Source organism: Stegastes partitus, unplaced genomic scaffold (assembly GCF_000690725.1).
Source record: "Stegastes partitus isolate 25-593 unplaced genomic scaffold, Stegastes_partitus-1.0.2 Scaffold111, whole genome shotgun sequence".
Lineage (NCBI taxonomy): Eukaryota > Metazoa > Chordata > Actinopteri > Pomacentridae > Stegastes > Stegastes partitus.
Genome location: NW_007577842.1, coordinates 143 through 71,564, shown reverse-complemented (window position 1 = coordinate 71,564; position 71,422 = coordinate 143). Strand labels below are relative to the sequence as shown.

Below are 71,422 nucleotides of genomic sequence, written 5' to 3'. Positions count from 1 at the left end.
AATGAGCTCTCTCTCTCTCAGACACACACACATAGAGAAGAGCAACACGTGCGCTCACATAGGTGATAATGGTCAAAGCTTTAGTCCAAAACCCGTTTCCTTTTTCTCTTCCTTCTCTCTCCTCCTCATTGAAGTTACTGACTGCAGTCTGGTTGCAAACGGGACGCACGGGGTTGTCGGTGCGCGTCGCTGGCACACAGCAGCGCCGAAGCTTCTGTCACTACATCACACATAAATTAAACATATTTAGTGCCTGCACTGTCAATATTGGGCAAACTTTTAACGGAAAAAATACTCTTCTTTTTTTTTTTTTTTTTTTGCTTTTCCCCAGTAATAGATTTTTTTTCTCCAATTGCATAATTCCACACGGGGTGTATAGATTTTTTGTGCTGTTAATATTTAAAACGAGCCTTCATGTTTGACTTCAAAGGCGAACACATTTTAACTGCACACACAATACCTGCAGCTATATAGACCTTACCAGGGCCTGGACAAAGGAAAGGGAGGTGCTGCTGGTGCTGCTGGTGGTGGAGGGGGATCAGAAATATTGTTTGGGGCTCTGCGCAAGGGAGGAGTAAGTTTTTAAAGCAGAGCTGTCTGAGCGGAGAGTAGAGAACTCTCAGACTGGAGCGGGGTCCCTTTTGAATATCCAGCCTGTTTGTCTAGGGCTTGGTTTCAACCACTTCCACCAGAGCACCGGGCCTCCGGCAAAGTTCTAAAACCGCGAGCTGTGTTTAATAGACGTCGGCAACGGCTGCTCCTCGGGCACTTTGCACAGCCAATCAAATTTAAACAAATTATTATAATTATTATTGCTATTATTATTGTTATTAGTGTGCTATAAATTGTAGCCATTAATGATGTGTGTTGTTTGGGTGCATCCGTGTGATTGGTTAGTGTCTCGTTTAAAAAAATAAAACTTGCGGAGACACAGTCAGATGACAAGCTTCTCCCTTTTTAAATACTGAACATCAATTATAGGTAATTCCTCATCAGTGAAGGAGGTGGTGAAATCATCTCAGATTTCAGTTCAGTTCGCACCAAAGATTTTTGGCAACAGCCCTGTTTTACGCACCAGTGTCTTATCACCAGCTCTCAAGGTACAAAAGCCACCACGTTCCTTTGGTGACATTTGGGGGGTAAAATAAATAAATAAATAAATAAATAAATGGCGATAGTTGAGTGAGAAAAGGGCCCGTTGTACAAAAAAGAAAGAAAAAAAAAAGAAACGCCGATCTCCAAGGAGGATAACTTGTGTTCTAGCGCCACCTCGCTTCGGGAGAAGAGAGCCAGTGGATTTAAAACAACACTGCAGGTAATTGAAACCAAATGAGAATGTGCGCGCAGGGAGCGTTCCAGTAAGTGAAACTGCCAAGCCGATGCCAGTCATAAGAAAAAGAAAAGCAGGTGGCCAAAAGGCACGTGTAGTTTAAGTGAAGTGAATGTTCAAATTCTGGCAAATGTTACAAATTTTAATCACTAAGCCAAATACTTGAATGTGCGCCATTTATAGCGCATGAATAAGCGCTCTTGTTTATTTTTACTCCACCTGTCCTTCTTCATAAACTTTAATCAAACTTTCAAGACTGAGCGTGCCCATTTTCGTAGATATCACTGAATTGATACTTAGAGACATTCCGGTGTAATTAACGAGAGGTTGTGTTTTTATCGTACTTTGTTTCTTCAGCATGCAGGTCAAAGTATATTGAGAAAAAACTCTGAAAAAAAATGTCTAGGTACCTTAAACTTGCGAATGTAGGGACATGCCTTAACACACAGCATAATCTAATCCTGTGGTGCCATCTTGTGGTCGTCCAAATACAACCAGACTGGACTGGTGTCTGAGGATCAAGGGTCCTTGAGATGGAGCTAGAGGCCTGTGACGCCTTCAGTTTGATGTCACAGTGACTCTGGAGTTAGCAGATAAGACAATATACCTGGTTTTTGTTTGTTTGTTTGTTTGTTTTTGCGTAAATTGAGCATTACCGTTTGTACCTTTCGTACACTATAAAAATAGACTACTATATTGTTAGGATATCAAACAACAAAGTCCTCAGAAAGCATTGCACTGCACGTCATTTTCTGTTTGTACAGACAAAAAAAAACAAACAAAATAAACATAAGTAGTGACATTTATCTTTTTAAGCCTCTAAACGATCATATAAATGATATAATGTAGAAATAACTGCTCCCCATGGATACAATACTTCTACAATATCATATTAAAGTTAATTTATGAGTTTAACAGAATCGACTTGAATTTTCTGCTGCATTCAGGGACCGTAGTAATTTTAGTTCAGTTGACGTACTATGTAGTTACAAACGCCCATACCAGTAGCACAAATATACAACATAGTACAGTTTACGTCATTACCGCTGCGCCTCAATCCAAAGTCCTACATTTCCCATCAGCCACCCCTCCGTGTGCCGTGTGCACCAGGAGTTTGTGCTCGGTGGGAAACAGTCTGCCGTTGTTGGTGACAGAGGACAAACTGAAAGATTAAGGTTGTAAATTGCTATTTTAGCCCAATTTGGGGGTTTATACTTGACATTTCAAGACCTTTACAAGCCAAATTCAGATTAAAACCATTATGTAGGTTTATTATTTAGTTTATACTTTTAATATTTTTAAGTAAAGTTAGATTGGGGCCCCTGTAGTCTGCAGCACCGGGGCCCCACAGGGGACAGTGCTCTCCCCCTTGACCCTGTACACTGCGGACAACCATTGCAACTCTGGGAGCTGTCACTTCCAGAAGTTCTCCGACGATACAGCCATTGTCGGGTGTGTATCTGAGGGGGACGATTGGGAGTACAGGACTGTCATCACTGACTTTGTCAACTGGTGTGAGCAGAACTATCTCCAGCTCAACGTCAGTAAGACGAAGGAGATGGACATTGACCTTCTGTAGGAGGAAGACACCCCAGACTGTACAGGTGAACATCCAGGGCCTGGACATTGAGCTGGTTGAGACCTATAGATACCTGGGTGTTCGCCTCAACAATAAACTGGACTGGTCCAACAACACAGATGTTCTGTACAAGAAGGGACAAAGTCCTCTCCACCTGCTGAGGAGATTGAGGTCCTTTGGAGTGTACAGTACTCTGCTCCGGACATTTTATGACACTGTGCTGGTGTCTGCTTTCTTCTATGCAGTGGTCTGCTGGGGAGGAGGGAGCACAGACAGGGACAGAAAGAGACTGAACAGACTGGTCAGGAGGGCCGGTTCTGTCCTGGACTGCTCCCTGAACCCCATAGAGGAGGTGGGTGAGAGGAGGATGTTAGCAAAGCTCACATCCATCATGGACAACCCCTCTCACCCGCTGCATGAGACTGTGGGGGCTTTAAATAGTTCCTTCAGCAGCAGACTGAGACAGCCACCCTGCAAGAAGGAGGATTCCTCCCAACCGCAATAAGGCTGTACAACATCAGTATCACTGGCTGATGTTAACCAAACGGACAAAATTAACACATGATCATAATTCACTTTTGCACAGCAAATTTTTACAAGCATGTTTCTTTTTCAGTCTAAATATTGTATATATTTTTTCTCACATTTTTGTCATCTTGTGTTTATACATCTTTTATTGCTTAATTATTATTTCCTAGTACTTATTTTCTATATCTTTTGATGCTGCTGTGGCATGTAAATTTCCCTCAATGGGGGATCAATAAAAAAAAAAAAATTCCATTCTATTCTATTTACAACAGGGGGTCTTGTGAGTTGAGTTGTCAGTGTGCACTGTTTTAAATGTGTATTGTTGTCTTACTGAACAGCTGTTCAACACGTCCGTGGACTGGGAAGGGGGAGTCATTGGATATGTGAAAGCAGGTATGAGTTCATCTGCATATCTGCTAGTTACCATAACAATGATCCCCTTCACTCCACCCACTCCTGAAGTTCATGTACATTCAGTATTCTCATAATTCAGAAAGTTAAAACATGTTTTTCTTAAAACAAATCATTGTGAATTGTAACATGTTGTTTCAACTTAAATATGAGTGAAAGGGCTGCCTTAAAATCAGTCAGTCGAGTGAAAAAATACATTTTGTTCTTCTAATGTACCTTCATGTTATCTTGATTAAATATCCCTTTTCTAAACCTTTGTGTTCATTGACCTCTTTACGGTGGTTGTTTGAACTTGTAAATCTATTTCAGGTTAATGAAACAGGTCTGTTTATTTGAATTAAGTTCATACATATTTTGAACTTAAATAACAATTTCAACATAACTCATGTGGTATGTTGTGTTAAGATTGTCTTAGTACATCCAATTTAAGTTTGTACATTTACTCAACTCCATTTCTAGCTAAACTATCAAATCAGGTTGGCTATTTTACCTTATCATTCAAAACTGTTTAGCAAAACCTAATTAAAAATATAAATTAAAACTGATTTAATTCAATAAATGTTACAGTAACCTACAGATAACTATGGCAAGTTAGTTTTTTAAAGATACATGACAACAACCAACTAACATGAAATCACTGTCACATTTACTGGTACATGTCTTGCCAACAGTTATGACTTAACATCCTGCATACAATGTACTTGAAAACAGCAATTGTTAATGTGACCAGTACTGAAGAGAAGTGGCTTCACATGTGCTCACCTGGTTGTCACGATAACACTGAAAATGCTGTCAGGGGACAGCATCTTCAACAACGGCATTTGCATTGGACACCAGGCCATATTTGAACAGGACGGTGATTTTCCCGTGTCGGTGCTCGTGTGGGGTTCTCTCGTGTAGGTGCTCGTGACGGGGTAAAATCCGGCTCGTGCTGTCGAGGTGGATGAGGCTGGCGTGAGGGGCGGACAGCTGGACGCTGAGACCAGCGGGGGAGACGTAGGAGGAATGTTTTGTCATATTGACATGGAACAACATGTTAGCATAACAAACAGGCCAAATTACCTTTTACAGTTATGGCTGTTAAAGTGACTCTGAAGTTACCAGATTAGATAATATGATCATTTTTATTTTGTGTAAATTGGCCTCAGCATCACTGTTTGTGTCTTTCTTACACTACAAAAATAGGCTACTATATTAAAAACAAAGTCCTAAAAAAAGCATTACACTGCACATCGGTTTGGAAACTTATTTATGTTATTTTCTCTTTGCACAGACAAAAAGAAATGCATATACATAAGTAATGACATTTATCTTTTTAAATCTCCAAACAAAAATATAAATAATATAATCTTTTTTTAAAAAAACGCTTCTCATGGATGCATATTTCTACAATATTATTATATTAAAGTTAGTTTATGAGTTTAACAGGATCTACTTGAATTTGCTGCTGCATTCAGGCACCGGAAATCAGGTTAAAATATAAGTATATTTTTACCTGATTACCAAAGCGCCTCCCTCAAAAGTCCTACATTTCCCATCAGCCACCTCTCAGTGTGCAGTGTGCACCAGTGATTTGTGCTCGGTGGGAAACAGGCTGCCGTTGTTGGTGACAGAGGACAAACTGAAAGATTAAGGTTGTAAGTTGCTATCTTAGCTCATTTTGGGGGTTTATACTTGACATTTTAAGACTTTCAAAAGCCAAATTCAGATTAAAACCATTGTGTAGGTTTTGTAAAGTGGTAATATTAGTGCCTTTAGCATATTCGGCAAGTCTTCGTGTTCGGTCAGCGTGTGTGGTGTAACAGGGATGCTAGTTCATGCCACTGCGGCTCATGCTAAGTAGCAGTTGTATCTTATCTAGTAAACCAGACACACACATGCATCTCTGTGTGCAACGACTTCTGATCAAAACCAGCCAAGTGCTACTGCGGGACAGCGGGCAATGTTTTTACATATTCTCTTGATTCAGCTAGCTTTCAGCAACAGCTCTGCGTTGCAGGACTCAGACCGTCCTAATATTTTTGCATCTGTAAGTAATGTTAGATTCACAGCAGGGGGTCGTGCGAGTTGAGTTGTCACTGTGCACTGTTTTAAATGTGTGTTGTTGTTATTGTCTTACTGAACAGCTGTCCAACATGTCCGTGGACTGGGTAGGATATGGCTATGCAACTCTGGTGGCATCAGGGGGAGTCATTGGATATCTGAAAGCAGGTACGAGTTCCATCAAATCTTCTACTTTTGCATCTCTGCTGGTCCTAATATCATTCAACTCCTTTGCAAATTGACTTTTTTTTATTTTTATTTTTTTGCACTGTACATTCAGTTATCCTCATAATTCATAAAGTACACCAGTCTTCCTTATATTCCACTTGCTCTTTAAGTCTTGTAGATGTCAGGTGCAGGTGTTCACCTCCTGTATTTTATTTCATTTTTCCTGCAGGCAGTGTTCCCTCCCTGGGTGCTGGTCTCCTCTTTGGGGGCCTTGCAGGTTTTGGTGCCTACCAGATCTCCAATGACCCAAATGATATTTGGGTGTCCCTAGGTTAGTAAACTACCAATGTTTTGGTGTGCACAGTTGCAGTGAAATTAAGTGAGCTGCATTAATCTGCAAAGCAGTCTTTCTTATTTATTTAGACAATTACAAAACTTAAAGCTGTGTGTTTTTGGAGGGTATAATGTTTGCGCTTACGAATAGCGCTCATGATACGTGACATCTTCCCAAGCAAAGTCACTTGAAGATATTTCAGGAACAATTACTGAAGCAAGCTTCGATTTTTTTTTCAGAAATGTGCTCAATTCTAGATCCTTGCATACTGCCAGCTAATTTTTAAAAAGTGATATTCGATAAGGTCTAAATATTTAGGATATGACACGTATACAAAAATATCCTGCAACTTAGAAAAATTACATGGCACATTTTATCACTTTATGTCACTCAAGTCATACTATTCATGGTTTTGCTTGAGTCAGAATGGGCCTTTGCAGGGTGACTGCAAATGACATTCAACATGATTAGTCCACGTACAGTAAAGGCAATGGGTCTGTGATACAATATTCGACAGAAATCAGTGTGTTATTTCTGTTAAATAAACAAAAATGTCTTATTCATGAGGAAATGACACCCCAATTACCAAACCTGGTTCAAAAAACAACTTCATTTTCTATCGTTTTTGCACTGACTAAAATGTCTTTTGGAGGTATCAAAAATTATTCTATGCAAACAATACCGGCAAAAGTAATCCAAAAGATTTATTTATGCATAAACCCTTAATACTATAATTTTGATTGCACCCTTATGTCACTCATGTGCGTAACCCCGGTAAAGAGTTTCTGAATTAGTAAGGTGTCTCTAAAGCAACAACTTTCACAAACATTTATGCTATCTGTCAGCTACATCGGGAGCTCTGTCTGCTGTCATGGGAAAGAGGTTCTATGGATCGAGGAAGTTCATGCCAGCTGGTTTGATGGCGGGAGCAAGGTATTGTATCCATCTTATTTATATTACTGAAAGACAATTATAAAGCTAAATGTATTTGTGTAGTCAAGATGGCAAAATTTGACTATAGATTATAGTGTCAAGTTATAAAAGCAGCTGTGGTGCTTGCATTAAGTAAACCTTAACAACTCATTCTAGATCATCATTCTTATCTGAAGAAACTTTACTATTTCCCTGAGTGATGTAATGTTTATATCTGGGGATTTTTTTGGCTTGACTTCCAGTGACATATATTTGTAGTTTTTGTGAATCTAGAAAACAATTCTGCCAACAGAGGTAAGGTGAACTAATGCTCTGTAAAAATTCTCCTGTTCCAGTCTTCTGATGGTGGGGAAGCTGAGTTTGGCGTTGCTCCAGAAGCCCTCAGAGGCTTGAAGAAGTGAAGGTGTTAAACATTCGCTCATGTGGACCTCTTAAAGGAGCCTCTCTGCATTTGTCATTTAGTGTTGGAAATCATGCCATGTTGTTTAGAAATTGTATATTTGAGGATGAAATATATTGTTTATACAGGAACGGCGGTCTTGTTGTTTTTCAAAGAGTCCACCTTAGACTTGTCATATAAAACAATTACAAAATGTTCTGTTTATTCATTGCATAATACAAAGAGGTTTGCAGTTCCCTTATAAGATGCAGAGTTAGTTGTAATCATTCTTATCGCAAATACAGTGAATATTGTTTCATGTGTTACCTACAGTATGATGAATTGGAGCAGATAGAACATAGCATTGGAGGAACCATTGATAGTGTGTAACAATACTTGACAATAAAAACTAAAGTAAAAAAAAAAAGGTGAAAAGCTACGCTACATTTAAATCCTATTCAAAATATCCAAGCTCTAACAGTAGAATTGGCTCACACTGGATCCTTGAGGAAAACAGTGGCATTGTCTTGCAGACAGTACCGGTCTTGGTTTCAGCATCATGGCAACCATCCAGAACACAGAGTCCATGAACATACAGTCAGTCCTACATGTGCATAAAAAAAATGTCTTTGTGTAATCTTTCGGAAACAAACAGTTTTCATAGATATCCCACAGGTGTGAGTTTTGATGTGGTTAAAATTTTGCTCGGGCTCTATTCTCTGAGGCAGAGATGCACCAGGACACACAGCCCAGCAAGTATAGCAGATGATGTAGTAGCACCCGCTTCTCCAAATTACCGATTTCCACCATACTTGGACGTCCAGTCCACCCTGCCATGGACGGGCTGCACAGCAGGAGCTCTGGTCAGGAGGTTTCCAGAGGTTTTTCCCAGTGCTGAGTAGCTGCTTCCCTTCATCTGAGTCGCGTCTGTCCTCCTCTTCCAGCTCTCGTAGTCTGGAGGAACATGCCAGTGAGTTAGTCTTCCTACCTCCAATATACAGCTATACAAAGATCCATATGTCTGTCTTTATTAGCATCTCAAGTGGATATGGGAAAGGAGAGCAATAAAAGAGAAAGCTTTGTCTTTTAAAGATAGGATACCAATAATTTAAGCAAGGGCAATGCAATCTTTGGAAAAAGACAATACCTTCACTAGTTTCACTCATTGATGAGTTGGATATGGGCTTGAGCTTTGCAGATTTTGGCTTGTCTTTTTTATTTTCAGGAGAGGAAGAAGAAAGACTGACTGAAAGAGTGAAAAGAGAGGAGAAATACAGTTCCAGTAAGTTTTAATGGAAATATTTTAAGTGAAACAGTGGAAACAGAAGAGAGAAATAAAAGAGTGCAGGATGATCATACAAGGGCACAGTAATGCTACAGACTACAGAGACAGTATTTACTTAAAGGGATCTAAAGAGCAGATAAATTAGATAAACAGGGTTAGAGTATTGTTTTTTCCTTTCTGAGTAGAAGAAATGTTTAAAGTTGCCTGGCAAACCGCATCAAAACTCATTTTGTTGGCTGTGCGTAGATGAATTAAGTTCTTACTTGTGTGCTGGCCAGCCAAAGGGGCAAGCTGGATTCTCTGTCCCACTGAGCCAACCTCCTTCTTTTGGAATGAAGGGATGTAACCACCAGAGAGGTTGTACTTGGTGCTTATAAAATTCCCTTTAAGAAAAGAAACACAGAGCTGAAGGCTTTGCATTTTTTGGTGCATTTTCTTATTCCACTCTCCAGGTACCCAACCAGCATGAGTTTCCAGAGAACACCACATTAGCTATGCAATATTTAAAACAAACAAATGAAGGAAAGTGTAGTAAACAGAGACACACATGGCTTCACTGACACTAATTACTTGAGTAAAGTAGCTGCTGCATATGCAAAAGCTTCAGACGACCCAGGCGGATGAATAAGGCCAAGGATTGTTGTCATTCAGCTCTGCAAGCGACACGACTGAGCTGCTTCACCGGCAGTTATCAGTACAATCAATTAATAGCTTCATTGTTCTCTTACGAAGATGTTGTGGTTGCGGTGTCGTTTACCTTCTATTTAGCAACTGGAGTTCTTAGTTATCTGGCTAAACTGTGTGTTTGCACTCTTGTCTCCTGCAGAGCTTTAGGCAGGGAGTTCCTTTCACATGTTAAATTGCTGTTTGAATACCTGAAGCTTGTTGCATCAGCCACCATGCTGGTTGTTGGTTTATTTCATTTTACCCTCGAGCTATTTAGTGCACTACAACAACATCTATTGCTGCTAACTGTAAAATACAGCTAAACAGTTAATGGGAAATCATCTCACTTAAATACCTTTGGAGAGATCAATTTTCTCTAGTATTCTTTCTTTAACAACAGTTTTCTCTGGTGGGCTATCCTCAGACTTTGTGGCATTCTCTTCTAATTTCACAGCAAACAAAGTGGAGTTGGAGGAGATGTGCATGCAATCAAAGAGAAAGGAGAAAGAAATGTAAAATGAAGGAAAGGAACACAGCAGAAATAGAGGATTTTTTTTTTTTTTTAAAAAGCACTTTTCACATCTTAATGAGACTTTATATTCATGTCGCGTTAAAACCAACACTTCAAAGGATGTGCTGGGACAAATGAGCACATGGGTGCTGCTGACGATTTAGAAAACACTTGATCTTACAGTGACAGTCTTAATCTCATCAATAAGCAATGGAGAGAGACAAGGTGAAAGAGAGAGACAAGAGGAGAGAGAAAGACGAAGGGAGCACAGTGGGGACCCATATTGTGTGTCTGTCTACATGACAAATGATTTATAGATGTCTCATATCTCTAAAGTCGCAGACACGTTGGTGCACTCCCTAACTACTGATCAGGAGACTTTAGCTGCTTCATTAGCATTTAGAGGCTTTGTGTCACATCATGTAGCTCTAGGTTACACTGACAGTGGCCAGGTTTCCACTGCACAGCATGATGAGGCAAATTATGGTGTAGCTGTAGTTTAATCAACTCGCCGAACAGGTTTATTGTGTTTTTTATTGCCAAAGCTAATGTTTTAGCTCAGTTGCTGACACCTGAAAAGACAATTTTTTGCTAGAAAAGTTCTTTAATATTTGACGCTGCAAGTCTGCGTGTGTTTTGTGCAGTCGTGCACGTCACTCAATTCCTCTCTACATCATCAGATCCACAAGCTGTCAAGCAGCTTGTCACATGTAATTTCCTGAACATGTTGGGGAAATCTGGAAACCCGAGTCCCTGCCGCTGTACACTATGCCAAACCTCTAAACACCGCTGCATTAGACATCAGCAGTTCTTACCTGCATTGGCTCTGGTGACAGTTAATCCTCCTCCAATGGGACCAAGTGGTTTATTTACAGTGTTTGAGGAGTTCTCCCACAGATCCCTCAATGTCATACCACCCAAATCCTTATCTCCGGAGGAAGTCTGATTCTTGCCGATCAAGCCTTAAAGCAACAGGAATTATGAGGTTACAAGTAGCAGCAGCCGAACTTCACAAATATTTACCTTACCAAGGCAAAACAGAGCTTTGAAATACATTTTGATAGGAGTTTAAGAGAGATAGTGATGCAAAAATATAAAGGGCTATTTTATATAGCTTCAATTACCTAAGTTGTGGAGACCTATTTGCGACAGTACAGATGAGACCACCTGTTATTCTCACCTGGCAAGTATCGTGACTGGCTGAGATAGTGCTGTCGTGCGGCAGATCCTGGGAGATTGGAGTCCATTTGGCCAACCTTAACATTATTGGGGAGCTTGGTAACTGTGCTGAAGGAATATAGAGGTTTCTGCTCCTTAGGTCTGAAAACAGAATCCAGACACATACTAGTAAATGTCTGTTGCACCTAAACGCCCCATTTTTAAGCACATCACTTAAGGCTTGAATTTGAGCACTGCTCCTGTGGGTGTAATGCATTTAAAAATTGTATGCACACATACATATGTGACTCATGTGGAGACTTTACAGCACTTACTGTGGGCACTGCTCCTTCAGGCTCCTCTCCTCCTCTGTGTTCCCCAGGCTGGGTTTCTTGGAGTTGGAGGCAGAAGTTTCCGATGGGTCGGATTCCTCCCAGCTGTCCGAGGTCTTGGCGACCGTCTGGCCCCAGCGACGACGACCGCTCTTCAGCGCCCCCATGCCAACATTGTCCTCACTGCCCAACCGTGTCACCTTCTGCACAAGACCACACTATACTGTTTGGACTGATAAAGTCTGTCTTACTAAGTTGACTTCTGCTCTCTGCTGCTGTTATCATTCAACAACTTCTACTCCTTAGAAGAGAGCACAGTTAATCTGGAAGTTCTGGTTTATTCTGGCAACTTAGTTTAGCTCGGCCTTTCACTGTTTTATTTAATCTAAGACTAAATATAAATACAGCACTGATTTCATAAAGCCACTCACGCCAGGTTTACTGTCAGCTTGAGGCAAGGGGATCTGCTGAAGAGGCTGATGCTGCTGATGGTTTCTGGAGGAGGATGTGGAGGCTTTGGACTCAGAGGAAAACTGCTGAGGATCAACCTTGGACTCAGACGCCTGTTTCTGGGCTTGCGGCCTGGTCTGGACCTTCTTCACCTCCTGGCTTTGAGGACGAGGCCCTAAGACCTGACCTACCTGGAAGTAAGGATACCGCAGGGCCTAGCCAGAAAGAAGAATGAACACAGATCTGTTTTTCAGAATGCTTTCTAGCACAATGATTTCCAACAATGACTTCTTTGCAACCTGTACTTAAAAACAAGTTAAATCAGATCATTGTGTAATGCACAAGATTTCCTCATAAATTTATCAGCAAACAAGCACACGAATTCGACAGACAATGTTTGTATTAAATATATGTAGCATCGACTTCATTCTATACAATAGTTAGGACTTGTTTTAGGTCTGAATCAGAACTCGTTTCTTAGGAGGGGTTGAAATAAATGTGCATCCCAAGAGAACCAAAACACGTGGGAGCTTTGCAGGCAGATACTGGAAAAGCATTGTCACTCTTTCCAGAAAGGTGTTTCTTACTCAAGGCCCACAGAGTAATTCAACTGTCTCACTGGAGTACAAATCATGCCTGAGGATATCATGACCATGTGTTGTGCATAAAGTGAACGTGACACAGAGCTGCACAGGCACAGGTAAAACATGTTGTAGAGGCAGAGGGAATGAAGTATGGCTTAGGCACGACTTAAAATGACTGGGATTAGGATGCTGATGCAATCGCTGTATTGGAAATACAGATAATCTTCACGTAGGGGTGAGTGTTGCGATGTAATGGAAACTGCTTTTCTGAGAAATGGGCCATCGCAATCTTCATGATGCACAAGTTAAAAAAAACAAAACATTGGAGCAGTTGTAGACATCCATTGCCTTCACACACAGACATTGGACAGACACGGTAGAAAAGTCTTGAGTTCTGAGAATGTGCTTTCACACTATGGTGTCGCCTACCTGTACAGCAGTGGGCCTTTTCTTGGGGTCCCACTGCAGTAGGTCCTTCATCAGTGCAATAGCCTCGTTGCTGGCATTTGGAATAAGGGTCTTCAGGTGGGTCGGCACACACTGGGGGAAGCGGAAGTTCATAGCAGATGCTAGTTGATAGCCCTCGGGCCAATCCGTCTAAAGGGGGAGACGATCAAATGATGACATACAGATATTAAATCTACCTCTAAATTGGCAATGTTTCATATTTTTTAGAATCAATGTCTCTATGCCAAACTAGGTTTTAAAAGATGCATATGTCATTTGCGTGGTTAAACGCATTAAGCAGTTTAAGTGCGGATTCTCTTAGTAAATTCAAACCATTTGTTCTACACAATAGTGATGGGTTTGGAAAGCTTTTGTAAAGAAATGGTACCCAGTCCAACCTGAAGTACACTTCACTCACAGGAACAAAAACACTTGTCCTGGCATCTTTGAAAACTATTTACTCACTTATTTCAACATCATACTTGTCATGAAGAATATCAGAACCTGATAAGTTCAAGGCATTAATGATTAAGCACCTAAACTGAGGTCAGGCATTTTTCCTCCTCTCTCCATTCAGTTTCTTCTCACCTTTTTGACAGTTCCTAGGACTTGGCAAATCTTAAAGATCTCGTCGACTTCACTGTTGCCCGGGAAAAGAGGTCTGAGTGTGTACAGTTCAGCCATGATGCAGCCCACAGCCCACAGGTCAATAGGAGAGCTGTAGGTAGATGACCTGAGCAGGACCTCTGGAGCTCGGTACCTTCATAGAGAACGTAAAGCATTTAATTTAGCACATGGCAGTGGATGTTTAGGCTTTCTTTTTTTAATTGTAAATGAGCGCAATGTTTAGGAAGCCCTCTCACCATCTCGTTGATACATAGTCTGTGTAGGGAGGTTTGGAGCGAATCTCTCTGGCCAGTCCAAAATCTGCTATTTTGACCAGTTCTGGACCCATGCACAACAAATTTTCTGGCTTCATGTCTCGATGGAAAAAACCTGTACAAAAGTTTATATCAGGCTTTTAACTAATATTCATTGCACTCTGCTCAAACTACAGCCATACACAACTGCTTCGAACTGCTTGTGAACGGATATATTTGCAACAGCCCCTGTAACGGTGACAGGCCGGTGTGTTCAAGGCTGAAATGTTTCACGTCAACATTTTCATTATTTACGGCAACCAGGGCCCGGTCCTTGAGTGTACAGTACTTCAGCTGTCACACGATGGCATTGCAATTTGCAGTTTCATTAAATATTAACATTATGTGTGACATGTTAAAGAAAAAGGTAATCAGATTATACAAAAATGCATTTCACTAATGCCAAATAGCTGCACATGACAGGAAAACTGTAAATGTAGTTGCAGCAGTGCCATATAAGCCAAATTCTTTGTACCTGGGAAAAACATCACTTCCAATAGCCAGCATTGTGCAGAAAAACTGAAATATAGCTATAGAATATATCAAAGCAAATTCATGAACACATCTAGAATATAGCAATAAAAAAAAGCATAATTGCATTTGCAGTATATTTTTGAGGGTCACACTGACTTGTTACAATATCAGATACATCCACAATAACATGCTAAAGATTCTGCTACTTCTTGAACCAGTACAGAATGACAGAGTAAAGCCTCTTACCATGCTTATGAACAAAAGCCAACCCAGATAGCACTTGAAACATGATGTTCCTAATTTCATTCTCTGAGAACATCTTATTCTCTCTAACAGCACACCAAAGAGATGGAAAAGGAGGAAGGGGGGGAGAAATTAAAGAGAAGTGTTAAGAGAGAGAAGTCAGTATCAGTACATGCAGCTTGGATGTGTGGAAGCAGAGGAGTGTGTGTGTTTACACGTGATGCACAAGTTTGTAGTTTTCTGATCAAACACAATCATAGCCAGGATTAAAGTAACTCTTTTTTTAGTTCAGCTTACATGCACTGATATGAGGCATCCACACATCCATTTGTTATACAGTGGCAATGCAGAGCAGAGAGTTAGACGAGAGTAAAACCAAGCCAGTTATGGAGGGTTCACATCCTGCAAGAATTTGGTTGCTGTACAACCAATCTAGCTATTCTGACATCTGATTATATTTCCTGTGTCATGGCTTTACAGTTTGCTTGTAGAATTCAGATCCTAAATAACAGCTTTACTTTGATACAACTCAGTGAATCTTGCAGTATGAAACCACACACACATGAAGGAAATGCGGTACACCTACCATGTTTATGAATAAACGACAGGCCTTGTAAAATCTGAAAGCTTATGTTTCTTATCACTGATTCAGGGAACAATTTTTTTCTGTAAACATAAAATTGACACAGTTCTCATGAGCAAGCTAATGAAAGCTTCATTACATGAACAGCATTCTTTTTGTCTTTGTACACATACATAAAAATATATTTAACCACTAATCTGACCAGCTCTAAAACAATGCCAGCTGTCTGCTTTTTTGCCTTTGACAACAAACCCCAGTCGTGCTCTGCATGTGTACACACCTGGGATTTCTACACTAGCAAAAACATCAGAGCCTCCCTGAGAGAAAGTGACAGTCTGGAAAAGGAAAGTGTGGTGGCAGCTGTTTGCAAGACAGATCCAAACGCAGGGGAGGTGCAAACTTCTGACAGCATGTTGCAGTGGCTGAAATAAAAATGATTCCACTGGAAACAATTTGATCCCATCTGATTATTCAAATCATATCACAAGCCCTTACTAGTTTTTCTAGGAGCTTCAATAAAAAAAAAACAGCTGGATTTCTCTTTTAGGACTGAAGAAGCCTCTTGGATGAGAAGTAAAACTTCTTCTCGACCCAAAAAGAGAAGTCCAGTTGTTTTTTACTGAATCTCCTAAGATTACAAAGACCTGAATAACTGAGACTCTAAACAGACTTACCAGTTTTCATTAAAACCTTTTGTTGGCAAATTGGCCATGACAGGTCTGTGATTGAGCGGAGCAGCTTTTGATTGTGCTCTTGTTCTGATAATGATATAAAACTAGCCACTGTTTTAAACTTGTGCAAACATTTATATTGCAAAATGTGTTGTTTTTCTTCTTACCTGTCCTTCATAAGCTGGTACAGGTTCTCCTTCATGTACTCAAAGACAAAGTAGAGGTGATCGTTCTCTCTGATAACCTCTTTTAGCTTCACCACATTCGCGTGGTTCAGCTTCTTCAGTGACTGCAGAGACATATGATTGCGAAGGTGAGAAAAACATGAAATGTAATAACACACTTACGGACATTTAATTTATAATATGAACATTAAAGTAGTTCATGCAGTAAAATTTCATTATGTAGAAGCTTCAGATGATTAAACGCACACTGTAAAGTGCACATGTGCAACTTAAATGTCCCTTTTTTGCCCACATTTGAAAGCAAGGACAACTGCCTAAGTGTCATGCATTATTTCCTAAATCATACTGCTGCTATGAGCTACAACCTATAAGTATAAGAATGTCACCATGCTTACCTTTACTTCTCTTAGGTTCATACATTCTTCCCATGAATAAAACTTCCTCTTCATCCTATGAAAAATAAAGGAAAATATACATCAGATATGCTTATACTTTAAAGAAAAAGAAGACAGGCCACATATATTTCATTTAATATATAGTAGTGTCATTGTCTACAAAACTTCTTTGTGTGTCTCCATCAATAATTCAGCTCTTTTGACGTGTCTCCAATTTCAGCTCATATTATTACATGAGAAAAAGGTGCAAAAGCTGCAGATTGTAGTGATGTGAATTGTTTTTTTAAACTGTTCTGGCTTTATCATTGATTTTTCTCTACTTGACCTACATCCAGAGACACATCTTGACTCAGCTGACGTATCAATCTGTCATTTTTATCGCGGTGCGCGTCGCCACGTGTATTAAGACGACACATCAGCTGGTATACGATTATCGGCTCTGATCCGCATTACCTCTCCATCCCTCTGGAATTACATAAGAGCTACAGAATGTGTAGATATCCTTTCTCTTCACTCTGGACACCTTCCAGTTTCATTCGTCTCTTCCACGGTGTCAGCAACCTGACACACCCCCCTCTACTTTCACTGCCTTTCGCCGTCACCACTTGTATTGTCTTGCATGGTAACCAAATGATCAACCAGTGGACGTATCTCCCCGGTTTCTCATCTATTATTGAAGCGTGCTACCATGCTGCTGAAACAAAGGTGCGCAAGCTAGTGTCCTTGCCTTAGTGATGGAAGGAAACTTGAAGTAAACGATCCAGGGTGTAAGTTTCTAGTGTTATAGTGTATCTGCTAGTAAAACTGTTTAGTGTGGCTGCAAACATAAGGTAAAAAAAAAAAAAGAGAGAGAGAGAGAGAGAAAAGGGTGAGTTGTGATGAGGTGAGAGTAGCCATGTTTACATTTAGGGGTTAATGCAATGATTTGGCCTTGTACATTTAAAATTTCAAAAATAATTGGATTTATAGTAATTAGAGTCTTATCTAAATGTGTAAATAGACAGTAGGTTTGGCACTCTCTCCATATTTTTATCTAACTTCTTGCAATTCATGATGTAATGCTATTTGGGGGATTATTACAGCTGCTAAAAACATTTAGTGTAAGATAGGGCTGAAGGCATCACAGCATTCAGCTTCTCCCAATATTATAATAACTATCGCTATTCTAAGACCACATCATTGATATTGCATCAATATATTGTAAGTTTCTAACAAGGAGAGGCAATATTTACATTTTAAAGTGAAACAAAAAAAGTTCACGACATAATCAACATCCTCACCTCTTGATGGCTACAAGCTCTCCAGACTCATTGCTTCTCCCCATCAGCACACTGCCGTAGGTGCCATCACCAAGCTGCTTCAGGGTGGTGTAGCGATTCATCATCTCTCACGACGCTTTCATCAGTTTCTAGCTTTCCTTACGCATGAGATGAGTGCTCGAAGCACTGTGCTGATTCATTGACCAAATGTCCTCGGTGTTGTCTTCAGCTGAAGTAATGCTCAGTCTTTGTTTTGCCAGCCTCTTCTCCAGTAGAGTTCAGTTCTTCTTCCCCAGAAGGAGAGATTTCTGGTCGGCCAGTCTTCACCGATTCTGGTGAGGTCAGAGTTCATCTTGCACGAACTGATCCATTGTTAGGAAGGTTGGATCTCGGTGGTGCAGTGAAGCTGACAGTAAAGAAATGAAAAATCAGCAGCAGCAACTGACATGTATATGTCAATTACAAACGCAACGGGTCACACAAATGCAAGCAGTCATTTTACTCACAAAAATCTCCACAAAACAGGACTAACAGGACAAGGAAATGCTAAGACCAATTCTTGTTTTTCCCTCACTGAGGAGGATTAGGCGTGTGTCACACTAGGACTCAAGGAGGCTCCAACATGACCACCCAAGAGAGATGACAGAGCCAGCCATAGGCAGATTAGGCCAACAGGGATGTAAATAGGATGTTACATCACCATCATGCTTACTACCTTCCCCAAGCACCTTGCCTGGCAAGAGGATTTGATTGACGCCACAGGCCGTAGCGATCACACTGTTGTGTTAGATGATATGCCAAGGAAACCTCCCTAAGGACAGTTTCTGAATTATACAGACAGAAACAAAGTAAATAAACAGTTGCTATACTTAGATTACATTGACATGCTGTATTTTATTCTTGGAACAAGTGCACAGCCACCTGCTGTTAGATTGCAACCCCGTGCTCTAAACGTGTTCCTTAATTTGATGCAGTTTATCCACACAGGTAGTCTGACAGCAACCACATGTCTAATAGCTAGTAGCTTACAGAGAATGAGGTAGACGGAGGAGCTTCCCTGAAACCCTTTAAGCCCAGTTTATCTTTTTGCACAGATAATTCTTGCTTGGTGTCCTCAAATGGTGAGTCTGAAATGTTGGTGAAAAAACATCAACCAGAAACTGAGCATAAATTAGGCTAAAACATTCAGTATACAGTTGTTTAGAACACACACAGAATCATTTTTACTAGGGGGTAATTGCTTGGCCGTTTGAGTTCTTCCTCATTGAATATATACTAGTATATTCACTACGAACATTAATTGTAAGTTGTTTGTTATTAGAAAATACTAGTGAAGCATTACAAAAGTGAGACTGGGCCTGAAATATTGCTGGAAAACTGCAGTTCCCTCATCAAATCACAAAAAAGAGCAACCACTGTTGCTGCTTTAACAACAGTCACCAAGTATGCAACTGAAAGATTTACCTGACAAGCAGCTTGTCCACTCTGACATAACAAGAGTAAAAATATGTCAGAGAATATCTTGTGTTTCTTGGATAAGCAAGGGTTAATGGTCATATTGGCTGCAAATAATAATGAAATGCACGCAAATATTTTAGGAGATATACGCCTGATCATTTTTAGCATTAGGCAGTTGGGATTTGAATTCCATCTGTGAGCTATTTCCATGTAACTTTAGCGAAGTGGTAAGAGCTCGTCTCCATGAGGGCTGACCTGCTGTGTTTAGGTTAGAGGAAATGCTGTTGCAGGCGAGCTAAGGGCAGCCAAAGAAAAACAGATTAGTGTTTATTTCCCTGAATGGGCCCGGGAACAAGTCCAAAAAGAATACCCAAAACCAGATTTAGCTTTGTGACTCCCGATAATCACTTATTGAGTGAATCACCAGCAGAAATTGGTATCATGTAAATGTTTAAAGAGTTGCCATTCTTTTTTTTTTTTCTTTTCCCACTGCATTTACATTTATCTTTTTATTTCCACAGCAAATTAGAAATACATTCTCTAAACAAATACATCTCAGTGAGACAATAAGAAAAGTGGAGAGGCCAGCCAGAGCACTGCTGGCCTGTACTCAGCTCTCACATATGGCAATCTGTTGTGGAGGGATTTAAAGGGAATTAAGATGTACCCAGGCCGCATGACATTAAGGAAGCTATTCAAGGTCAGTTATGGTGAAAACACACGTGGACACTGACTTGACAAACACAGTCATGCGAATTTAATCAAGACTTCCAAACATGATCACTTGATTAAATTATTTTTTAACTCAGCTTTCAGTAGCTCCCAACTAACTAAGCTGCTACAGCATGGAACTAAAACAGCAGCCGAAAGCTAATACAGTTTTGCAGAAGAATATAAGAAACCTGTAACAGTTTATCAGAAACAGAGTTGACATTTGTTGCTGACATGTCAAGCTCTGACAACTTAGCTCCTCAGCCACTGAACACAACAGGCCTGTTGCTGGGTTTCGCTCTGCTCTTTTTATTTTTGAAAGAAAAAACAAACGAAAAAAAAAAAAACAACTCACCGGTTACTTTGGGGTGTTGTTCCTCTCCTCGGCCGTTGTCTGAGCCTGCTGACAGCCTCAGATAAAAACTCACGTACTATCTAAACCCAGCGACCACGATAAGGTGCGTGTGTGTGTGCGTGACTTCTCCCCATGGAAACGTACACACAAACGCAACGCCGGCTCGGCTGCCAGGTGACGAGCGGCCGCAAAGCTTTGTGGGACTTGTTGTCCTTAGAGGAGATGCGCATGACTACAGAAATGTTCGCTGGAAGTAATTGAGGGTTAATTAAGTTAAAGTTTGAAATGATGTCCATATTACCATTTTAATCCTCCTGTTATCTTTAGGGTCAATTTGGCCCCATTCAATGTTTAATGTCTCTAAATAAGTGACTGACATAATTTCTTCAGATTTATTGAAAGGGCTATTTACACATAAACTTGGGTACATTTTTTGAATTCTGATTATTTTCTGGACGTTTCATTTGGTCAAATTGACCCCAAGGATTAAAGATGTCAGTAAATTTGAAGGTAATGGGATCAATCAAAGCTGAATTTATTTTACAACAAGTATATAAACCTGGAATCAGCATGTACACCATTTTCCAAGTGTCACAGTTTTTACCAACAAAAAAGGGACTCTACATACTACGGATATTTTGCTTTTTACGTTTAGAATTTTATTAGTTTACATAAATAGATGTCTCCTCTGTGCTCTTGTCAAAATACAGCCTAGGAGGAAGGTTAGTTTTCCCCCTCGAAATTATCTTAAATGTTAGTAATATTAAGTTAGAACCATAAACTACAAATATGATTTTTTTTATTTTATTTTTTTTAATTTTACACTCAAGCAGCTTCAGTTTCTCCACAGTATTCGCAAATCGAATGTTCTTGATCACAAAAAGAGTGACAGAGTAGGATGTTGATGTTTCTACTTTTACACCATCTCTCTGCACACAGTTGTAATTGAAGGTCTGCACCAACAGATGGAGCTGCATGATTGTGTTTATTCACACAGGTCGTGCTCCTCTGCCAAAAGCGAATTACCTGCTTCCTATACAACTGTCTGTATCTGGGTCAAACAGTCATGAAGAAATCAATTTTACATGCTGTATGTCCCACATTATAACTAGTCCATTTTTATGCACAGGGTTAAACAGTTTTAAAGGAACAATTCAACTCACATAATGCAGTTTTCCACTTATCTAAAAGTGGCTGGAGCCCTAACATTGTAGCTGAAATGTTGTTAATGCATCAATATGACTTATGTTTCAAAGATTATAGGCTTCTTACTTCTTATGAACAGATAACATCGTATCACCCTCTCTCCACTGGCTCCCTGTTCATTTTAAGAATTGATTTTAAGATTTTAATAATCACAATAACCTACCTTGTGAAGTAAGGCTTTGAAATCAGTGTGTTCTTTTAAATCACTTCTTTAAGCCGAATTTTATAGACTTGCTTATGTATGTGATGTTGTCTCTTTTGCTATCTTTACTCTTCTTTTAATACCGTGCTATGACCTTTTATGGTGCTTTTGCTATTTTATTTGTATCAATTGGTGTTTTTTCCCTATTAATTTATTAATATAGAAATTCTGTATTTTGCATTGTGCATCTGCTATCTTTTCAAACTCTAATTCTCCACATTTTTCTTTTCTGTTCTTCTTTCTGTCGGCCTGACTGGCTATCTGTTGTAATACTATTTTCTTTTTGAAGATTGCAATAATGGTTGTTTCTTTATTTTGTTTATAAAACCCAAATGTAAATCATGTCTGAACATGGATATTAGACATATCAAAGGCATAAAGCCCAAACATCAATAACATTATTATAGCATTACTCTTTTGCTTTCACCACACAAAGTTTTGTGCATTTGTGCACAACACAAGTGAATCAAAAGACACCTGCGAAGACACATCAAATGTAATTTCAAATGTTAATTGACTATCTATAAGACTATTTACACGTGAACACACACTATAGTTTTGATTGGTGATCCATATGAGCTGATTACTGCTATATTGGCATTTATCCTACACTAACCTTCAAGTCAATCTCATCTTTCTGTCAGTAAGTGCGCTAATGCGTTTGTGTGTCCAGCGGGGTGGTCTTCGCTTAACGCAGGTTAAGCCACGAAGTGGGGGGGGGCGCAAATGGAATTTCCCTCTAAGAGGATTATCACCGTCGCTACCTCGCCGTCTTGTCACCGGATGCCTAGTTTCAACAGACTACAAGTCCGCACCGTGACGCTGTGCAGCAGCCTTCCAAAAAACTGGGCGAAGAAAGGGAGTCACACTTGATCTGATGCTTGAACTTCAGAGCATTTTTGTAGATGTGGATCTTTTACTAAAATCCTTCGTGCCGTTCCAAGATGACCCGAGGTAGTTTTGACCTGCTGGAAGCGCACGGGAATCCGTCATCAAATGCTTCTGTGCCAGAGAGCGGTTTCCTGAGGGGCTTGTTGGCGGGCACTTGTTCCTGACATGAAGACGAGACCGGCGGGGATCGGCAATGTCAATGCCGACTGGATGGGTTCGCTTCCCTCCAAGCTCAGTGCCATGCCCCTCAAACACCTCGCCGTGCCAGGTGAGCCAGTCGCGCGTAAAGATGTTTGATTTCACACTTTGAAAGTTTGATAGGATAGATTGTAAAAAGTCATATTGTTTAAGATGAAAACAGATTACAATGGACAAAGGGGAAAAGCTGATGTTTGCCAAACTGTCTGAAGGCAGAAGTCTTTCAGCACCACAGCTAGACCAATAATTGTCCATTATGGTTAAGCCCCTCCGTGTCCAGCATACATTGATCCAGCAACATCCAGAAATCTTTGCTCTGACGTTTTGTCTCACCTGTTTCTAAAAGCATTACTTCCACTCCGGTTTAAGTGTTCATCATCCGCTGCCTCTTTTCCAGGGTCTCATGATTCTTTCACCTACTGGGTGGATGTGCATGCTCCCGTGGGACCTGATCAGAAGGTTTATGTTAAGTACCTGGCCACCATGTTCAGTGTCTTAGCCAAGAAGGTCATGGTGAAGTGGTCCATGACACAGGTACTGCTCTCAAATTACTGCAGCCCACAAACCCAGCCACATGATGTATAATGTGACATATTTTGGAAAAAGATTTGAAAGTCTGTGTTTTATAGTCTGGGGTTTTGCAGCCAGCTTTAATGTATAATGTGGTATGATGTATATTCCCAGAATCTGACTTTTATGGAGCAGCTGGATGCAGGAATTCGCTACTTTGATCTCAGGGTGTCCTCCAAACCAGGGGAGACTGGAAATGAGATCTACTTTATTCATGGCCTTTTTGGACACAAGGTGAGTGCAGGTGTCCACATTTATGGACATTTAAATGGTTGTCATGGTGACTGTCTTTCCTGTTATGTGGTCCACTAACTATCATATTTTTTTATTTTATTCTAAAACAGTCTGGTATTTTCCCTTTGCGGATCAGATGAATTCACCCCTGAAATGTTACAAAAAATGACTGTTGCTTCAAGTCTTTCAGCTAGTTTTGATGTGTTCCCTAAATTTTGTCCCAGTACGAAGAGTAAATGCTGCCTTTTAGCATTGTGTTGTGTTTCCACTTGATGTTGTTGTGTTGTGTGGTGTGATGAGGATGAGCTCAGGGATCAAAGGTTGTGTGTTTAGTTGTAAACATCCCTCTGCTGAAATGGGTCATGGGACATGTGCCTGTGCCTGATGTGTTGTGCTGTTTTGTCACAAGGATTGTGTCATCAGATGGTCTTGTAGCTGTAAGATATTAGACAAAAAAACATATGACATCTTGGCTGATGGAGGGGACAGTTGTGAATCCAGGAAAAACCTTTATTCTTTTCTTTTTTTTCCCCTCGTTAACATGTCCAAATGGTGTTTTTACTCAAAATTACATCATAAGTGAGGTAATCATGAACTGAGCATTTGCACCATGACACTGCAGTGTAACAATGACGTTCTCAGAAACATTAGAACGTTTGCTCTTTCATATGGAACACTCCAAAGGAACAAATCCTGTCAGCTTGCAGGGCTGAACTTTCTGTGTCCTCATTCTTCATCAGAATCGGTTTCAGGTTCAAGCATGCATGACTTAGTTCCTCCAATATTACAACTTGCCCCTGTGTGGTTTAGACCAGAGTAGTTTTACAGTGGGTGAGCTGGTGTGCTTGAGCTGCATTGGGTGGAGATGGACGCATAGACAGAGAGGCAGAAACTTCATAGATCTGCATATTCTTAAAGAAGGAGTAGTGTAGAGTTACATCTACCAGGTTTTAAAGCTGAAATGACTTATTTCATGGAAACGTTTCTGAATATGTAATTTTGATAGAAGGAGATGAGTTTTTAGGGGCTAAATCAAAGACTGTAGAGGCTTTTTAAAAGCCTGCGTAGTTGATATTTGACTTTACCTTAACCTTTATTTTGTGATTTAGTCTGGTTGTGTTTTGCTTTCTATAGAAAATAAAGCATTGAGGGGAGTTTTGGAGCTCTAAAATTGTGACCAAAACAATTTATGCATGACTAATAGACCCTAAGCTTTATTTTTCACTCTGCTTTCCTCCCAAGGTGAGGGACGGCTTGTTAGAAATCAACTCCTTCCTAAACAAACACAGGAAAGAGGTGAGAAGCACATTTAAGTGTAGCAACATGTGAAACATATCAATATATGCTGCAGATAGCTACTATACTACTGTACGCTACAAACAGACAAAAGTTTATGTTTGACTGATTTAGGTGGTGTTTCTGGACTTCAACCATTACTATGCAATGGAGGCAGAGCACCATGTGTACCTCCTCAGCATGCTGCAGGAAGTGTTTGGCGGCAAGCTGTGCAGCAACTGTTCTGTGGAGAACATCACTCTGGACTACCTCTGGGAGAAGAAATACCAGGTGAGGTCAGGATGAAGCAGGGAAACGTTTCAACAAACATGTTTTTCTACGTGGGTAATGGCACTGTAATAACACAATTTAAAGTCGAGTGGCTGGAAGGACGTTCTCTACTGATTGTGCTTTTGTGCATGTGTGTGTGAATGCATGGGAATATTTACTGCAAGTAAAAGTGGTATGTGGGTGTACATGAAGTGGACAGCTCACTTACTGTAACCTTTGTGTTCAGGTAATCCCTGCCACCTGTGACTCTCCCGGGCAGGAATTACTGCTGACCATCATCCCATTAACACTCTTTCCACCATCAACCAGCCTTTCTCCTCTCAGTGCATTTAGCCTTTACATCTCTCTTTGTCTTACCTACAATTGTTTCCACTTCCCTTCAGATAAAGCCTCCTTTCTGTACCATATTTCACAACTCTTAGCATTCCATAGTTGTCATCTCACACTCTCAGACACACTCACAATTTAATTCTTTCTTTTTTGCCATACACATGCTACACAGACAAATAAAAATGAGAGCTCAGCAACCACATGTCTGCGCCTGCATGTATACAGTATAAGTGCCCGTTTTAGGTGTGAATGCCATCATGTCTGCCTTACATTGCTATAGTATGTGCGTCTGTGTCTCCTTCGAATGCTATCATTCCTGTTCCCATGACCCTAATCTGTGACTGGCTTACTTGGCAAAGGAGAAGGAGAGCGAGAGTGTAGAACAGATACAGAGGAGAGGAACAGAACAGAGTAGAGGGAGCAGAAGAAGAACAAGAAGTGCACAGTTAGTAGCTGCAGAGGGCAGCCTTCCTCTTTGTTCTGTTTGCTGAGACACCTGTATTCATATTGTCTCACTGCTAAATCACTGTGGATGAACAGTGCTCTGGTTAGATGTATGTTTATATGATCGATGCATGCAGATATTGAAAGATTAAAATCAAGTGTTGCATCATGTTATGTTTCTTGTTTTTAATGTACATTTTTGTTTTCTTCACAACAGCTGGACTTAGACTTTTAAACTCCAAGCAGTCTCCAACCATCTTTCATTTCCTTCCCTCCGCAGGTCATCGTGTTCTATCATCATCCTTCAGGACAGGCAATCCCTGTCATGTGGCCTGGCAACAAGATCCCCGCTCCCTGGGCGAACACCACTGAGCCCAACAAGCTCATACAGGTCAGAAGACGACCAACCCTTTCTGTGTTTCCCCATGCGTGTTTTCCTTCAAATGCTTCAGGGCAAAATTAAATTAAAGACCCTGTTCACACCTGCCGTTAACAGGCATCATGGGTTATCCGGTTACAAGGGGACAGCAGGTGTGAATGCACCCGAGACACATTGTGGACGCGTTGAGATCCTGTTGCTCAGAATACATTCGTAGGTCTTCTACACATGGACGCATTCTATTAGCAGTATAACGCAAATGTGTCCTGGGCTACACTAAAGGATGGCCTACTCAACACCCTCTACATTATCAAAGTACATGCTAATACGCATGCCAGCAGCATCATTTTAAGGTGCTTCAATCGGCAAAAAAGTGATTTTTTTTCTTCTTTTAATTTCCAGTAGAGTAGGTACAGGAAGTGCATTAGTGTCTCTCACCAGTTAGAAAGAACAAGGCAGTTGGTCTTTGCAAATAAAAGTGATATATGCAATGAGTGAAATTTGCATGGAGAGCAGGGAAGCGCTATCACAACTGGTCATTTAAGGGTGTATTCTAGTTAGGTGTAAATTGATGTCCTTACAGCTCTCCACTTATGTTCAGATCCCCCGAGATGCATGTTAGTACCATACGTGAAACAAAGTTAGGGCTATCCCCCATCTCCAATCCTGAACCTCATCCCAACCGGTGGAGGCAGATGACCGCCTTCCTTGAGCTTGGTTCTGTCTACATTTTTTTCCTTTTTTCTTTTTGTCCTTACCGGTAAATTGGAGTTTTTTTGTTCCTTCCCACCATCGCTTGCTCAAAGGGGATCCAAAGGAAACTCTGGCTTTGTTGGGTTTCTCTGTTTAAAATTTGTAAGATTTTTACTTTAGTGTGTGAAGTACTATGAGATTACACATGTTGTGAGTTGGTGTTATATAAATAAAATGGAACTGAATATTACTTTGTGGGTTCAAGCTGCAATAAATGAGCATTTCCATTTTTCTTCTCCAACTTGTCATCATCCTCAGCTAACCTGTCCTCTCCTCCTCCACTTTGGTGCCCCTTTATCCTTTAGCTTCCTACTCCACTAACCTCAGCAAGAAGTGTTTCTTCTTTACATGTGTACAATATTCTTACATAAGCTACCTGACCCAATCTCTCACATTAAGGGGCTACGTAGATTTCCTCTAATCGACATTCTCCTGTGTAGTTCTTGGAAACTACACTGAAGGAAAGAGCCAAGCAGGGATCCTTCCATGTGTCCCAGGCCATCCTCACACCCAGGGTCAACACTGTGGCCAAAGGCTTGGTCTGGGGGCTACGCAACTACCTGGTAGAGAGGTCAGTGACTGTGTTTTGGCAGGTGAATGAATGAGTGATGGGGTGGAGTGGTTTTTGGACTTATGCAGCAAAGAAACACATTTGTTGCTTTTACTAGGGAATTCAACATACCAGAGGGAAGCTCTCGTTTCAAGGAATCAAGTGTTCAAAAATCTTTCCTCTTCTTTATTACTCAGCTTTATTTATTTACTGTAGACTGTGGCCAGTAGAGGGCATTGCAGTAAATGCTGCTCACGTTATGGGTGGAACAAAGAGGATCGGCGGCTCCGCACATGCCCTTGACAAACAGAAAATGAAGAGATTCTGAAAATACACCACATTGCAGCAAATGCTGTAATTACATCACCACTAACATTTCTTTAAACTGAAACCACATCTTATAAAACAGTGGTAAGTAGTAAGAAAGCCAGTGTGATTAGTATTGTATGATTGTACAAATGTATCTATTTAGTCTGTGTAATCTGTATTTGTATAAAATATCTGTATTTTTGGCTTATCTACTAGTTTATTCAGCAATAATTCTAATCCAAACTGCAGAGTATCAAAGGGCAGCACATTTCCTAACCCAGATAAGGAATCTTATTTTTCCTAAGCAAGGACTGAATGATTTTCACAAACCTTTGCATTCATGTGGCCCGTTGAGCCTGAGATTTAAGTGGAAATGACAGTGGAAATCCTGACTTAGAGTACATACTCTCCGTGCTTTTAGATGTGCGGGAACCAGCCAGCAGTTTTTGGGGTCTGAGACTCTTGAACTGACACTGTGGCGAGACAGGAGGTGGCCTAATTTTGCACTTCCGAGGAAATGGGGATTGTTTATCACCGCTGGATAAACATTCTGGTTTCCTGGTTTTGTTCTGCTGGTGGCTGAAATATGGCTGAGAAGTTAACAGTGTTAGAAGTGATACAGTTACAGTTTCCTTCTGTGTATGTGTGTGTGAGTGTGAGTGTGAGTGTGTGTGTGTGTGTGTGCATGTGTGTGTGCCATGAACCAAAACAGAAAATCTAAAAGCAAAGCAGTGGTTCTGAGACAAAAGTAGCCTCTCGTTGACAGACACAAACATCCCTTTTGTTTTCTTCCATTAGGTCCATTTTTTCCCCGCATTGTGACATATATCTCAAAACCCCTTCAACAGCTTTGCAACAGACGCAGACAAACATCCAGCCAAGGAACAACTGATTAAACTTTGGCAGTGTTATAGCCACAACAATAAAACTTACAGAGACATAAACTTGGCACTGGACATTTTCGTATATGGCATAAGTATGTTCGTACGGTCAGGGGATCAGTTTGGATTAAAATTCAAACGGCAAGAAGGATAACAAAGTCTGGTGTGAGCTGCATTTATATACAAACTTTCTTCTTTTTTCTGTCCCTCTAGAAACCTGCCAACCATCATGTCCTGGGTTGCAGCTCAGAGACCAGGCGTGGACGGAGTCAACATCATCACCTCTGACTTTGTGGAGCTCACTGACTTTGCCAACATTGTCATCAAGCTGAACAACCTGCTGCTGTCCGAAAAGGACCGCAACCCAAGATGACACGTGTTTTCACAACTGGACCAAGGTGTGCTGGCCCACAGTGTTGGGATGGTTGGAAGTCTGGTGGCAGATTTCTCCACCTTTTATGGAAGAAGTTAGCTTTAATAATAATCTATTCTAATAATGACTTGAACAATATTTTTTAGGGTCTCATTGTCTTTCTAAAGGGCTCTCAACATGTAGCATAAGCAGGGATACTGTTTTTGACCTCTGACACAAAGCCTTTAAAACTTCCGGGAACTCAGGTAATTTCCAGTCAGTTTCGGTTGTCGCTGACTCTCTCGGCCCCAATGCTTTGCTATGAACAGAGTCCAAAAGAGGAAAAGATGTATTTTTTTGCCTTTTTCATAAGGCTGCATATTCCTTTTCCCTACATTCCTTTCTTAGGGGACAACATACACAGTTAGCAATGAAACTGGACTGCAACACAGGTCATTGGGTTTATAGCTACTATACCTGTTACCTGGATGATTCAGGAATTTAACTTTCAAGGTTTTACATCTCAGATTCTTTAGGGGCAGTTTTAGACTTTTATTTCCAATTTTTGATACTGATATTACAGCTGTTGCATTTGCTACCTTTATTTTCTAATGTTTTGATTCCATTATTTAGTTTTTGTAACTATGACAAGAGCTAATTGTTGAAATGCTTTCTGTGTTAGAGGTATTTTTGGAATCAGCATGGGAAGATGATATACTGGGATGAAGCTATTGGGACACGTTTTTTGTTTAGAGGCCAGCAACTAAAAAAAAAGTAGGCAATCTGTGCAAGAAATTGCCCAACAAGATGGCAACAGAATTTGTTTGCATTGTATTTCAGGCACACTAATAATTGTTGACACCTGGCCAGTGAGCTAAAGTTGGCTTTTTAACTGCGCACTTGGTGTTTTTCCAGTAATGAAATGAACCTGAGGAAGAAATTCAGGCTGCAGTTTTTCTGGGTATTTTTGTTCCTCAAGTAATTTATTGTGAAACAGGAGCCCACTGTACCAACGCTGTCTCAACACGTATGATATTTAACAAGAGATGCAGACAGTGCCACCTTTAGGGTGGGGATTGCAGAGGGAGGAAAGCCAAAAATGCAGGGAGCTAGTGCCACAAAATCTCATAAAACACATGCACCCATATGAATACACAGCTATAAATGTTTATGTTTGTAGTATTTTTTGCTTGGTATTTTACACTTCCACTGTTTAGAGATGCAGAAATAGAAACTCCTGTTAAAGGTATGTTGGGGGGAAATGCAAAGCGAAGTCAGAATATATGACCCTGCACAGTGTAAGTGGAGTCATAAAACAGAACATATATACTTAAAGTAGACTAGTGATGAAAGAAAATGACCAAGTATTGTTGTCTGAAACATTTTGCATGTGTGTCTTAGTGTCTGCATCAGTGTGTGTTGCACTGTGTGTGTGCCTTGCGGGCCCACTGATTACTACGCATGACATAGACTGTAGCGCAGTGACAGCCACCCTGCATTCTTGTGGTCAAAGAAGGGAAAGAGAAGAGCGAGATAGCAGAGGAGAAGTGATTTACTCAACTCAGAGAAAAGAAGGAGCAAAAACAAAAAACAGACTTAGAAGGAAGGCGAAGAAAGATTACAGACTCCGGTTGACGAGGAGCAAAAAAGAGAAGAATTCACTTAGAAAGCTATTTCACTTGAGCTGTGACAAGTGGACGAAGCAGCTGTATCATCTACAAGGGAATAAAAGTTGTTGTTTTTTTCATTGTATCAGCTTTGCCCTTTCTTTTTTCACTCCCTGACTCACACGTGTGAAATCGCCTGTTCTGTCCAGGCCACATTGTTGACAAGGTTGAGTGTGGTCACCAAACACCGCGAGGTCCACACGCTCACACACACACATACACAAGCACAGGCACTTTAATTGTGCAGTAATTACACATACCACGGCAGGCAAGTGGGAGAGCAGAGAACAGCAGCTCGGACTGAGAGCATTCCTCTGTTGTTTGCATTGGTCCTCTCTTTTTTTTTTCTCTCTCTCCCTGTGTCTTTCACTGCACTGTATCCCCGCTGGCTTCCCAGGTTTCAAAGGAGAAGATTACAAGTCAAGCATGATCTTTTAAATTTTGTCCTAAAGTAATAAAAGTGCTTTAGTTTCTGTGCACATTGGATTACAGATTTAATTTTTCTGCAAACAATCTGCAAAACTATTTTTGCTCTAAAGTTCATCTACGTAACACTGGATACTGGTTCTTTAAGTATTTATATCCCATCATTTGTCATTATGTCATTTCCCTCTTACCAAATTCAACACTTCAGTCCCCTCCCAACTGGCACCACAAGTTATAACAAACAGTCCAGTGGAAACCTTTTTGCCACATGAGTCAGTAGCAGACTCCATTGTGGTCAAAACATGGTGCAGTTTCCAGTCTGCAATAACAAAATATGTTGGCATTTCAGCCCCAGAAATATTGTTAGGCTTAAATTTGAGTTGCATGATTTGTTTGTGTAAAATAAAGACATGAGACTATTTTGGGAAAACCATTTATCTCAGCCTCAAGTGGTGGTTTGACACTAAACTGATGAGCAAACCGGGCTTCAGTTCATTAAATCTCTGCTATATCCGTGGTGTGAAGTGATGTCAGTTACCAGAGCTGACCAGGTCACTAACATCCATTACACACAGATTTGTTAGTGTTCTCTTTTAGACCACGATGACCAGCTGTAAAAACAACCGACACTATATCTTATGACTCTCCTACCTCTGACTGAATATGAGTAATAAGGGAGAAAGACTTTACTAATCATGTGTTGAGGCAGTGCAGGAGATCACAGCAAAACTGGTGAAAATGTACTTCTGCCTCAAGCCACAAAGACAGACTCAGCTACATTCAATTATCCGTCGTTAAGGTGTCATGAAAAGCATGTGGTTTAAATAGTTCTACCCGCCGAAATCCTCAAAGCAATGATGATACTGGAGATTCCACTGTGATTAAATTAGCTGTCAGATAATCAAAAATAATTCCCTCTGTAGTGGTTTCAATTGAAAATGTTGCTGGTAAGTGGTCTACTGTTAGAAAAGTTTTTTTTTTTTTGTAGATTTGAAAAAAAAAAAAAAGTGCTTCAAAGAAAAAAAAAAATTGGCACACATGCAATGGCTATCAAAAGGATAGTTGGACAATTTGTCTTAATGAAAACGGTCTCTCGGGTCAGGTTCTTCCAACGCCAAGTGGAATCCCTTCCCAAAGAGCTCCAGAGTTCCTGCTCAGCCTCCTGGAGTCACATGGGAATTGTGGAATTAATTTGGGAATGCTGTCAAACATTCGCCGGCCCTCTCAAAGACCACTGGCTCTGGGATGATGTCACTGGGAAAACTCTGCAGCTCTCATTGCTCGCAAGCAACCATGGAGACATAATCGCTTAATAGCTTCTGGAAACACTTGACAAGAAAGAAAGTTAAAAGGAACTGCGAGACAATTTTCAGGCAGTATTATCCTGATAGCATATGCCCCTTTAAAGCCTTTCCAAAGATGCCTCTTAAATATGGAGTCAAGACTATAAATGAGCAAGCCATATGGCCATGAGTAAAGGCAAAATTGATGAATTCCTCAAGATGAGAACTTGTTTCGCATTAGTTGATAGCATTGATAAAGACTGATTTTATTTTTTATTTTGTTTTTTTTGATACACATATTCTACTTTGGGTCCGGCCTAATTGCATCTCATCTGCTTCTAGCCAAACTTAAGTGTTTGGAGTGGGTTTGTAAGCTTTGTGTAAGTTGAAGATTCACACTTAAGAGTATGCGTTGCTGTGATATTTATGATTTAGTGTGATTACATAGTTTGTTTTAGGATGTCTACACATACCAGGTGTCATGGAGTGCTAAAGAGCAGAGGAGAAAGTGGAGCAGGGCTGGGTGCCCAAGCTCTCTTCCTGTTTATCCATAAAGGGATCCGCTCTGTGAGAGATAAGACAATGCTGCTTCCATAGATATGCATATGTCGGCGTGCGCTTTTGAGCGTTTGTGTTTGTGTTTGCAGGCAAACCCTTGACCTCAGTCCTAACCAGAGGACCATTTTCAGAACTACGTTTATCATTTTCCAACCATAAAAACACTTCATGCATTACGTTCCAGCTGGTTCATGTGCACAGCCCAAACAACGTTCTGCACGACTTCAGTTATATTATGGCTCTGAATAACCATGCTGTTTGCTTTATGTAATTTCTGTTGTGAACTGTGAAGAATGCTGAAAACACTGCCAAATAACGCCGCCTGCTTCTGATACAGACCTGATGGCATCTATTCATACCTCATGGTGTCTTCAGACCGAAGCATGACTCGACATGCAGCCGAGATTTTTCAAATGGTGCACATAACATGCAAAGAGCAGCCATTCACTGCTTACACAGTTCTCCGTGTGTCATGCTGCATAGGCCAGATAATCAAAGAATATTAATATTCTTTTACATTTTACATAAAGCACTTTAACAATGTGTTGCCAGGGAAGAAACCAATACATGTTTGTTAAAATGTCGATGCTGCTCGGTTCATTAACTTCACATTCTCTCGGGCTGCTTGGTGTGTTCCTGTCGTGAGGGGCGTTCACATTGAATCTGTCTTGCACCTGTGCCCCTGAGGTATGCCAGGGGTTTTGGTTACACACAAGAAAAATGCTCCTCCTGTGGCAATTTATGATGGAATTAAAAGTCACATCATTTTCACTTGACTGGAGAATGTGCCCCCCTCCGAATTTACTTCTATTCCAGATTTTAACCTATTCTTTAAAGATTTTCTAAATGAGATTAATCCACTCACGTTCACTACAAGATGATAATGAAATAATCGTTGAAGTGTGACTCCTTATAGTGGGCTTTGGATTGACTTTATTGTAACAGGCCTGTTACTCTCTAAATGGAATTATAGTCTCGTGTTGCAAAGGAAAGCTGGCCTCTCTGCTTTAATTTTCTAACCCTTTTAATGTTCCCATTGCCAGTTGCATGATTTAACTCTATTTGTACACCAGTCTGGATCTATCTCTAATCAAAACTTACATACCAGGACTGGATTGTGTCCTTCCAAGGGAGGCTAGACTGCAATGCTGTTGTAATATCATTAGTTAAACATGCTTCTCATGGTTGTTTCTTATCATCAGCTGCCAAGTAGGTCTGAAAGAATGCCCTGTCTGTCTATCCCTCTTTTTCTCTCTTTTTCTTTCTTTCTCTCCCTTTCTCTCCTCTCCCCTTGTCTCTCTGTCTTTGTCAGTTTGAAGGCTTTTCTCTTTGAACCATTTATGATGAGAGGTCAAGTGTAGGTCTGTTAACACCTGCACATTATGCTGTGTGTGTGAGTAGGCCAAAGTGAAAGAAGCACAGAGAGAGACAGAGAGAGAGAGAGAGAGAGAGAGAGAGAGAGAGAGAGAGAGAGACTCCCTCCCCTTGTTCCCGCTACAGTTCTACTTCCAGCTGTTGTTGCATTCCTTTACACGTCGCGATTGGCTGGAGCCGCCGGCTTTTTTTACGCTTGTGTATGTTTGGAGTGTGCGCTGGTGTGCGTAAATGTGACACAGGATTACAAGTCTTTCCTAGACATCCACAGGTTGCCCATGCTGCACGGGGAATGTATCCGCTGTCAAGACAGAGACTGTGATCACAACAAAGGCAGAAATAGCACAATATTTTGGGGGAGTTTGGTCAGAGGACACAATTCTCGATTTTGGAGCCGCTGCGTAATTGCGCCCTTTTCTGCATGATGACAGAAGTGGCCAGTCCCGCTTCAATAATGGTAAGCAAGTTTGTACCTAAGACTTTAAAAAAAAAAAGAAAAAATCCTAATGTGTTTTTCTAAATTTGGAAGTTCTCTTAAATTCTTTCGGTGTGTCCACTATGTCTAATCCAGATCGCAGTGAGCTACAGTCTTTGCTTCTTAAGTGAGCTGTAATCTAATCCGGCTTTAATTACAGATTTTGTCCACAGAGAATTAAATACAGGGAAAGTTTTGTTTGTTTCTGAGCAGCAGATTAAAAAAAATAGTCACAGCAGAAATCGTGGCGTTTTGTGCATGATCATTTAATGATAATAAAAAAAAAAAATAAATAAAGACAAGGCTGCTGATGTGTTAGGTTTTTTTTAAATATACTATTGCTCACAATTACAAAAATACCTGAAGAAGTGAGTAGAGATTACACAGAGATGTTATGAGGCCTGTAACAGACCAAATCAGAGTTGTGCTTTGACTGATTATGAATGGAATGTAGGATATTGTAAGTTTGAAAGAGATTCTTTGATTCATGAGTCAGATGAGAAATCCAAATCTGTTTTATGGAGTCACTGAACACAACATAATTCTTACTTGACCTTAGCCTAACTTTGAAATCAGCAAATATGCATAAGAAAGATGAAGGGGCCAGATCACTTCCTACTCAGCAGCAGCTCAGATTTATTAGTATGGATGAAGTGTAGGCCTGTGTTTGTCTGTAGTGTATGTAGAAGAGCATTAAATCAAACCATGTGTATCTAAACTGGCTTGACATATACTTTTGATTTCCCATTGAGCAAAGAAATATGCAATGCTGCGTTTATGTTATGTGAAGGTGGTCCTATCAGTTACGGTGTCTGGAAACAAGTTGTATGCTGTGCTTTATAGCTGCAGATCCTTATGGTCTTTGGTGTGTCCAACCACAATACTAAAACCAGATAGCTATGTATCTATATCACTTTACAAAAAAAAAAACAACACACACACACACACACATACATGAAAAACTGCCATAGACAGTGTCACATGAGAAATATTGGTCAAATTCAAACTTGCTCCAAGTTTAAATTTCCATATGTGGTTTCATGACAGCAATGCTGCCGTCAGAGTGCTGAGCCAGTGTTAAAAGCATTATACCTGTCAAGTTGGTCGTGATGTGGAAACCAGGAGGATGCCATACCGTCACAAGGAAGCAAGACACAAATACTGTTATCAGTATCTTATACCTCATACTGAAAAATCTTGTGTATGCTACATTTTCAGCCATGTGGAGTGTGTGCTACTTATGTGTTTTAAAAAGTTGGAAAAGGTGGAAGTTGATTTGAAGGTACTGTCTGCTTCTGGAGCATTTATCGTCTAATAGCTAAATACTTGGGATGCTGCATGTAATGTTGATTTATGAAGGTAACGGCCTGTATTTTCATTAGTGCAGAATGATATTATGTTTGGAGGCCAGTGGTGCAACATGGGGAATTTTTGTTTTCACTTCACTATTAATCTCTTTTCCTTCTAGATATGTGTTTTGATCCAATCCACCCAACCCCCCACTTTTTTTTTTGTCTCCTGACTCACCCACACACTCAATTTCTTTCTTCTGTTATCTTTTCTATCCAGCCGTCACAGTTCAGTTCCCCACATGAGCTATATTACTATGTTATGTCCCTCTACCAAACTACTGTCCCTCTGTGTCTCTCTGTCATATCCGGCCCCTTGGAAACCCAAACATCAGTTGATCCCCTGCATATGGCAGTTAAAGTAATCTGGGCTTTTCCACAGACACACACACCCTCGATAGAAATTCAAGTTAGATTTCCTCCACCTTTGAGTCAGCTGCAATAACAATGGACTTTCTTTCCTGTGAGGATCTTGCACTTTGTTGAATGATAGAAAAAAGAAAAAAAATGGCAAAAGGACTGTGAGAGAGTTCCAGTGTGGTGGGTATTTGTTGTGTTTTTGCAGGGGTGAAAGGTCAAGTTGGGTTAATCAGCTTTCAGAGATTTTACTAAAGTACACACACACAGACACAGACACAACTCGAGTCACATGCTTGCACACACTCAGAGATATTTCGGAGTTTCTTATGTGGGACAGAGATGTAAAGCATGCTATGTGTGCATACATACATAAGGGACATATTAGCCTAAATAAAATCTTGTTGAAGGCATTACTACACACACACTCGGAGCACGTGAAGAGCAGGGAGGAAGATAACCCTATTTAGCCTTATGAGTTGCCCCATATGAGGGACACTGAGAGAGGGACTCCATATTAAACAGCATCTGCGATACAATGCTGGCTTTGTCAGGTGGGAGGAGGAGAGGGTAACGCTGGAATGTAAGGGGAGGGGATGTTAGTGAGAGACAGAAAGATGGAGAAAAAGAGAGATAAAGGCAGAGGAGAGAAAAGCAAGTACACGCAAAACATAGAGAGAACCATTTTAAACAAATGAGACATGGAAAATAATAAATAATAACAAAAATAATTAAATATGACTGAAAGCTAATCATTATTCCTCTTCTCGTCTCCATAAGTTTGTATCTCAGCCCCTAGCCATCATCTTGAGTAGATGCCTCCTTTTATCCTAAGGTCAATGTAAACTACGTCAATAAAGCAGCCCCATGCTCAGAGAAAACAGATGGCAAGCATCAAATATCTGCATTAAAAGTAGAAAAGAGTGCTTTGTCTGTTGCATGTTGTACAGTTTAGGGCTCTCTGTTACCTGCACTGGTAGTTTTATCTCAAAGCCAAACAGTTCATCAAGTTGCTGATGATATCATTGCCACTATTTCAATTATTTGGTATTCAAGTTCGGATACAGACAAAAGCAATTAGAAAAATCCTATTTTACTTTCTAAAAAAAACTACCAAATTAAAAATATAACCCATGAAGCCAGATGTAAAAACGGTGTCTACAGTGAACTGTTTTTTGTTGAATAAAAACAGACATAATGACACATGCAAGAGGCTGAATCGTTCCAACTCGCAACACTAAAACAATCTGTTCCGAATGAGAAACATTTACAACAATTGCATTTGTCCCAAGATGCAGTTTTGAGAATGCAGCCTGCAACAGAAACAGACAGTTTATGCAGAAGGTAATTGAAACAGACAGAAAGACACAACAGATGTAAAGAAATGCAAAAAGAAGAACTCAACAGAAGGATGAAAGAGGGGGATGAAGAAAGTAAATGGGTGAGATGAAACAGTCTGAGAGAGCTGGGTTTGTGCTTTTATGAGTCCTCTCTCTATCTTCCATCACTTTCTCTTTTTCCATCACCCCACATTTCTGCCTCTTTCTGTCTATCCTCGTCTCTGTCTCCAGGTGCAGGGTGAATATAGAGCATTTTGGGGGAGACTCAGCTGCTCCACAGATGGGATCAAAGCAAGATTGTGTGTGTATGCACTTTCTTGTACTTTTGTCCTTGTGATTATAAGAGCATTGTGTATTTATGAACTTGCTTCAGGCAGTTTTCACATATTGAAAGTTTGGGGTGTATTTTAGATTTTGGATTAAACTTCGCATTAAAAGTAGGTCAGAGCTGTGCGTGTAGGATATTTTCCCATTCGTCAAGTTTCCCATAAAAAGAAACATTTACCTTTGAAAAGTGTCCCAGTGCTTCACATTCCATTCCAGGAGCTAGTTTGTGATGAAGTGCTGAAGTGTACTGTATTGGACTTTCTTCAAGTCAGCCTGCTTGGGTATATATCCTACTGGATAGCTGTTTGCATTCCAACAAATGAGTATGTTTCCCATCTTGCATTATGAGAGAAGTTATCCTGGCAAAAGAGCACAGGAGTGTTTTTTTTGTTGTTTTTTTTTACATTAAGGTAGAAGCTATATCTGCCAATGTACTTTTGAGCACATCATGCCAACATTGTATTCTCATTTATTAAATGAAGACCTTCATATCTATCTGCACTCTATGGTTTGTCTTCATTTGACTGTTAAATCTCAGTTTTAAAAAAATGAAGTTTAAATAAGTCCTCTGTTTGAATTGTAGCCTGACAACAAATCATGAATCAAATGTTACATACAGATTAAAAAATATTGTCATTAAACTTTGTTGTAGCTGTAGTGGAAATGTGGCATCCTGTTAAGTTACTGCTGGATCAGAATACATCAGAAAAATGCTGAAATTTTAATAGTTGTACAATTTAAACATACTGAAATTAGGATTTTGACATGGAAACTGTATCATTAGTAACGTTTCCCAGTAACTGATGTCGTTACTGGTTGCTAATGATTGCTGATTAAGGGTTTTGTAGCACCATCATGGAAACTATGTTGCGCATTCCTTTGCGACCATAGCATCACCTCAAAAAAGGAAAAATTAATACAATCCACAACTGTATTTTTGCCCGATTACTGACTTGGTAATATTAATTTCATATGGTCAAGCAATTATACAATGTACAATCAAATCTTAACAAGGTATATTGTAGTAAATGATTTGCTTGTTTCATGTGAATGATTGTCCCCGGTGTGTAGACATTAGCTGTCCTTACTCCTAATGGACCACATCTCGTTCAGCCACTTGGGGAAAACACTGTAAACAGTAAGATACTGTATATTACGTTATGGCGCCAGTGTTGAAGGAAACTTTATTTGTTTCCTAAGCTAGTAAATGCTCCACAATGTTGCCCATCCACCCATCCATTATCTATACACACTTAATCTGCACTCAGGTCGCAGGGGGCTAGAGCCTATCCTAGCTGACTTAGAGCGAAGGCAGGGGACACCCTGGACAGGTCGCCAGTCTATCACAGGGCTACACTGAGAGACAGACAACCAAGCACACTCACATTCACACCTACGGACAATTTAGAATCACCAATTAACCTCAACATGTTTTTGGACCTTGTGGGAGGAAGCCAGAGAACCCAGAGAGAACCCATGCTGCATGGGGAGAATATGCAAACTCCATGCAGAAAGATCCCAGTGTCCTCACTGGGACGGGAACCGGCAACCTTCTTGCTGCGAGGCAACGGTGCGAACCACTGAGCCACCTTGCAGCCCCAATGTTGACCAGTTTGGTAAATTTATCTGTCAACTGTTTGGTGCTGGTCAGGTAACTGGAAGCCAGTTCATCCTACCTGCTGCAGTTTAAAATCAGCTTGATGAGAGTGGTCAGATTAAATCATAACAGTTAAGCTACATAAGACCAAAAGTTGAAAGATGCTAGAAAGCTAAAGCTGAGGGGCACTGCAGAGTCGGGTGACAGTTCTAGGTTTGTCGCAACTCCTTTCACATTCCAGATAATCATTGAATAAAGCAGTTTCGAAGGCTAGAGAAGCAAATATAAATGTAAATTCACAATACTACTTGTGCGTTTACAGATTTCTACTTTCAAAACCATCAGCTGCAACATTAAAACCACTGCGAGGTGAAGTGAATAACAGTGACCATCCTGCTACAGTGCAACGTTCTGCTGGGAAACCTTTGGTCCTGGCATTCATGTGGATGTTACTTTGACACGTACCACCTAATTAAACAGTGTTGCAGACCACAGACAACAACAATCCCAGACTGCACTCTGCCACGCCACAAAAACTGCTTAGGAACGGTTCAAGGAACATGGCAACAAGCCCGAAGCATTGAACCGGCCTCCAAACGTCCCAGATCCCAATCTTATTTAACATCTGAGGGAACAAGTCTGATCCACGCTGCAACCTATCGAACCCAAAAGAACTTCTGCTAACATCCTGATGCCAAACATTACAGGAACACTCTCAGAAGTCAGAAATTCTGATGGGTCAGAGCTGTTTTAGAGACACAAAAGGGACTTCCACAATATTAGGCAGGTGGTTTTAATGTTGTGGCTGATCAGTGTACATGCAGGAGAATACTTGGTTCCAGTAATCTCATCCTTTAGCTTTCTGGTTCAAATTTCCTGATAGCATTGGGTTTGGTGTTTGAATCTAAGATTGTGAATCTGGATATCTAGAATGGGGGGTTGACACGCCTCACTGCTCTGCTTTAACCAAAGCAAACAAGGCCACAGACTTGTCTTGACCTGCCTAGACTGGAACTTACCTGGTGAAAGAGAATGAGCAAAGGAAAGACAATAAGAAGGAATGATGGAAGCTCTTTTTGAGAGAGAGACAGAGGGGGAGAGTCAAGGAGGTCAGCAAGGACTAACAGCATAAAAGCAAGAGGAGAGAATAGTCGTCTTTAAACTTTGAAATTGGCTTGACCTCCATTTTTCTGCAGCTCTCTGTAACATGTTGTTGCCATCATATGCAGCGTATTTGCTTTGTCTACACCAGTGCTGGAAAAAAAAAAATCAGTGGAATGCAGTGCCCATATCTTTGTGCGATAGCATAAAAAGCTGATGTGTGACCTTATTTGTGGATTTTTGTGTGTGGATAGGGGTTGTAAGGGTAGCTGAATTGCAAGTGTGCGTGTGTTTTAAAGGCAATGAGGGTGTCAAAGCAGCACACGGATGTGACTTCAGAAAGGAAACTGGTGCTGAATTACAGGACGTGGTACAGAGCTACAGAGTTTGATGTGCATTTCCTTTGCTGGTGATTGGAGGAAAGAAAGGAAAAAGAGGAGACTGAGATTAAGGAGGACAGGACATGGAAAAGTAGAAGCGCAGAAAAGACAGAGGGAAGACGAGAAGACAAGAACACAAGTAGGTTGTAGAGCTTGTAAAACAAATGAAAAAATGTAAAAGAGCACTTCAGTGAAGGAAAGGAAGCGGAAGGAAAAGCGTTTGGAAATTGTGTCAGCTTGTCTGAGGTGTCTAATTTTGATTTATTAAGAGATCACTGCAGGATAATATGGAGGAAATGGAAGATAGAGAGGAGGGGGAAGAGGAAGAGAAAAAGAAACGACAGGAGGTGGAAAACAAGATGTGGTAGCTGTGGTTTCCTATACGCTGTAATCATCTCTGCTTTGGTGAGAAGCATTTCACTCATCCATGTGGGTGTGTGTGCATCAGCTTGTGTCTTTGATTGTATGTGGACACACAAATGGTAGCAAGAGTGTTTGAGCTCTGTTGAATTGCAGGGTACTGCAGGGGTTGTCCTTGGCAAAGGATCTGAGTGTGTTTACTCAGACACACATACAGTGCACACACATTCTTGAGGCATTTTTGATTTTTCTTCCTTTCATCTTGCTCTGTTTTCATTCCTCTTCAAAGATTGTCATACTCCATCTTTTATGTCAATCTAGGTTTTCATTGGTTTCCAGCATATTCTGGCCCATTGTAAAACTGTTGAACTTGATGCCACCTTCATTTAAAACTAAATTGATACAAATTTGTAGTGGTTGCAATTAAACCACACCTTTGGTCTTTGTGAGTTTGCTCTGAGGTGGATGCTTAAGAAAAGCAACGGTTCAGCTTGCTGGGAACATTAATGGATCAACATATCCAGCCTGTCAGATCAGGACATGTACCTTGACATTTGACCTGTGGCATAAGGAGAAAGCTAATAGGTTGTCCAAAGTCATTCTCTTGATGCGTGATAAATTTCATGGAGCAGACTGGTATTTCTTGTTGGAATTTTGGCTTTAACGTTATCAAAAGGTCATTGAATTAGCAGGAACCACCCTCTGGTGACCATGAATATCTATCCAATTTCATGGTAATTTGGGGAGTAGTTGTCACAAGACTAGTTGAGAGTGAAACAGCTATGTCATTTGTTATCCTGTGATCCTGCTACAAGTTGGATCAAAGCTGAAACAAGATATTTTATGTAACGCACATGCCAAAGCCCTGTCTGTCACATGCACACACTTTTCCTCATATGTATTCACGCACACACTTACCTCACACACATCATATGTTACTCTGTCTGTCTTTTACACACGGACACAGTCAAAGCAGTGTGATTGCAAGCCGTAACCAGCAAGTCGTGGGAAGTCTGTTTTCATGGAACATTTCCACCAGTTCTTCCCACTGCAAAAAAAACCAAGCTTTTGTGCATGTGTGTGTGTTTTTCTCCTCTCAAGTGGTATTTTCTCCTTGGAGCACTTTCAGAGTGAGAGTTCCTCACATGTGGCAGCTGGGTATGCCATGAGCACTTTATTTTCCACTTTAGTGCGTTTTTGTGCACTGCATTTGAGTGTAGCTATGTGTATGGTCATTCAGTGCAGACGTGTGCAACTTTTGTGCACTTGAGTGGTCTTACTCCTGCATGTCTACATTGTTTGTGCTTACATTTACAGAATATTTGTATGTTTGGATGTGTGTGTGTGTGTGTGTGTGTGTGTACAGGAATCTGAGATGATGTTCCAACCGGAGTCAGATCAGATGTCTCCAGTTGAACCCAAGGTGAGAGAACATACACATACAACTGCACATTGTATACCGTTTGTCACAAATGCTTTAAGTTTAAAATTTCTCTCATTTTAGTCTTACAAAAATGAAACGTGTACGAAATAAATAAATGTTGTACCTCATTGACCTTTCCACTGTGACTGATGCTTGTAGTCTCCACCCCTGGACTTGATCGACACGGGGAAGGGGTTAAAGGTCCAGACGGCTACGCCTCATCTGGTTAGCCTGGGTAGTGGGAGGCTGAGTGTGGCTATCACCCTGCTGCCACTGAAAGAAGGTAATGCACACTCACACAAGTATAGAAACACATATACATTGGGTTGGATTACCAGGTCATGCAGTAGCCATCCATTTTTACCTACATCCCTGAAGTCCGCGGATCATTAAATCTTCAAATGTACTTTCTCACCAGTCATGTAAAGCTCTGACCTGTAGTGAAACCAGATCTTTACGATCCCCTCCTTATCCCACTCTCTTTGCTTTGCTGCCGGGCCTTTCCCCGCTCTAATTCTGCCTTCTTTTTGCCCTCTCCCTGCACACCAGTCACTTTATTTCTATGGTTACTAGAGAGTCAGGGTGGGGGTAGGGCAAGGGGAACGCAAAACTCAACGCTGGGCTGCATTGAAGTCACAATAGGGAACCAACACTGGTTCCTTGCATGGGTTTGTTCAGGCTAAAAACAGGTATTAAAACAAGCTACTCCAACCAGATCCCTGCTTATTTCTGTTTATTGTCACCTAGCATGAAAATAGTCCCACTGAACCCACAGTTAATCATATAAATATGAAGACAACACTTTGCTAGCAGACTCCAACCCAAACAGCAGTAACACAGATGACACACACTGCATGGTTTTATGGCTGTGTTTTATGCAGCAAAGTAAAGCACCCACTTCATTAAATTGAAAGACTGAACTCCACAGTGTGCCTTTGGAATGCGCTATTTAAATCAGTTCGATCTGTTTCTTATTCATAACAAAATGCATCCTGCAGTTACTGGCACACAGGTTGTATAGTATGTGTGCACACATACAGACCCATGGGATAAAGTTCCCTACTACACTGGGCTGTATTTATAGATATTTATAGTTTATCTATCATCAGCCATCCACAGGTGTCTTGTACTCCTTCTTCTTTACTAGCTCTCCTACACACACACACTCATCAGTTCAACAAGCCACAGGTGCCACAGCTTCATTATTATTCTAGCTGGTTGGCCAAACACACGAGAGAGAAGCAATCCGAGCACAGATCTACAACATGATAAAGTCAGATACGCTTGTACTGCTGATTACTATTCAGGAGCCTGCAGATAGCAGAATACAAACTGCCTGAGATCAGATTTAAAGCTTTAAAAGGTGGTAAATATCCATCCTTAGATGGATAACAGCGGTGACTCTCATACATTCTCACATGGATCACAAAACTCTCATTATGTTCCTAAAGCATATGCAATGAAAAAATATCTAAATACTATATATGAAAAGATTTATATGTTTTAAAAGGGCAACTTCAGGATGACAAAGTATCAACTGTGGCCTAAAGTGTCCACATGAACAAAAGCAGAAAAAAATGGCTGCTCAATAAGGATGAGGGTGATTTTGGCCACAATACATTCAGCTGTATGAATAGCATTAGAATAAAGATTAGAAATGCAGTACAGAGGCTAATTGTAATGTTGGAGTACTGTGACATTTTAAGTTTGTATTCACTTTCTCCCAGCTCGGCGTGCCCTTCCATGTCAGTAAGGAATGCCAACAATGTGGACAAGACATTTAAGGAAAACTGAGGGTCTATTTTTCTCCACAATGTGCCTATTTAAGAATAACCAGTCAGTTCAAATCCATAATACTAATTGAAAGTATGAAAAGTAGGCCACTCATATGAGACAGACTTGGGCCTCAGTTTTATTCCCTTGCGAAAATGCGAAGAGAAGTCAGTTCTACAGAGATGTGCAGATTCTCACGGCTTGTCAATCGCAGTTATGAATCTATATTGCTTATATTTCTGTATTCTACGGATTATTAAAGTGGATACCTTGATGTTTCAGGGGTAACCCGTATAGGCAGAGATGATGCTCCAGTTCCTCAAGATATCACAATAGAGGGGCCTGGCATTGAGTCGGAGCACTGCCTCATCATCAATGAAGGTTGGTGTCAGTTTGGGACTTCATCATATTGGCACATCTCTGATTTAAAACATTATCTTTTATGAACTGCAGAGTGTGTTTACATGTGCAAATGGCTCCACCTTGAATTAACAAGCTTTTAATCTCAGTTCAGTCTATGATTGTTAGTTTTGTTTAAACCACTGAATCCACAGAAAACAAATGCTATCTCAGTCAGTAAATACATGTAAGCATCTTCTTTCTTGTTTGAAGATGATTATTATAACAACACTACTCCAGAATCAAATGTAATTATCATAATACACCATCTTAAGAGTGTAATCTAAGAGAGGGCAAACTATTGAGCTGGATATCTGTCAGTACACTGTTTAGGGTGGTTGAAAGTAAAGACTCTTTGAAGACACACAGAGGAACTAAGTGATTAAGTATGCTCTCAATGTTGTTTTTGTGTGGCACATTTTGGATAATTATTACCTTTCAGCAGAAAGCCCTTCAGTGACAATGGAAATGGTATGGTTTTATGTAGATGTTATGATGAAGGAAGATTAAGGAGCCATCTTTCAATTGGGAAATACACCGGATTGTGGGATGTTGTTTTGAATCACAGTTTAAAACTTGAAAAGCTCAAAGAAAAGCTTAACCCTGACACTCTCCTCATTGTCAATATAACAGGAGGGGTGGTGACCCTGGACCCCTGTGGTCACCTCTGCAGTCTGGATGGAGCCCAGGTCACTGTGCCCACGCCGCTCACACAGGGTAAGATCACAAACACAGGCTATACGATAGCGCAGTGTGCTTTCAGAATAGGTCAGTAGACTGCATATCAGGTGTTTCTCTTTCTTGCACACATACACGCTTTGAGATATTGCCCCCTACTGGTTACTGGCAGTACAGAGGTTGAATGAAAGCTTATTTTATTGCTCACAGTGTACATACTTTAAGTATTTCATAACTCTTGTGTGTGTATGTGAAAGAGGGAGAGTGGTTAGTTTGTGGTTTGGGTAAGTTGCATTCCTATCCATGTGTGTATGAGTCATATGGGTACAGTTAATGTTCTGCTGACGTTCTGCATGGAAACGACGGGGTGTACAGTATGTTTGCATGTGCGTAATTGTACATAAATGTATAAGCCTGTGTGTGTGTGTGTGTGTGTGTGTGTGTGTGTGTGTGTGCGTGTGTGTGTGTGCACTTGCGTGTATGTGTTTTGAATGATGTGTGTTCACCTCTGGTTTGGTTTAATTCACAGTGGTTTGGAACATCAAGCTGCTGCAATGAGTCACAGCTTCCAGCAACTGCAGTTCATTCTCAAACCCTGCAGATTCTGTTATTGTAGACTGCAGGGAAACACACTGACATAGTAACATACTCGATCCAGTGTATTACTTTGCTTATCTTGCTGTTCATCCATGCCCACGTGTTTGTGTCTGTTTTTTGTCTGACCTTATCTTGATCTGTTTATCTGCTGGCAGGCTACCCTCTCCCCTTCTTTTCACTTCTCTCCATTTCCCGGGAGTCTATCAGTCACAGTGCTCTCCCTGTTTCACCGCTTCATGCTTTCTGTAACACTTTTCACTCTGTCTTCCTCCCTTTTCCTTTCTCTCTTTTCAGAAACCATGCAGCACACTGACTTGTCTATCCTATCTATTTCCACTTTTCTCTTTTTTTTTCATTGTGTCCTGGGCGGCCTGGCCATTTTAAGTTAAATATTGACAGCCGTATTTATCTTCCTGCTGTGCCTGGCCGATTCAAATATTTACATCATCTCGGTCTGTCCACACACACAAGGCCCAGGGCATTGTGAAGGAGCAGGGGTGGAGAAGAGAACCGAAAAGGAAAAGAAAGGAGGTTAGAAAAGTCAAAAGGGCATGGTTTAGGAAAATTATGGAGTGAGAGAGAAAGAGAGAGAGCATCTTTCAGGAATATCCTCTGGCCTCTGATGCTCTGGATTGAGTTAGTCTAACCACACACACACACACACACACACACACACACACACACACACACACACACACACACACACTGTAGGGCAGTCTGGAGATGATTAGCTATGTTTAGGAAATGATCTGTTCTGTATTTGGGAATTCAGTGCTTGACCTGGAATCACATCAGCTTCACCGCTAATTCACTGGAACAGCTGGAAGACACTTGTAGAATTGTAGTAGGGCATAAGAACAGAAATGATGACAGTCAAAATCATGATAGGAAAAGAAAAGACAGACAGACATGTAGTGTGCTTTGTTAGCAGTGTTTCTGTTGTTATGCATAAAAGCTATTAACAGGGGAAAAACACAATTTCAGCATGTTGTATTCATGTCCATTATGTAATTTTTTTCAATGCACATTTCACAGTTTGGGCGTAGAACTTTGACTCCCAGCATTCACACCGGCCTGAGGCAAATGCAAATCTCAGCTGCTGTACAAATACATTCCCTCTCTTCCTCTATGGGTTTGTCTACGCACAGTGTGCTCACATGATCAAAGACAAGAGTCAATGCGTTCATTTTATATTGGAAATGCTTGCAGACAACAAAGCATCTGTTACAGACACAACCCTTAACTAGGCTGAGGGGCAAAGTTAAAATGTTTCCACCCCCTCTTTATTTACTTTTCAGTGTTATCTGTCTGTGATGCATGCTCCCAAACCTTGTTTACTAACCCTTCTCTATTGTTGTTTTATCTGAAAAGTCAGATGAATCACTTAATAAATTAGCTAATTTGTCGCCATTGTAGAATCAAGCCTCCAAGGGTATAAGTCAGTCTCCAAACTGGCTGATTAAGGGTCCAATGTATTTCAAAGAAAAGACGAGGAAAATAGGTAGGTAGACAAAGAAAGCCGAGGGGGCGTCCACCAAATACCTCACCGTCGAATCGCCTTTGAATCTACCAACTTCAAATAGGGGTGTTGGCGTGCCATCTGTTACTTTACGTTTGGTTTTCTTTCTATTACTTGCATCTGTGCTTTATCCTTTTCGTGCAGCGTAAGTGGCACAAACATTCAATAGTGACATTGACCGTATTTAAGTCGTTTATTTGTGGCAATCCCGGTTTTTAACCCCCCCATTTTTGAGAAATTTGGTACAGTCCCGCACTTAGACTGGTAGATGGTAAATCAGTGAACTTTCTTCCACACGGAGTCAAGGCGGCTGAGGAGGCGTTTCGCAGAGGAGGAGGGAGGCAGACAACAACACGGAGCCCCACTGTAATCGAGATTTAATTTATTTCTTTCTCAGTCCGTCAGCTAAGAAGTCCATTTGAGGTCTTGACATGATAATTTGCTAGACGTTAAAAGAAAGAAACTAGAAATTCCTGTCGTGATAAGTGCTCACTGAATGGGACTCAAAAGGTTGGTAACGGATTTGTTTCAGGTTTTTTTTGTTGTTGTTGTTTTGTTCTTTTAACCAAATAACGTTTTATTTGTTTACTCCTATTTTTCTTACTTAATTTAACTGAAACCACTTATGCCACTTTGTACTTCAACACTGTTTTTTAATTTAAACAGTGATGTTTCACGACGCTTTACACATCACAGAGTAATTTTAGCATAAAACAAGAAATAGCTTGCTTATAACTAGGACCTAGCCTATCTATAGCTTGTATCTGTCTTTGCATGTCAGTTGAAAGCTTCATGTAGTTCATAAGCTCACTTGAGGCTTTAGGACCTGTGCTTCTTTGTGTATATGCTAAGGTGAATCTGTATGTAAAGTGTCTCAAGCTCATTCTCTCATTCACTCTCTCTGTCTCACTCTGATGCATGTGATTTATTGATTTTTTGTCTTTTGTGAACACAATTTTTTACAATCAGCCTGTCATGCTCATTGATGCAGTTGTCAGTGTCCTAAATTCCTATTTATGACCAATTCATCCTTTTATTATGTTACTTAACACTCAAATCAACAGAGTACTTTTACCAATCAGGATAAACAGCATTTGTTTCAAAATCAGAACTCCTTCTTATCATCTGCAACTCTTGAAATATCAGTTATGTTTCACTAGTTTGCAGATTATTGTGAAAAATAATGCACTAAACCGAAATCACTGAACTGATGTGTTTTCTTTGACTTAACACTCTTTGTTAAACTTTGCTTTTGGCTTGTTGACAATGATAAAAGACAGTAAAGCGATGCTTCACGTGCCTCATTGTTACAGCAGGATTGGAGGCGTGAATCACCATTGCAACTCGATACAACCCAAGCCACTTTGTGGTTAAAGTTGAATTTCTTATTTACAGCCAAGTTCTGGCAGTGTTCCATCAAAACCTGTTGATTGTAGCGTATTTCCCTGCACTTTTTTAGTGGTAGTAAGCTCTGTTTGCATGCCTTAGGGTTATATATTAGCTGGCAAGTTCACAGACTGGTGTGAGTGCACATGACAAAGAGAAGTAGCCCGTGGTTATGAAGACGGGCTCAGTGGTCGGGATACCTGACACCTGAAAACAAAACCTGCTTCATTGTCTCAGATGTTATTGTCTTCACAAGTCTTTCTTCTGCCTGCCCCAGGCACATTTGGGCTTTTTCTTCTATAAGTTTTACATTAAAAACAGATGAAGGAAAAGTCTCTCCTTTTTTTTGGATCAGTTTTTCTTGTGTTTGTATTTAGCTTTTTTCTTATCTTTCTGACAGCTTTGTTTCTAAAGATAGATGGATTAGAGATTGCTAATAGTTTATATCCAGGCCTGCATCCTTTACTCGAGGGAAGTGGGGTGTGTCTATGCTTTTTGGATAAGATTTACAGTTTAGGCGAGAGAAAGTAGCTGCTGAGCTGGTGGCCACAGTATGCATATGAATGTGTCTGTGTGAGAGAGAGAGTGAATGACTGAACTAATCTACACCGACTCCCCTGAGGAAGACCAGTCTGTTTTTTTATGATGTTACTGCTGGACTCTTGTGCCCCAGAGAGGGTAACTTTGTGGTTTAGAGGCCAATTTACACTCCCACTGGGACTTGTGTGTGTGTATGCATAATTTCATGAATGAATAAATTCAGTTGTAGCTTCGGCTTCAGTGCCATGATGATTTTAGAGATCGTAGTAGCTTTTGACGGCAACAGTTTTAAAACTAATTTGTACTTTTTGATAAGAATGGGTGAGCATTCTTCTGACTCCACTTTGAAATGTTTGACTATGATTATTTTGAATGTCAAACCTCACCAAGTAGCAGGTAACTGAGCTTCATCCAGGCACATGTTCGACATGGGATCTTTGTAATTGGTTTATTTTTCATTCTAGCCTAATGGTCTCAATTTGGCAATTCCTCCACTTATGTTAACCAAACAGAGAAACAGTTTTGAGTTTCCCCTCCCATAACATTGTGGTGAGAGTCTAGGTCTACACGGGGACAGAAATTGGCTCCAGACCTAATGCAACTCCTACATCTGTGTCCTCAAAGACTCTGAGGTCTGACTTTGTAGATTGCAAACTTTAAATTATCCTATAAATGTATATACAGACTAATTTCAAGTTTTGTTGTTGTTGGACAGGGTCTGTGCATATGTGTATGTGTTGGAGAGGGCATGTCTTGCCATGGGAGGCAAACTTAATTTGCTGGTAAACAAGGGAACACGTGAATGAGATTAAATGTGTGTTGTTGTAGAGGGTAGTCGTGTGTTTTTGAAGTTATTTAGGACAGCAGACTTAATTTTAGTTTGTGTGGAAGCAGCTACGATGAGATTTTTTGATTGAATGTAGGGGGTTGTTGTTTATTGCCTTCTTTAGTGTCACAGATGGTTTTTAGGAGTAAAGATTAGAAAAAGGTTATTGCTGGTGTTTGAAAGAGAAGAATTAATGATCATGTTTTATAGTTCAAAAGGCAGCTTCTGAGTTTCTTTATCTTTGTGTCTTATCCTGTGTCATGTAGACACACATGCTGCTATTAATTTATGCTGAGATTAAAAAAGGAGGGGGGATTAGCTTGTAGTTATTTGTTAGCTAAGGAGTTGAAAGGAAATTAGAAAGAAGGGAGGGTTGGGGGCTGTGAACAAATCAGGGCGTCACACTTTACCCTCCTCTTTAAAGGTGGCACATGGCGAGACTATTGAGGGTAGGAAATTAGATTTTTACAAGAGTTGACTGCTGGCTCAGTGTTTGTGTGTCTGTGTGTGTTTGCATGCCTGTGTGTGAGCTGTTACGCTAAATACTGAGAGGTACTGTGATTAATTAGGCAGACGCTGTTACAAGACATGTTCCCACACACAGATACATGGAGCGAGCACAACATTTTGAAGACGTACACTTTCATTACTCATGTCTTGTGATGAGAAACATATTATTAGTTGTTATTCATGCTTGCTGACACGGTGACTTATGTGTCTGTGTAAGTGTGCGTCTCCCGTTTTCCTTACAGAGAGAAGCGTCTTTTGATCTTCCTGTCATGATGCCACTTCCTCGCAGTTTCTGCCCAAACCTGCAAAACTGTGTTTATACGAGTATGGATTTGAGAAGTTCACAGTCCAGCTGTGTAGACTAAACACTTTTTTTGCACTGTTTTCATGCGTGTGTGGTGTTCGCTCTACCTCACCGCTGCAATCAGGTCTCCCCCTGTGCCGAGAATTACAGCTTTGAAGGCAAAGAAAAAATGCTCTTAAGGCATTCTAAAGCTACGTCTAGAAAGATACGACCTCTTTTGTTTAAACAATGATCCTAAATTAGGCTATTTTAGCTTGAGATATTCATGAAGCTGGACATGAGGTCCAGAGTGAGAAAGAAAAGGGTGAAAAAAGATGAGAATGACAGAAAGGAAAAGAAAGAAAAACAATTTGGACTTTTTTCCATTCAGTCTTTTTCCACTCGCCCTCTCGTTATCCCCCCTCTTGCCTCAGTGGTTGTGTCTGACTTCAGGTCCAAGGAATCTGATGTAACTGTAATGGAGCTATTAAGGAGGTGCTTTTTTTTTTTTTTAGCCTTTTACACATTTGCTAACATCCTGGGGGGCGGGGGTTAAACAGTCTATCCTCAATGATGGAGGTTAAATGAACCAAGAAGACTGCAGACAAATAAGACTTTGTTTATCAGCATGTCTTCTGAATTTCTCTACATTTTGCAGCGTAACCCTCGAAATGTGCATCAGTGTAGTGTTTTCATTTATTTTGTACTATTTATCTGTGTTTCTCCTGCATAAGTCAAGAAAAAACAAGTTACTTTCCTTATTTAAAACATTAAATTGACTCAAACTACTTTCCATTTGAGACAAAAGGTTACCAAAGCAATATGTGGCCAAGAAGTACAAATTAAAATTAAATGTATGTAAAACACGTATCACGATAACCGTAAACCATTACTAATCACGTAAAAAGTCAGAGATGAAAACGATACAGATTCATGATAAGAAAACACATAATAAGATAACCACAACCTCCTATATATGTGTCAGCACTGCTGTCTCTCTCTGTTGCCGTCTGAAGTATTTGGACAGCTGTGGCTGGCTGTGTGTATTACAGAGGTTGTGACCCTGACATCTTGTTTAATACCTGGCCCTCTCAGCCTAATTGATGGCCAGAGCAAACACTGTGGTCTGGAATGGCTGTGCACAAGCATGTGCGAGTGTGTGTCTTGCTGTGAATAAATATTCCAGGCTTATACTACTTAAAAGCTGGGCTTATGACTGTCTCTTCATACACTATTGTAACATACTATATGTAAATACAGTACTTGCAGTGCACTCTGTATGTCGTAGTAGTGCAGTGTTGTGCTCTGTGAGATTCTGTGTTTCTGTCACACTAAATCAAAAGCCAAGATTTACTTGATTACATTTACTTTTTGGCCCAGTGCTGAATCTGTTATCTAACTGTTGATTTCTCATCTTTTGTGTCAGTCATTATTAATGGCATCTTAAATTTGACCTTGTTTGTTTGTGCTTCCCCTTCAGGTTACTCCCTGTGTCTGGGTAAGTCCTATTTCTTCCGGTTCAACCATCCTGAAGAGGCCAGCAGAATGAAGAGCATGCTTCCACAAAAGAGCCATGTGTCCGCTCTAGCCTACAACACAGGTATGCATACCAAGGAGTGGTGGGGTAGCGGTAAACCTTCTCGCTGACCCTGTACTTTTTTCCTGTTCTTTTTTTCTTTGCTCCTCCTCGGTGCCTTTATTTTGCCACATCACCATGTCCTTGTCCACCTTTTCTATTCTTGTCCTTGCTTAAGCATGGTTCACTCCATTGCCATCTTCAGTGTTTTATCACATTCTTCTTCTCATGCAACATCTGTTGCAACAGATAGCGTCTCTCCTATCCAGTGACACTGATGACTGGTTAGAGTTACAGGTAGACATGACCCACACAGGTGTTAGTCTTAGGTGTGTGTATTACACCTCATTCATACTAGTACAGTGACACCGGTTAAGCCTACATTAGCTGGCTGACTGTCCTTCATGACCTTCCTTTCAACCATGTTTGGTGGTGAGTTGGGATGGACAGTGACCTGTTTTAATGACCTGACGTTGCCTCAAGAATGTAAAGAAATTCAGACACTAAAGGTTGAATGTGATCCCACCAACTGGCTGAAAAACATAAGGGAGAGAGAATGTGCACAGCCAGTTGATCAAGAAAGAGAGAGCATGCTTATGAACTTTTTTCTGTATATGTTTGTCTGCTGTCTAATAATTGTGATGATAAAGACAGCATAAGGATGGCGGAAGGTACTTCTTTCAGCTCTCATGCATCTTTCCTAAACACACAAACTCACTGTTGCACACATGTTGAAACTTAAAATTCAAAGCATATTGGAATGTTTTTGTCATCTGGTACCCCTCCATTGCCATGGTGATACAGCTTGACTGTGTAGTGATTGATCGGGCTGTGAGTAAGGTATATGTGTGTGTGTGTGTGTGTGTGTGCGCGCGCTATATTCAGTGAAATTCTTGCTCTTTAAACCCCTACACTCAAAGAATGTACTCCTCTCTCCCTGATCTCCCCTGATGATTTCATACATCTTTCTCTCTCTCGCTCTCTCTCTCTCTCTCTCTCTCTCTCTCTCTCTCTCTCCCACACACACACTCACACACTCTCAGCCAAATTGTTATTACCAGCAGCCATAATCTTTACCGTTATCCTCTGGACTGCCAAGACTCATATTCTGACATGTGCACCTAAAGGAAAGACTCCTACAAAGCAAGAATAGCTAGGCATAGAAGAGAATGATTACAATAGAAAGAGAGTTGATGCACACCAGGCCTCCAGTATAAATCTGCCCATGTATGGACACAAACACCCTGTGTGTGCGTGTGTGTTAGTGTACGTGTGTGTTTCTAGATCTTATGATGTCTTTCATTTTCTGCCCTATTTCCCTCCACCATGTAAGGTTTGACATTTTCTCACACAGGCTTATGTTCAGCTATGACGTGTACTTTCAAGTGCGCGAGCACAAAATTGCTCGGCTAGGTAGCAGTTGAATAGTGACACATACTTAAATTTGTAAACATTAATGTATGTTAGTGGAATTTGTACACATGGAACGCACACATTTGTATTTCTCTGAGGCAGAGCCGCAGTTGTCAGATGTTGGAAAGCTTTTGTGTGTGTGTGTGTGTGTGTGTGGCAGTTAAACACTGGGTGGTCCAGGTTTGAACATTGTAATAGCTCTTTTTCCACATAAAGCCACGGATGAATTTGAAAAAATGGGCAGGTTTCTCACATGTTGCTTTTGCCTAAGTAATTTTCACCTGCATTTCTAATGACAGGATGTATAGCTTTTTGGAATTCTGCATGGAAAATAGAACTATCAATTAAACATAATTCTGCTCATCTCAGCAATTTTTAACAAAGTAAATAATAGCTTTCGCTGATATTTCTAAGTTAAACTTAGCAGAAAGGAAGTTTTAAAAAAAACAGACTCTGTTGAGGTTTGCAGACAGACCCCTGTGCTGCTGAGACTGCTTTAAATAAAAGGTTTTAGGAAGGGCGGGGGTCTCTTGAGGGTATTTCAGAATTTTTTGTGGTCTTTTTCATTTACCAAAATCCTATACTAAGGAACTAAACTAAACTGTTTGTCTTGGACCTAATAGATGGTGTCGTGTGAGTGTGCATTTGCATGTAGTGTCTATGTGTTGCCTCCTGTTCTCGGGGATCCACTGCCAGTTGTGGATTGTTTGGGTTGGATTTGTTCTGCCAAGAGCCCCATTTATGAATAGCTGCAGCTTCAGGTACACATACAACTCTCTTTCTTCCTTTCTTCTTCTCCTATTTATGACCATTTAGCCCTCTCTTTTTTCCGTCTTCCCTCTTCTTCTTTTCCTGTTTCTGATCTTTTTCCCTCAGTTTTCCACAAACTAAACAGAAAAATGTAATGTCCATCCACCACACTATACACCTGCTTTTAATCTGCTGGATTGTTTTTCTTTCTCGTTGCCCATAATTTACCCATTTGTTCCTCTCTGTTTTCTCATCTCCCTTGTACTCTATTAATTAATGTTCACCTGTATTTACATAGCTACTGGGGCTGAATGATTTAGGCTTTTTTTAACAGATTAAATTACAATTTAATTTGCAGTATCATTCAGTTCAGTATTCACTGGGCATTGCAACATGAGAAATCACCAACAGTGCGACTCTCTCATGAGGAAGAGAGGATGGCATGAATTTGTAAAACCATTGATACAACAGTTTAAACTCTGGGTCAGACATGCTGCATATTATCCTCAATTGCAGTCTTTGCGATTTACCAATGCAATGATTTAAATTCCTATTTCAATTTGAAATTGTTTAATTGTTCAGCCTATGTATCTACATATTTCCATTTTATCCATTTGTGATGTTTTCCATTGTATCTCTCTCCTCCAGATTACCTGAAGTTTAGCAGTGATTATAGCCATGCAGTGGTGGGGGGAACTAGTAGTGCGAGGGGCATGCGGTCAGCCTCTGAGCTACGAGACTTGATGGACACCCTGCAACGCAAGAAAATTGCCCTGGAAAACAGCCTGAGAGCCAATGGGAATGCTAACCCCTCCTACTTCAGTGTCACACAGGTCAGGCATCCTTTAGCTCCACTTCAAGGTTTATTATCTTTTACAGCACACTTTACCAGAACTTGTGAAGTCTGTGTTGTTAGCCTGGAGGTCTGTCTCTGGCTAAAAAGGGCTAACAAAGGTTTATTCATTACCTACAATATCAAACATGGCTAATTAGGGTTTACTCATTATCCTGGGCTCAACTACAGTTTTTACCTGGCAACACAAGATTTACCTAACAACACTAATCTACAAAAGCTTCACCACTGTCTTATTTGTGTGCTCCTTTCTCTTGACTTATCTTGGTTATATTTACGCAGTTTAATGTGTCACTAGATGTTACAGTGAAACATAATTTTGAAGTATTTCCAAGCAGTTTTATTACAGTATATTTTTTCTCTTTTCCGTCTCAGTCTCCACCCACCACACCTGTCTCGACTCCTGCCACATCCTCATCAGCTTATCAGGAACAGGCAAGGCGTTTCTACAGCTCAGATCGTCCACCTAAGTCTGCTTCACCTCTTTCCCCTGGAAGACGATCTGACCCCTCTTCTTCTCTGACTTCCCGCACATCTGTTGGCCGCAGTCAGGACAGCTTTGGCTTCAGCGATAGCCGACGACTGCACAACCAAGGCTCCTCTCCGTTACTGTCCACATGGAATGGTGGAGGCTCTTCCAGTTCTGTTGCTGCTAGTGATAGCTTTCTTCTCTCTCCTCCTCCTTCCTCTTCCTCGTCCCGCACTCCATCAGCAGGGGGCGCGGTCAGCATGCCCTCAAGTCCCCGTCTAGGCCGCCGTACCTATGGGAACCAAGAGCCGTCGCCCAGCGGTCGAACCAGGAAATACTCAGCGGGCTCACTTATTGGGATGACGGGAGGAGGGCATAGTCGCTCGCTACCACGTCTCTGTCCCTCCCCTTCTCCCCGTGACAATAACAATGGAGTGCTGACTTTGTCAACGCTGCCTCCACGACGGTCAGACGTTGCTGGGGGTTACCGAGTTAGCAGAGATCACTACAGCCAGAATGCCAGCACTGACCTCAACCATAATTCCAGTAGCTCCAGCCAACAAGCCTTGAACAGGAACCAAATCCAGACCACAACTCAGGGTGAAGGTGTTGTGTCTATCTCCCTCTCCACCCCTAAAATCGCACCCTCCACCACCCACACCATCTCTTCCACAACTGCCCCACCAGATGTGACAATCCCATCCAGGGCAGGGGGCTCCTCTTCTCCTCGTGTTGCTAAAAAACTCAGCCTGACTTCCACTAGCTCACTGGGCTCTGTCAGCACCACAAGTTCCAGCCCTCCAGATCCAGAACGGCTAGCTGGCCATGGAGTCTCCTCAGGGATAGATGGGTCTTTGGGGGAGAGGGAGAAACGAGCAGTAGGCCTTGAGCTCACTGGCACCCTGGGCATGGGACTCGGAGAGAGGAGGACTTCTTTTGGAAAGGCAGGGCTGGAACCAGGAATAGGTCTGGGGGAGAGGAGGCAGTCATTTGGAAAGGCAGGGGTGACCCCACCAGGGGGTTTTAGGGAAAGAAGGGGGAGTATCAGCTCACTGAGTGGGAAGGAAGAATTGACTGATTATCACCAACGGCAAAAAGAGGAGAGACTCCGCGAGCAGGAGGTGGAGAGACTGGTGAGTATTTGATTTAAAGTAGAACATTTTTATTTTTATCAAATGTGTAAATCAGCTACACTTGCAGAAGGATAAATCCACTGTTGACGGGTGAATAGTTTGTTGCTCTAAAGATAACAAGACAGTATTAAATATAGAAGAAGAGTGTGATATTATTTTAGACATGCGTACAAACAAACAAGAAACAAAGTGAGTATAGGAATGCCTTTCTTCAGAGTAGCATACTTCTTTGCCTCTCAAATATACTCTCTCAGGGAGCTTAATGCACACATGCACATAGTGAGGTTCACCACTCAACAGATGCTTATGGCAGTTAGCCCATACTAACAGGACTATTCTTAACCCTGTGCTTGGATTCTGTATGTGTGTGTATGCGGGGTACATGTTTATGTCAGTCAGCTGGAGATACGCCCAGTGTGGTTTGTACTGCTTAGGAGCCGCAAAACACATCAGTCAGATGTGGGTTAGAGAAACCAACAAGATTACAGAGTTATAGTGTAGCAGGTGGACAAACACACAGATGCTCAGCATATAATGACAACTGGACACATAATACCACTATCCTTCTCTCATTATATGTCTCTGTTTCACACAGCCACATTCTGCTGAGCATCTTTGTAGCTGTGAGAAACTGTTTTGTGAATCATATACAAGAAAAACTGTGGCTTTTAGCTAACCTCAAAACGTTTTCAATGGAGTTATGATCATAATAGACCTGCTTCTTGTGTTCTGATTAGAGAGCCAACTGAGATTTTACAAATGTTAGGATGGATATTAAGATTTTAGTTTGTACTACTGGTTCAATTTGTGATTTAGGTTTATAAATTATGTATCAGACTTAACATTTTTGAATATGTTTTGAGTTACTTTTCGAAGGTCTGATCAGTACTGGGCTTTGGAAGCAGGACAGTTGAGGCTTAATGCTCAAGCTTAGGAAAGCATTTCTCCTTGTCTTAACTTTGTCTGCCCTCTTGTGGTAGTTTTGGAAAACTTAATTCAAACATGCTATATGGCTGTGTGCTTCAATAACTATAAAGGGATATCATCTGCAACAAAGACTATTTAGTTTGCGTAAATATTTTCAAATGTAAAGAATTAAATAAGGGAGCAGAACTGCAGTGTTTGCTGCTGTTGAGAGAACATTAAAAAGTAATCATGAGGAATAAATAAGACGGAGGAGGAGCGAGGACGATAAGGAGTTTGAGAGTGAAAATGAATGTTTATTTTAACTCACAGCAAGCAAATCTTGTTTCCCTATTGCCAGTTACTATTAGAATAAATCTGATGCTATTGCAACTGAAAAATAAAGCAGGATAGAGATGTTAATTCTGGGGCTTCTTTTTTTGTCCACTGTGTGTCAAGCCAAAGCGTTGGCTCATATTTCAGTGCTTATTGCCTCTATTTTTTTATTTTATTTTGCTTTTTACTCTCTTCTGCTTTTCTTGGCTTTGACTCTGTGTCTTTCTCTCAGTCTTTTATTTTCTAGTGGTCCTTTCTCTCCCTCTGTCGGTCTCTCTCTAGTTGACAGGTGATTACTGTAGGAGCTCCACAGAGGCTTCAGTCTATTAGAATAGAACAAGGTGACAAACTGACACAGACTTGTTTTGAATCAGCTCCTAGTTCACATTACACATTAGAACTTGAGGGTGTATGTCTGTCTGTAAACTTTTACATATTTCAAAAAAAAATTTGATCATGCCGCTGTTGAGGAATTTGTATTGTAGTTAAAGATTTATATCATGTATCTTGACTGGAAGAAAATTATTTTCTATATTTTGTTTCTAAAATACTTGGTTAAATAAGAGGCACGATAAAGTGTGTGTACTGATTCATGCCTGTCATAAGGAGGATATCTCTTTTCAGCCTTTTTTAACAGACAGATGACTGTCTCAAGACTTTCATAGTCCAAACTTCACCTAGTTCAGATTCCTTCCTAGAGCACAATTCCCTAGAAAGTGTCTTGTTTCCTTAGTGGCACTGCACACCAACACATTCCTGTGTTTGGAGTCATGGCCTCTTCTCATGCACACTTCCGATCATAGTTTACAGCTGTCCACCTTCTCATTAGCTCACTCTTCCTCTCTCTCCTCTCACAAACACACACACACCTCTGTCTCTTGTTCCTGTTTTTACTCTCTCTCTCTCTCTCTCTCTCACTCTCTCTCTCTCTCTCTCTCTCTGTATCTAATATTACTTACACAGGCTTGCTGTGTGGCTTGTATACGTCCCCCTCCAGAGAAGTTACTTCTGAACCTATGAGGCATTTTGACTCTTTGCAGTCTCCGTAGCTCCCCACATATAGCTGTGTTCGGGCAGAAGAGTGGAGAAGAGAACTCTTGCTCCAGGGATTTTTATATTCTTTCTAAAATATGCAAGTTATATGCGAAACTAGAGTGTGTAAATCATTTAGAGGAAAGGATGTTACTGAGTTCTAAGTAAACTTACTTTATTTTGGACAAAGCAAGAACATTTTAACGAGAGGGATTGACTTCTGCGATGCTTCCCCAGGTAATCTGAGCATTTGAAACTTGATTCTATGGAATTAATACTGAGCTGCTGTGACTCTTGCATTTTGAACGTTTAATATCCCACTCTGATAAAAATGTAACCTAAATTCAGTGAAGGTCTGGAATTATGGGGTTATACACACCCAACATTATGCAGTGTCTAAAAGGCACTAACTGCGACAACACCAGAATGCTAGTAACATATTAAGATAGATTATTTGACATGGCTGTGTTTGCATTTGCTATAACTCGTGTCTTTATGTTTGTGGTCATCTCAGGAGCGTCAACGGCTAGAGACCATCTTGTCTCTTTGTTCTGAGCTGGGCCGGACTGAAAGGGATGGAGGAGGCACAGCTACAAGTCCCACTTCTGCTGTGGCCGACCTCCAAAAGATCAACCAGGAGCTTGAGAAGCTTCAACTGAATGATGACGATGATGACACACCATCTGTCTTTTCGGACTGTTCGGCTCTTAATGGATCGATGGGGAATGGACACATGACCTCCCCTGGATCAGAAAATGGTTACTATGATGATGATCTCCAGGTACGACGGAGGCGCAGTAGTGGTCAAAGAGACAACAGGGCAGAATCACCTGCTATCAGTCTACGAAGCTTTGCCCCCTCACCTTCTCCACGTGGACTGAGGATGAATGAGGTATTACACGAAGGACACTTATTTGGATTTAGAAAGCACATCTCTATACTATGCAAATACAGAAGCGCCTCACTTGTTAATATGGAGTACACCTATTAATATCACATTTTTGAATGGTTGTCAAGCATTGGGGACTTCATTCATCCACAAATAGATTTGCTATTTTCAGACTCACATAGATGTATGCAATCCGCTCCTGTTCATCCAGAGAGATTGTGAAGTGGAGTGTAAATATCCCTTTTAGACCAGTGTCACGTAACTGATTGAGTCTACCACATCCCAAAAAAATGATGAACACAGAGGCAAGAAATAACACTAACAACACTGAGATTTTACCTTTTGTCATAAAATTCATTGCCACGCCATAGTTAAGCAGTAATATGAATGCAGCCATAGACTTGAATCCAGCTTCTCTTGAGTTGATGAAATAATAGACGCCTGTTCATCTCCTGCATCAAAGGTACAAACCTGCTAAAGTAGCACCTTTGACTTTGGTCAGCTTCTTAAAATATTAATCAGGATTAATGTGGAAAGTGTTTATGCTCCATATTCTTCCTTTATCCGTGAGAGTGACAAGGATCACTGCTCTTAATACTTGGAAAGTATTGATATAAACATCCTTCACGTACACACATGGAAGTTATTTACAGCCCATTTATTAGATTAGAGCAGGCCAAGTGTTACCATTTAGAATTGACAGCTGGTGTTTGTATGTGTGGGTGTATGTGTGCTTGTGTCAGCCCACATTTGTTTGTAGAACAGACATTTTTAATACCAAGAAGAAGTACAGCAAAACCTAGCACTGCACAGGCAAATATTATTTTATCTACTATACAAGATTTAGATTTCTGTCTGTAAACATTCCCAACAATAAACAAGTAAAAAGAGTAGAAGCCTTTCGTATACACTAGTAACACAGAAATACTATCCATCCCATCCATCCATTTTCTATACACCGCTTAATCCTCATTAGGGTCGCGGGGGGGCTGGAGCCTATCAGAAATACTATTGGTTGCTAATTACAATAAATCCATAAATCCTCAATGTTGCATTGTGCAAGGTTGCTATTGCAACTGCATCTTAACAGTGGTTAAATAAAGGACTGTATTGGTGATGTTACCAGGTTCTAAATGATGCGGCTCGCCGCCGTGGACAGGACATGATGCCTTCAGAGGAGGAAGTGAGGCGCGTGGAAGAAGAGAGGATCCAAGTGCTGAACAACATGGAGGAGCTGGAACAAAAAATCAAAGAGCTGGACAACCAAATGGACGAATCTTCCCGAGAGGTATAGAAAAAGGACAGAATGCATTATAATATCTGTTCTAACTGTTAACCTAGTTTAATGTCAAGTATAAATGTCCTTTTTAAAGTGAAATTAAATGTTCTTTCAATTTAGTAACATATTTTTAGGGAAAAAGTTAAATTGATCAGTTGTACTATGTACAAGTTTTAAATCAAAGTATGGATATGGCAGAGATTCTGAAACATTACTATTTTGTTGTATATTTCTTAAAGGTGGAGGTGGAGCGAGCTCTGGTTGAGGCTGAGCAGGAGTCTGAGGTAGCTGCACTTCAGCAGGAAAAAGATGCTTTGGAGGCACTTCACAACAAGATGGCTGACCTGGAGACCAAGTCCCAGCAGGAAAAAGAAAAGGTATTTAACAGGCCATGCTTAACTTAAATACAATGAGAGGGTAGAGCATACTTTTCAGAAATTCATAATGACTGACTGAAGACAAGAGCGAGTTGGCTTAAAAGAGGAAAGGAAAGACTGACGGTGTACATCTACAGACTCAGAAGCATGAAGCTGCATCTTCTGCAAATTAATCAAATGTATTGCCTGACATACTGGTAAGTGATATTATTAGTCATGCAAAGGAATGAAAGACATTCATGTAAAAAGTCTGACAGGTGTTTTAAAACCCATCTCCGAACATGTCCACTTAATAGAGTTTTTTTTGTTGTTTTTTTTTTTTCAACGAGCAACATGTGTTTCCATTTTCATGGTGTGTGTATAGTATTGAAAATACATAAGCAACTGAGGGAGACTCATACATCAAGGGGTCATGTGACTAACTGGTAGGTGTTAATCCTTCTCATGCTGTCTCTGCTCCAAATATATATCTGCTAATACTGCCCAGGGTATAGCGGTCACCAAGTGATCCGATCTGACACACACTACTCCGAGACAACCAGGGGTGTATGCAAGCATGTATATGTGTGTCTTTCTACATTTATACCACCATATGGTATCACTGGCAAGGTGGAAAGTGTAAGTGGATAAATGGATGGAATTTGTTGTGTGTGCGTGCGTGTGTGTTTGTGTGTTTGTGCACACGCTGTGGTTTGGCACTGGGATGTTTTCCTGTTTTGGACTGGGTCCTGGCCTGAAATTTCCATGCGCCTACAGTTGCTAGATAGTGTAGACGATAAAACCGCGTCATAAATATGACGGACACAGAAAGAGAGACAGAACAATCAGATAAGTGTTGCCGAATTTTCAAAACTGCGACTTGAAGAGTTGAGGAAATTGAGTGCTTGTACAGCTTATGGATGCTTGTGTATGTTGTGATATTTATAGAAATTACCATTAATGCAATCGTTAACCCTCTGCTGAGTCATTCCATGTATCCCGCCACTCCCTTTACACCCTTTCCTTCAATCATTTCCATTAAAAACAAAAAACAAAAAAAAAAGCAGGAGATAATACTCATGACACCATTTAGACCACCTCCATGCCTCCATTTCTGCTCAGTTTTAATAATCAGTTCTCTACTGCTCTGGTAGATGTGTTTCTCCAGCTTCCCCTCCCTCCCCTCCCTCTAGGCTAGCCTTATTGACCTGGTCGTCATAGGAACTAACTGTGGCTCCCTAGTCCCCACTAACTCTGCCATCCTCTCTCTGTCCTGTGTGTGTGTGTGTGTGCATGTCTCTGTATTTATATGTACACACAAACAAATGTGTACATGGTGTATATGTCCTTGTGTGGGAATGTGTGTATGTCTGCGTGTATGCACATGTGTATGTGTGTGTGCTAGGCGTGTGAGTTGCTGCAGGCAGAAAGGGGCAGAGTAGAGAGGTTGGCTCAGATTGTGTGTGAGCAGCGCTCCCAGCTGGACAGCTGCCCTGAAGCTACCAAGGAGCCCCTGCAGGAGCAGCTAGCCAGGGTCAGTAACACACACACACACACACACACACATGCTACACACACATGCTACACACACACACCCCACATACACACACACACACACACACACTAGAAGAAAAATCTATACTTAGGTGTTTAAACCTTTGGATCCATATAGCTATGACACAACAAGAATACTGTACAAGACAGTATTCACACATGAAGAGGAAATGTAGCATCTGTGTCGGCATACATTGAGAGAAGAAAGCCAGAATAAAACCAGATATACTGTATGTGCACATTAGGACTGTAGTCCACCAAACAATATCTTTCTATATATCTTTATAATATATACCCCTCAGACCACACCAGCATTCACTTGCCCATATTCAAATGATTGCTGAAAACAAAATCATATCAATTGCTAACACTAGCACAAGGAATATTGAGGAATGTAATGCAGAAAAAGTTAGATGCTACACCATGTTGATTGTTAAGCTGTAATATGCAAACTGCTGGTTGCAAAGTTTACACTCGACCTTTTGGCAATCCATTTTAACAAATTATAGCCTCACTGACAACTTCTTTTGTGAGAAACAGTTTGGAGCCAACTCCACAAAATGTTCAGTAAACACTGAATAAGTTAGACTTAGCAGTCACCATTAGGTTGGACGAGTTCAATGTTGTTTGAATGAACGGGTTTTCACTGGTAGTCTGTTTCTTCTGAAACCAAAATTATAGGATTCATCTAGAAAGACTGTTGATGTGGTGCTTTTCTCCTTATGAAAGTAGCTCTGGTAGTTGTCCAACCAATGAGAAATTGGTCGGATGAGAGCGCATTGACCAACAAATCAAGCAGCTGACTTGGTGACTACAGCCCAAGTGCACATATGCTATCAACACTCTAAATATTTGGTATATGTGGACAGTGTTTACACCAAACTCGTATAAAAAGAAGGACTCAATGCTTGCTGACTTGAACTTGCATGTGAACATGCCCACATTTTCTGGAAAAAACCTTCTCCCCAAATGCCCCATGTCCATCTTTGATTTTTTTTCTGGATTTATGTCCCTCTTCTCATTATCTAATGTTTTAGGTTCAATGTTTCCAGATCTCTTTGTATTCTTCTACAGACTGAGCCTTTCTGATAAAACAAAGTTTCTTAAGGGTTGGGCTTTAAGACCTGTTTGGTACTCACAGAATTACGCTGAAATTTGGGCATAGTGTCTAAGGCTGGGATTTTAAGAGGAGGAGACAGCTCTTTTGTATCATCTGTATTCCAGGGGAATGCGTTTAGTCTATAATATGTTGCATGTTTCACTGGTTTTGCATTGGTTTTTGCATGACTGTGCTCATGACATTTCAGATATCTGTTCGTCAGTGTGTTATGGGATGAGAAGTGCTTTTTGATACTTATTTGCTTGCATATTTCTGTTTGTCTCAAAGCAGTTTCATCTCAGAGTTTGCACAGTAAATATAATTGACATGGATACATATATCACCCTGAGAGCAAATTCTCATGGGTAAAACCTTTACTTTGGCTATGTTAATGTAATTTAAACAGGTGGAGGTTCCTATGTGTGGTTGTTTCTGTATGCTTGCATGTATACTTGGTGTTCTCTCTCTCATATGTATGTATGTGTAAAAGCATGTGTAGTTACATCTGTCCGTATACATGCATTTTTTAGATTGCCAGTTTTTACCTGTGCATTATTTTTCTTCACATTTTTATCAGGACTGCGAGGTACTTGAGGCAGAGACTAAACGATTTGAGGACCTGGAGTTTCAGCAGCTTGAGAAAGAGAGCAGGCAGGATGAGGAGAAGGAGACACACACACAACAGCTTCTCCGGGAGATCGCAGACTACCAGCGCAGCACTGTCACTCGCAAGGTAACCACTGTCTTTGTGTGTCAAATCTGGACAATGTTGCTATTTTATTTAAGATTAAGAATAACTTTGTGTGTTTTTGTAGTGCTTGCACAGCATGTTCAGCTGGTTCACAGTAAAACAAACTCTATTTGAGTTTAAGCTGCATCTCTTTATTTGTTTGTATTTTACTGTAATGTTTTAATAAAACTCTGCAAGTCAGCACGAAGCACCTAAGGCGATCGTTTCACTCTTCTTCAGGAGCGACTGTTAACTCTGAAGAAACAAGCGACGCAGATTACTCAGCAGGCTCAGCGAGAAAAGGAAAGCTTCTTGAAAGAAAGGACCAACCTTGAATCAATGCTGCAAAGGGTACGAGGATATCCATGTTTGCATGTGTTTGCATGTTAGTGCTGCGTAAGACCAACAAGGGAAAAAAAAAATCAAAAGTTCAGTTTTGTTTTTAACATTGTTTTTCAATTCTATTCTGTATTTTTCTGTCTGTAAGGAGAAAGAAAGCCTTGCCTCACTGGAAAGAAAATACGCTGACCTCACTGGTGGCCGGAGTTTCACTCTGAGAGAGGTAAGGCTGATTGACAGTTGTCAGGAAAAGGAGAGCAGCTCTCCTCTTTAAACTCCAAAAGTGGGCAGAATCCTCAAGATTTTAATCGTTGGGATTTCCTCCTCTGCTTGCTAGGGCACAGCCTCTTTGGCTGATGTGTGTCAATCCTTCCTTTCCTCTATTTATCACAAGAACGCTGAGGTACTTTCGTCTTGTATAACTAATGCATCTCTGTCTGTTGTCCTCGCAGTGCAAACGTACTGTTGAAGTCCATCTCATTCTTATTAGCTGCACTCAGTTCCTCTTCTTCTTCTGCTGCTTGCCCACTTTGATTTCTTGTTGTAACCACCAGGAATTTGAGACTTATTTCATTATTTGTATGCACAGCTCACACCCACGTTCTATGTATTAATGCTGCCGTAACTTTGTCAGAATGTCAATTGTCTTGTATATTTTAATACTACAGTGTGTAAGTAACTTGTGTAAGTAAAATTCCACATCATTCTAACAACTAATTCTCAAGTTCGACATCTTAAAATGGCTGATTCACCTCATGCTTTGCCTCACCCCTTCTCTCTCCCCCATTTCTCCACGATACCTTCCAGGGCTATGTCACAGTCAGTGAAATCAATGAGCTTTACTCACAGCTTGGGCAGGACCCTAAATCTGCCCCTTCCAAAGCCTCCACTGAGTCCAAGGTAAACCCTTCCCCTGATGACGACACCCCCAAACCGACGGAGGATGAGGTGTGTGTAGAGGTGTGAAGGGTTTTCATGTGTAGTTTAGTACACGGAGGCTTGTTTGCAGAGTTTATTTTTTTCCCTCCACTTTTCCTCCTTTCTTTTCAGTCTTTCCATTTCCTGACAATGTTTCTTTCTTTTTTCGAAGCTCTGTCATTCTTCCTCACCTGCCGACTGTCACTCCTCTTCCTCCTCCTCCTCCTCTTCTTCCTCCTCCCATCTAAATCCCTGCCCCCCCCTCAAAACGCCATCTGTGCATTGGCCAGAGAACATGGTGACATATCGAGATCCCTCCCCCCTCCCTGACTCTCCCCCACCTCCCCTTCCTGTCAAAAAGAATCATCAACGACACAGCAGGCAGGTAATGTGTGTGTAAATGTGTCAGCAAATATGCGTTTGTTTTTATATGACAACACATTATTTAGAACGTTTGATTGATATTGCATTGTAATAAATAATTGGTAAGTGTGGTGTATTTATTCATATGACTCATCAATCTATATGAAGAGGCAAATTAATGAATAGAACATTAAGAATTGCATCATGCATTGCTGCCATTGTGTCTTTTTGATACTACCACAAGATGGCATCAAAGTCAAAAATGATAAAAATCTTACATGCAGGGGCTTTTAGGTCGTTGCACTTTCTTTGCTACATGACCAAGAAAGTGATATGAATCATATAAATTATTGATTGATGGATAATTTATGATGAATAATGGATAAATGTGTACATCCCTTCCTTCTGTGTGTTTTTAATTAGCATTTCCGTTTGCTGGAGGAGAGGAAGCGGTCTGAGAAAGACGGTGGGTCACAATTAAGTGATACATTACCCCGAAAGAAAACTGCACCGAGCATGAACCCCCAGTTTACGTGTGCAACACTCGGACGCAGCTTCCCTTCCAAGGTACAAACACACATAGAACATTGTGAATGCAAAAAAAAACCACAAATCATTTCTGATAATGCAGTACTTTTTTGACCTTTGTAACACATCTGATATTTATGTGTTTTTATTCGGAAGTAACAATCTGCCTATTCTGGGTCTTTCATAGTCCCATCAGCCGCTGGTACAGAGTACAAGTTGTGGCAGCATACTTCCAAGAATTTTCTCCTTATCCAACAAGGAAAGTGATTCTCGACGTCTGCATAAAGGTACACACAGACACAAAGCCACAAACAAACACAAGGGAGTATGTGGAACTATCAAACTCTTATTTTTCTCACTTGTATTATGCAAACACACACTCATTCCTGGGTTGCAACTTAAAAATACACCTTATATGGAGGCATATCCCAGCTAGAGGTTTTGTTTGTGGGTGTGCACCTCATCGTGTTTCCATAAATTGCACAGTTTCTTATTTGTTTATCTGTTGGTGGAGATAGTGGAGGAATGTAAGTGGAAGAGGACCGCTTCATCAAGTGGTGTAGAGTATTGCGTATGAGTGTGTATGAATAGTTAGTTAGTTGATAAAAGTGTGTCATAAGCATTTGCTATTTACTATTGGCTTTTGAAAAAAAGACTTCTTGGTAGATTTTTTCTGTCTTCATTGTCCAGTTCCTCTTTAACTAGCCACTTCCCATCATTAGGAATATCTGCTGTTCACACAGTGTAATGCTTTTGCCCTCTGTTTGGACATCTACTGACTGTACCGACATTTAGTGGTTGAAAGACAAAGGATACATAGATTTCACTACCCTTTTCTAGACAGATATTCAAATAACAAGTTTTTAAAGGTACAGTTTGAACTAGTTGTGCCTCATGTTGTCTTAGAACTGCTGTTTTTCTTGTCCGGGCACAGGCACGTGTTTCAGGTCCCTCGGCCCCTTTGGTCCCTTGATCTGGCTCATCAGATGGGTGGGTCTGCTGCATGGGGCAGATGCTATCAGTTTATTCTGTTTCTTCCTGTGCCCAGAAGCTCAGTTAGCCTCTCTCTACTAAGTATCTGGACTGTAGTTTTGTCATCATTCCTGTGACTACTTCTGAGAATATCTCACTTTCTTTTCAGACATATTTGGACTGCTTAAACCCTTTTTAGGACTTTATTGTACCAGACGTGCTTGTTTTTCAGATAGTTTTTATTTTATTGCTTTGTGCTTTTGTGTCCTACTATTCGGGCACAGTTTCATCTAAAGTAATTGTACCATTAGGGTGTGGATATATTTTTCTTGGGACGTGTAAGTGCACGTGTCACAGTGGCGGGGCATTGTGATGAAAAACTGAAGCCATCTGGGCAATCTGTCCCAGAAGAAGGGACACAGACAGGTACAACTCTTGGCACATATAAGAAGAATAAGCAACATTAGTTACCTCTAAATCCTGTGTTCTCTTTTTTTGTTTGTTTGTGTATCCAGGTCAGCCGAGCTCCCGAGCAGCCTCGCAGACCAACGTCTACCTCGATGCCTTCGGGTACCGTGACAACCAGGCCTTTGACACAATGAGTGTGGATAGCAGTGACTCCATTGAAACCAGCATCTCTGCTTGCTCACCTGACAATGTCTCCAGGTAGGTGTCGCTGACATGTGTTGTGTTGTTTGCATGTGCATGATTGTGGTTAATGACAGAAGTGACTTAAAGCTTGTCACATATGTGCTGATAAACATAACTCACTGTCATTCCTCACAGAATATTTACAGAAAAGGGTTGGAAGAAAAGTGACAAACTATACAGCAGGAAGGTTGAAAAGTTAAATAAAAAAACTAAAAAATGTCCCTTTCTGTCATAATGTGAAGCATTGTACTTTGGGTTGGGGGTTGGAGGGGACAACAAAGAAAGAGAAGAAAGTGAGGTAATGTAAAAAGTGTGTGGAGAGGTTTCCCGCCTTTCATGGTCCCTCCTTGGAGAATCAGATGTGTAGAACTGTGTGTGTGTTGTATGAGTTAAGGGATACTCCTGATTGGTGCTCGTAGGGCTCAGGTTACACACGACGGAAGGTGTGTGTGTGTTTGTGTGTTCACAGTCAATCCCCTTAGGTTTAGATGAACTGAGCGAACCAGCATGAGTGTGGAGGTACATTCGGGGGGTTGAGCCCCCTGTCTGGACTAAAACCATGTGTGCTTGCTTTCCCTCTCTCCATTTTAACAGTGGTTGCATCTATCTTTTGTCTCCCCTCCTCGTGTTTCTCTGAATGGTACGGTCTCGTTGCAGCAGATTTGAAACCATTTGCAGATTGACCTCTCTGCATAGTAAATTTTCCTGGAACAGGCTGCGTGTGTGATCCGCAGCATGGCTCCATCTGGATTGGGTTGTACCAGCTTAGATTGGACCGGACGGTATGTTATGGAACATGGATTAGTGTTGGACAAAAAAATAGTTTTATGATAAAACTGGATTTTTTTTTTTATCATCTTATCTTATCTTTTTTGGAGATGTAAGCATTGGAGCGAGATAAATCAAGTTCTTAAGTAATCCAGATACTGGAAAAATAGATTTGAAGTGGCCGACAATGACTATGAGTGCAATTCCCACTCATCGATTAAGGTAAGAAAATGTGGATGGGAAGAACGGAGGAAACTATGAATGCTACTGTTATGTTGGAGCTAGCATGGATTGATGCTTGTCTTAGTCTTATCAGGAAAACAATGCATGAGGTACAGTTAGAGTGTAAATGCTAAAATATGGCATATAATGCAGGGGTAGGAACTGATGTCGTGAGGTCTATTTATTTTAGCATTCTTATTTTCATCACTGAATATACTTTTTATATTTAAAGTTAATAATAATAATGATAAATAAGCTAACTTCCTGCAGAAGTGCTTTAAAATCATTTAGCTGACTATGGTAGACTATTGAGTGAAAGCCGTGGGGTACATTTCACATCAAACTAGAAACAAATGAAACGGACTATGAAAAAAAAAATAGCAGAGAGCGGGAAAGAGCGTTTTATTTTCTCCTCTTGCTGTGGTTTTCTTTCTGCATCTTTTCATACCTTCCCTTCCAATCCCTTTTTTTCTGTTTTCAGTTACTTGGGGTGCCCTACTTTCC

At 40.7% G+C, this 71,422-nt stretch overlaps 4 protein-coding genes across 7 annotated transcripts; 3 read left to right on the top strand and 1 right to left on the bottom strand.

Moving 5' to 3' along the window:
• The first annotated feature begins 2,486 nt into the window (after nt 1–2,486).
• Nucleotides 2,487–7,857, top strand: tmem14ca (transmembrane protein 14Ca). 4 transcript variants are annotated; one of them, XM_008277943.1, is made up of 5 exons: nt 2,487–2,505; nt 5,975–6,059; nt 6,289–6,390; nt 7,239–7,326; nt 7,662–7,857. In XM_008277943.1, exons 2-5 carry the CDS (start codon nt 5,984–5,986, stop codon nt 7,717–7,719), a joined length of 324 nt encoding a protein of 107 aa, XP_008276165.1. In that variant the 5' UTR covers nt 2,487–2,505; nt 5,975–5,983; the 3' UTR covers nt 7,720–7,857. The 4 variants fall into 4 exon arrangements, with proteins under 4 accessions (XP_008276165.1, XP_008276163.1, XP_008276164.1 ...); XM_008277941.1 differs by lacking the exon at nt 2,487–2,505 and adding an exon at nt 5,400–5,482; XM_008277942.1 differs by lacking the exon at nt 2,487–2,505 and adding an exon at nt 5,406–5,485.
• Nucleotides 7,858–7,901: 44 nt separating this feature from the next.
• Nucleotides 7,902–20,467, bottom strand: mak (male germ cell-associated kinase). The gene is made up of 16 exons (XM_008277939.1): nt 20,393–20,467; nt 17,890–18,274; nt 16,610–16,664; nt 16,197–16,318; nt 14,779–14,861; nt 14,002–14,134; nt 13,727–13,898; nt 13,121–13,288; nt 12,068–12,322; nt 11,661–11,860; nt 11,348–11,487; nt 10,983–11,129; nt 10,012–10,098; nt 9,254–9,373; nt 8,853–8,951; nt 7,902–8,659 (listed from the first exon to the last, which is right to left on the bottom strand). The coding sequence occupies exons 2-16, from the start codon at nt 17,991–17,993 to the stop codon at nt 8,499–8,501; spliced, it is 2,046 nt and encodes a 681-aa protein (XP_008276161.1). The 5' UTR covers nt 17,994–18,274; nt 20,393–20,467; the 3' UTR covers nt 7,902–8,498.
• A 2,389-nt stretch (nt 20,468–22,856) lies between these two features.
• On the top strand, nt 22,857–29,278 carry plcxd2 (phosphatidylinositol-specific phospholipase C, X domain containing 2). Its single transcript, XM_008277938.1, has 8 exons — nt 22,857–22,959; nt 23,287–23,423; nt 23,574–23,693; nt 24,936–24,989; nt 25,104–25,259; nt 26,314–26,424; nt 27,606–27,736; nt 29,119–29,278. Exons 1-8 carry the CDS (start codon nt 22,857–22,859, stop codon nt 29,276–29,278), a joined length of 972 nt encoding a protein of 323 aa, XP_008276160.1.
• A 5,537-nt stretch (nt 29,279–34,815) lies between these two features.
• LOC103354549 (pleckstrin homology-like domain family B member 2) lies at nt 34,816–69,943 on the top strand (the record flags this gene model as incomplete). Its single annotated transcript, XM_008277966.1, has 19 exons — nt 34,816–35,022; nt 43,218–43,274; nt 43,434–43,557; nt 45,330–45,428; nt 46,080–46,163; nt 53,266–53,385; nt 56,173–56,357; nt 56,753–57,979; nt 60,765–61,142; nt 62,266–62,427; nt 62,658–62,795; nt 64,180–64,308; nt 66,005–66,160; nt 66,398–66,508; nt 66,645–66,719; nt 67,304–67,444; nt 68,201–68,344; nt 68,493–68,592; nt 69,793–69,943. Coding segments are annotated over exons 1-19 (3,617 nt in total), but the record flags the coding sequence as incomplete, so codon positions are not given.
• Between the last annotated feature and the right edge of the window lie 1,479 nt (nt 69,944–71,422).

Bases quoted from the DNA above. Each gene is read 5' to 3' on its own strand.
- plcxd2 (XM_008277938.1), top strand. From the start codon at position 22,857: ATGAAGACGAGACCGGCGGGGATCGGCAATGTCAATGCCGACTGGATG. The intron at 23,424-23,573 runs GTACTGCTCTCA...GTATATTCCCAG, and splicing joins TGAAGTGGTCCATGACACAG to AATCTGACTTTTATGGAGCA. The intron at 23,694-24,935 runs GTGAGTGCAGGT...TTTCCTCCCAAG, and splicing joins ATGGCCTTTTTGGACACAAG to GTGAGGGACGGCTTGTTAGA.
- tmem14ca (XM_008277940.1), top strand. From the start codon at position 5,791: ATGTTTTTACATATTCTCTTGATTCAGCTAGCTTTCAGCAACAGCTCT. The intron at 6,060-6,288 runs GTACGAGTTCCA...TTTTTCCTGCAG, and splicing joins CATTGGATATCTGAAAGCAG to GCAGTGTTCCCTCCCTGGGT. The intron at 6,391-7,238 runs GTTAGTAAACTA...GCTATCTGTCAG, and splicing joins TGATATTTGGGTGTCCCTAG to CTACATCGGGAGCTCTGTCT.
- mak (XM_008277939.1), bottom strand. From the start codon at position 17,993: ATGATGAATCGCTACACCACCCTGAAGCAGCTTGGTGATGGCACCTAC. The intron at 11,861-12,067 runs GTGCTGTATTTA...GGTCTTGTGCAG, and splicing joins TGAGTGGCTTTATGAAATCA to AAGGTGACACGGTTGGGCAG. The intron at 9,374-10,011 runs GTATTTAAGTGA...CTTTTCTTAAAG, and splicing joins GAAAATTGATCTCTCCAAAG to GGAATTTTATAAGCACCAAG.